General features: G+C 42.2%; 1 protein-coding gene across 1 annotated transcript; it reads left to right on the forward strand.

Moving 5' to 3' along the window:
* Positions 1–2,220: 2,220 nt before the first annotated feature.
* olfml2a (olfactomedin-like 2A) lies at positions 2,221–42,809 on the forward strand. Its single transcript, XM_052037375.1, has 8 exons — positions 2,221–2,558; positions 12,299–12,562; positions 14,825–14,932; positions 17,549–17,728; positions 18,947–19,211; positions 36,233–36,436; positions 39,768–39,953; positions 40,355–42,809. The coding sequence occupies exons 1-8, from the start codon at positions 2,475–2,477 to the stop codon at positions 40,954–40,956; spliced, it is 1,893 nt and encodes a 630-aa protein (XP_051893335.1). The 5' UTR covers positions 2,221–2,474; the 3' UTR covers positions 40,957–42,809.
* Positions 42,810–72,089: the final 29,280 nt, after the last annotated feature.

Below are 72,089 nucleotides of genomic sequence, written 5' to 3' on the forward strand. Positions count from 1 at the left end.
CATCCTCTTTGATTTAATTGAAGTTTTCTTGGGCCAAGTTCTGTATTCCATCAACTTTGGCATGATCTTTCTTCCCCCATTCCATCCCTCCTACGGCCACATTAGCATTTGGTCACTTCCAACTCCCTGTGAAAGATTAGATATGGGATCATCTACAGAACAACAGTGACTAACTTTGCAGTGTTATTGGGAGCTTTACATACACAAACATTTGAAACAGTTGGGTCTCCCTGTATCCAGTGTTGAGTGTTACCATTGAGACCCTAACTGCACTCCAGTGACCACTTTGCAGAGTCCACACTGTTCACAAGCCTGACACCAGACTGCCAAAGCCGACTCGACTCTGAGCTCTGTTGCGGGAAGAGATGACCAGATGATCAGAGGAAAAAACTCAAGGATGTGCTCAGAACCTCCTTGGAGAAATGCAACATTCCCATAGCCTTCTAGGAATCTCTGGCCCAGAACTGAGGGGGAGGAGAACTCGGGGTGGCACTGAGAACGTCATCCATCCATCAGGCACACACAGAAGTGGTGGATGGAACACACTACCCCATAAGCTATCCACCCACCCGTCCTGACCCATCTGTGGAATAGTCTGCAGATCCTACATTGGCCTCAGAACCCGCAAAGTCAGAGTGAAAGCACGTCATCCTACATCACAAGGTACCGCAAAAAAAAAAGGGAATGAAAGAGGATAATTTTAGCAATGCACAACAGTTTGGTGAATTTATATCTGTATGGCTATTTAATAGTGTAAGCATCTATAGATCTATATTGACCTAGGGTCTCAGATCTGAAATGTTAACTCTGTTCCTCTTCCCACAGAGGCTGCCTGATTGGCTAGGTGTTCCAGCATTTCCTGATTTTACTTCAATTTTCCATCATCTGAAGGTTTTTTCTACTTTTAATCTATTTTGGTTCCAATTTCCAGTCTAATGTTGCTGGGAGAAGATACAGGAGCTTGAAAGCCCGGACAGACAGACTCAGGAACAGCTTCTTCCCCACTGCCGTCAGACTCCTGAACCAACCACCTCTCTCACATCCCCTTCCCAGTGGTGCTGCCACGTTCTCGGACTTTTAATTCTACCTCTTCTGCTGGCTGTCTCATCTTTCCAATCTCGGTCCTGTTGCAGGGTTTCGACCCGAAATGTAGACATTTTCTTTCCCTCCACAGATGCTGCTCGACCTGCTGAGTTCCTCCAGCACATTGTGTGTTGCTCCAGATTCCAGCATCTGCAGCCTCTTGTGTCTCTTCTGTTACTGTCACTTTAGCATTTCTTTTTGCACTACTTCAGGTTGCACTGCCACACCTTGCACCATTCCGCTGTTTTGCGCTTGTCGCTGTGTTTATTGTTGTATTTAATATTACCATGTGAGCTTCAGGCAAGCAAGGAATTTCAGTGCACCCTGGTGTATTTGACAATAAACTCTCACCATCCAGGACATGTCCTCTTCCAGTTACTGTGGGTTTCCTCCGGGTGCTCCGGTTTCCTCCCACATTCCAAAGACGTACGGGTTAGGAAGTTGTGGACATGCTATGTTGGCGCCGGAAGCGTGGCAACACTTGCAGGCTGCCCCCAGACCACTCTACGCAAAAAGATTCATTTCACTGTGTGTTTCAATATACATGTGACGAATAAAGATTTTATCTTACTAAAGGGGAGGAGGTACAGGAGCCTGAAGACCCACACTGGATGTTTCAGGAACAGCTTCTTCCCCTCCGCCATCAGATCTCTGAATGGTCCATGAACACTACCTCGTTATTCCTCTTTTGCCCTATTTATTTATTTTTGTAATTTATAGTAATTTTTATCTTCTTGCTGCCGCAAAACAACAAATTTCACGACCTATGTCAGCGATAATAACCCCGATTCTGATGCTGAAACTGACCTGAATGTGCGCCCCGGCTGCAGGCTGGTTGCCGCCCAGCAGATGGAGCAGCCGCACCGGGGAGCGAAGGGGACCAGGCGGTGCGGGGAAGCTGCTGGATGGAGAACTGGGCAACACGTGCTGTTTCACCGTGTTAAACACCACCTCCCCTCCCACCCCATGTAGCAACGTGACTCACTGTAAAAGCGAAGGATACACCAATAACATCTGTCATTATCACATTCAAATGAGAGCATTGTAACTGTGCAGACTGGAACTTCAATGAGTTGGCGGCTCATCTGCTCCGTCCAAGGCTGGACAGTGGGTTGGTATTCACTGGCAATCATTAATGCCCCTCCCTCGCATTCAATACACAGTGGGAATTAAAAATAGCCTTCTCTGCTTGGAAAACGGAATGTGCAGCGCACAGCCGCAGTTATAGAGGGGGAGTTGGATGCGAGACTCCGGCGTTCTTGCAAGGAACCCAAGCCCATGTCTGCCTAAAGCATCGGCGCGTCGGCTTGATTCGCGTTGTCACCGCATCTCGCCTCAAGCTGCAACATCTCCCCGATTTCGTTTCTCTCCCCAAACGCCGAGAATATAAAATGCACTCATGCATGATGTGGATACGGCTAAAAACGATTCTTTATCTTCTCATTTTATCACAAGCAGTAACTGCAACCAGTAAGGTGAGTTTTTACGTTAAACTTTCAATATGTTAAACGGTTTGTTTTTTTAATGTTAAATAAATTCAGTGCGCGTTCAGATAAAAGCAACGTTTATCCGTATTTCTTTTGGAAGAAGCTGCTTCCGTTAAGTATCTTGCAATGTCGAACAGCAACAAGGCTTCAATACAAACAGGGGCACTGATAGTCAAGTTTACATTGCGAGCTTCGTATGAGTCAATCAGTCACAGAAGTCAACCTCGTGTTGTTATAAACAAGTTTTGAGAGTTCTCCTGAACATCTGGATTAGATTCAACCCGGCAAAGTCACAGTAGGTGGGTCGTTATAACTGCACCAGGCTGGTTTCTCCACACATGGCTTGTGCAGGCTGTCTGTTTATAGCTAACAAATCAAGTGCCCCAGTTAAATTTACTTCTATAATCAAAGTGACTACATTTTGTTTTTTTTAACCACAAATTGAGCAGGCGGAGGATGTCGTTTCCTGCAAGAGTCCATTGTTGTGATTAAACTATTTGGCAAAATAGAATTATGTGTCAAACATTTGAAAGTAAATTAGTTTGAATGTGTACCATTTTTCACTTCAAGATGTTAGTAGTTTGTGCGATGTATCTCTGATTTGTAGCATTCACTGTTTCCTTTTTATCATTGGAGAAAAGGCACACAAATTAATTAATGTAAGGTTTTAATTTACAATTGTGAAGGACTTCCTCTGATTCTAGGATTTCATCAGAAAAATTTCCGTGGTGATGCCGCTACTTTCGAGTGTTTTGCCACACCTGTCTATAATTTATTTGATCCGGTCTTTTATATTGCATTGTAGCTGTTAAAAGTGGCTTTTAATCCCAATTCCAAAACCTTTAATAATTAAATAAAAATGACAGCCTCCAAAGTTTTACGTTAATTGTCAGCCACTTCCAGCGCTTACATACCAGTATTTCAAAGTCCATTACGTGAAAATAAAATCAAACACTTTTGCTTTCTCCAAATGAAGAACGTGCCACACAAGCTGCCACAATTCTTTAAGCTGGTTTCATTCATCAGCCTTAAAACAGGGCAAGTGATGTTCCAGGAGAAACCAAACTGAAATGAGCTTGTATTTTGTGACAAGGAATTGTTCAGCTTTGGATTTTTGACTGCACTAACAACAATCTAATGAGGAAGTGTGGGCGGTTTTCAATAAGTGGACCAGGTTTGGGTGGACTTGAATAAATGGACTTTACCTCAATGCACTGTGTAGTAAACTGATCTGTATGAACGGTATGCAAGACAGGTTTTTCACTGTACCTCGGTACGTGTGACAATAATAAACCAATTTATCTACTGATTTAACTGAGGTATTTGAAATGAGTTGGGGATTTGGTAGGTGGAGAAGGGAGTATGTCCTGTGGAGCAGTGGGGTTGGAGCCTCGGACCAGGTTCCTTCACATTAGAAGTAGAATGTGGAGTACTGATGTAATTCTTCACACACAGACATGGTTCAGCTGGAAATACGGAAGCTGAAATGACCAGATTTTTGTCAGAAAGGTATCAAGGGGTGTGGACATAGGATGGTAAATGTGGTGAAGGTGCTGGTCAGTAATGATCTAGTTGAATGGTAAAGTAGTTCGAGGTCCTGAATTGTCACTTCAAGAGTGGGCAAAAGCAAATGAAAACGGTGCACCAGGAAAGGGCTGCTGCCTGTGATTCCTCACCTAGCAGGTTTCTAAAGGAGGAGGTGAAGGAGAGGCTGGACACTGACTGCCAGCGCTGTGCAGGGTGGGTTCATTATTTCCATGGCTGCTGCACGTTTCGGAGTGGATTACCCGCCCGTTCTCACCAGCAACCTTCACACAGAGGCATCAATGGACTGACAGGGACCAGATCTACTTTAGTTCTTTCCCTGTCACAAAATCTGAAGATCAGATTATATCAGCAGTGTTTAAGGAATTCAGGATCGCTGGATTACATTTAAGTGCTAAACGAAAATTCATATTTTATTTTATCAGATGTAAAACAATTAATTTAAATTTTAATTCTTTGCAAAATTGCACAATCAGCATTTGGATCTTGGGCTCTGTGGTGCCGGATACATTACTGAAAGGGTTAAAAGAAATTCAGACTGTGCCAACCAAACAATCTGCTGGAGGAACTCGGCGGGTCAGACAGCATCTGTGGAGGGAAACGGACAGTAAACGGTTCTGGTTGAGACCCTTCATCTGGACTAATCTGGTTTAGTCCCAATGAAGGGACACAACCCAAAACACTGACTGTCCATTTCCCTCCATGGATGCTGCCTGACCCGCTGAGTTCCTCCAGCATTTTGTTTGTTGCTCCAAATTTCAGCATCTGCAGTCTCTTGTGTCTCCATTCAGGCTGTTCCCTTGGAGATGGCACTCTTGCCTGGAATTTTTCACCTATTGTTGATTGTTAGCATCTGGTGGGATTTTCTAAACAAATATATCCTACAGATTGGGACTACTACAAACACAAAAGTAAACGATTACAGTTCACAAGCACGGGAAGATTTTATTTAGTAAGGTGACAGTGCTGCTGTTCAGTGCTTGGAGTTTTATAGCATTTCTTTGGCTTTCCTTAGCACAGATGCCAATCTTCTGACACAAACACTGACATTATGTGCAGAAACATGTTTAATAACACAAGTGCTGGGAATCTAAATACAGAATGCCAGAAAATCTCAGCAGGGCATTGGAGGTTAAATGTAACGGGGAGAGTTTTGTGGTTTGTATTTTTTCTCTATTTACACGATTGCATCACAGGGGTGAAGGATTTCAATCGTGGGTCTAGAGTGGAGAAGCTGGGTTATCCTTGGAGCAGAGTGAGCCTGACAGACATTGGGCAGGATAGTGCAGGGTTAGGTGGAGTAAATTTGCAAGTATCCGTTCCCTATAACGGATGGTTCAAGGATCCAGGGACACAGGTTGATGGGCAAAAGATGCAAGGAGGGTGGGAGGAAAATACAGAGAACGGTGCTGGTCTGAAAACGGACTCAGCAGAGTCAGTCAGGCCTTTCACAGTCACTTGCGGGAAAGCAATTTGCAAAGCCAATTGGGAATAAGACAAAAAGGTTTACTCCAGAGAGCAGGTTTAGATTTGATGGGCCAAACATCTCCCATGCTGTAATGATTATGTGCCCATGAGTGTGAAACTTCCCGTGTACCTGCTTTCACACAGTTGGTGGTAGGCTCAAGAATCCCGAGTGTTCTGCTCATGATTTTCATCCATCAGTTTAACTGGGAGATTCACCCACCAGTTCCCGGAATCCACCTGCTCTCTGCAAGGTCCAACTCATGCCGCAGTGCCCAGGAAAGTGTCCAGAATCTTGTCATTGTCACTCTGGAAATAAAGACCACCCCTCGGCAATGGGGCAGCTGGGTTGTGGCTGCGTTACAGAGGAAGCAGAAATAAGAACAAAGGATTTTTTTTTGCTTATTATTCCAAAAACAGTTTGCAGTCCAGGACAGATACCACGGGTGTCCTATTCCTGTCCCAGCAGAATCACAGCATTGTCTGTGCTCTGAAGTCGAGATGTGCCCTTTGCTTGAGATGTTAGAAGGATCTCTGTATCCTTCCTCCCAATACAGCAACAAGTCCCAATGTCCCAGTCAGAGGAGTTGGCCAACATTCAGCCCTCAGCCCACATTGCTAATGCTGCTCTGGGATCTGAATGTGCACAGAATTGCTGCCATAAATCCCTACATTCTGGTTGTTATAAGATTTCAGAAAAGTGCATGGAATGCCGGGACATCCTGATGTTGTGCTAAGTACAATTCCTCACCCCCAGCCAATGTTAGAATAGCAATGAGAGAGGCAGATAATTTAAAAAAATCCCGAAGTGACATTGGAACTTTGCTTCACTTCAGAACCTCACTACGACCTGCAGCATTTCTGGCTGTCCTGGAGCTCAGAGATTGAATTTCAAGTGAAGGCATCATTAACTTCCCATGCTCAGACACTGACACCAGGAGGCTCCTGTCATATATTTGGCTAGCTTGTCCATTACACTGTATCCATTACACCAGTAGCTCCCAACCTTTCTGAATGAAAGCCCCAGTTGTTCACGCTCTGTTAAGTACGTGAGCCCCTGATGATATAACAGGCCACCCTTTTTATGGACTTGAGGCCATTCCTGGAATGACCAACAGCCACACAGCTGAGACAGCCAATGTGCCGAGTATATTTTTATCTAGTTTTACTTTTTATGTGAACTTTGACTACTGTTATTAGAGCCATACAGACCTTGTGTAATCTACCCACAGCTCCACATTGATCCATTGTATCACCGTGTGGAAATCTCATGGCTGGAATAGTTCCGACAGAATTTGACCAAATTTGCTTCATGTTCTGTTCAGTTTTAATCTGAATTTATTCTATATGTTTGGATGAAGGTTGCTGTGTTTCTGGATTTCAGATCCACAGTGCCACAGGAGCAGAGTCAGCGTGAATTAAAATGACAATTTCCACTGAAATGATCTCAGGGAATTCACAGCTTGTTAAAGGAAGAGTTAAAGTATTATCAGGGAATGTGTAGCAATTTTACTGAATGTTTTAGATAATTATTAACAGTTAAATTGTCTTGAAAGGAGACTAATGATCAGAAAAAAATGTCATGTGTATGTTAAACTTTATTAAGATTAAATTTAACAAGATGAAAGTTGAAAGATATGGTCAAAGTAGCATAATCCAAATGAGGGGAACAATGCCAGCTGTACAGATGAGTGTTGGGATTACAGGGATTGGTCTGTGCTATGGAGCATCTAAAGAACCTTAGAGTTGAGATTTGAGGAAAATAGTGGCAGAAATTAAAGTGCCTGCAGTTTAGAACGTGAACTGGTGTAACTAAAGTGAAAAGCAAAAACTGCCCATGCTGGAAATCTGAAATAAAAACAGGACGTGCTAGAAAGCTCAGCAGGTCAGGCAGCATCTGCAGAGAGAGAAAAAGTTATTGTTTTCAAGTCAATGAGCTTTTATCAGAAATCATCATAAGGTCATCGACCTGAAATAGTAACTCCATTTCTATCTCCACAGATGCTGTCTGACTTGCTAAGTTTTTTTCCAACATTTTCTGCTTATTTCATATTTCCTTATGGCATAGGAGGCCCTTCAGCCCATTGACAATGCCAGCTCTTGGAGTAATCCCATGAATCCAAAACCTGGAACCTATTCTCTCTCACACCCTCCAATTCTCCTCCTGCCCTCCAGCACTTATTTGGGATGTGATAGGAAACTGGATCACCCAGGGGAAACCCACGTGGTCACAGGGAGACCATGCAAACTCCATACAGACAGCAGCAGAAGCCAGGATGGAACCCAGGTTACTGGAGCCGTAAGATATCTCCAATACCTGCATCGCCTGTTTCTGTCAAGTGTCCATATGCAAATGGGGTTTAGGATTCCAATTCTTCGACATTTTCATTACCCTGACCAGCACACCGTGGCTGTAATGTGTACCATCTACAAAGTGCACTGCAGGTACTTCTCCATGATACTCTGACAGCACGTCCAAAATCTGTGACCTTCTATCATCAAGAAAGACCAGGGCACCAGGTGCTTGTGAACACCACCACCCATAGGTTCCCATCCCAGTCACTTGCCATCCTGTCTTGGAAATATATCACCACTCCTTCAATATTGCTGGGTTCATACTGTATCCTAGAATATCTTCCCCACAGCAACATGGGAGTGCCTTCACCAGGTGGACTGCAGCAGTTCAAAGACCTGTGGGTTGATAGGTCACTGTAAATTGTCTCTGATGTGTAGGTGAGTGTTAGAATCTGTGGACAATTGATAGGAATGTGGAAGAGGGTACAGGGGAAATGGGGAATGAGAGCTGTGGTCTATGAGCTGGGATAAACTTGATGAGCTGAATGGCTTTTTCCTATTCCATGAGGAAGTATGGAAATATGGCTTGTCACTACCTTTCTAGGGTTATTAAGGGATGGCCAATAGATTCCAAAAAATGAATAAAATTTAAAAAGTAAAGACATTTCAGTGGTTGGCTCTGGTTGGATGTAGCTCAGGAATTCTGGAAATGTTTCACTCAAACCCGAAGGTGAGCAATGTCAATGCCATCTAGGAGACCATTCATAGAGATATATACATGAATGTACTCCATTTTGCTCCAGTTATTATTTGGAGGAGTTTGGTGAATGATCTCGGCCACCATTATGCAATGAAGCAGGGGGTATACAGGCTGTATACAAATCCTGGTCCACAGACAAGTGTTTGAATGTGATGAAGCTTTCTTTATGTGTCCCTTCCGGCACTGAGTTCCAGGCATCCACCACCCTCTGGGTGGGAAATTATTTCCTCACCTCCCCTCCAATAATTTTAAATCTATTCTACCCCCCCCCCCAAGGCAATAGGAGTTTCCCATTTGCTTTATCTAGCCCCTGCATAATTTTAGACATCTTAATTAAATCTTCAGCCTCTCCTGTTCCAAAGAGAAAAAATGCTCGCTTATCTAAGTGCTTCCTCATAGTTTTAATTTTCCAGCACTGGGAACACTCTGCACTCTCTCCAGTGCAATCACATTTTTCCTGTGAGCCTGTGACCAGAACACTCCCCAGTACCCAGGCTGTGGTTTAACGAGTGTTGTCTACACTTCCAGTGTAATCTCCCTGATTTTATATTCTGTGTCTCTGCTAATAAAGGAAAGCAGCTTGTTCTTTAAGTGTTATTAGTATTCCTGTTCTCAGGTAAACACCACCCTTAAAATACAATTCATGTCCACAATTGCTTGTTATTTCACATATATACATTGCTTTTTTTTTGCTGGTACCAGCAAGAACTCTGGGCAATCAATAAAGCAGGTTCACTATCAAAGAACTTGAAATTGTTTGTTTGTGTTGGTCTAATACTGAGTCTTAAATAGGGTTTCTCATCAGATACATGACAGAATTCATGTCTAGTTGTGATTCAGAAGCATCTCCCCATGTTGGAGATAGAATCATCGAGTAATACAGCACAGAAACAGGCCCTTCGGCCCAACTCATCCACGCGGACCAAGATGACTACCTGAGCTAGTCCCATTTTCCTGCATTTGGCCCATATCCCTCTAAATCTTTCCTATCCACGTACCCATCTCAATGTCTTTTAAACATTATAATTGTACTCAACTCTACCACTTCCTCTGGCAGCTCATTCCATATACCCCTGCCCTCTGTGTGGAAAAAGTCTCCCCTCTGGTCCCTTTTTAAATCATCCCCCCCCCCCATCACCTTAAATCTATGCCCTCTAGCTTTAGACTCCCCTACCTGGGAAAAGACTGTGATCATCCACCTTGTCTATGCCCCTCATGATTTTATACACCAATATAAGGTCACCCCTCAGCCTCCTACGCTCCAAGGAAAATAGTCCCAGATAACTACTGTTTCATTGACAGTAAATTTACAGTTTCAATACAAAATCTATAGTTTACATAATCTGGTTTATTTCAAATCCTTTGGCTTCATTATAAAAACTCAAATTATATTAGTGAATTCATGCATCTCATTTTTCATACAAATTTGTAAAGTAGGATCATCATTCTAAAGGATTGCAGGTGATCAACTTTAGATGTTATTGAAATCTCACCCACGTCAGATTATGGGTGTGCTGTGGGACAACACTTTCTCTCAGTGACAGCAGACTATATTATTTGAATCCAAAAGCAAAATACTGCAGCTGTGGGAAATCTGAAAAAAAAATGCCAGAAGAGCCAGCATGTATTTTCCATTTGGGGTGACTGGGGAGAGGCTGGGTTATAACATGGTTGATGTTAAAAGCAGAAAATGCTGGTCAGAGTGTCGGGTAGCATCTGTGGAGCGAAAAACAGTTAATGAAAACACCATTGCTCTCTCCACAGATGCTACAGGACCTGCTGAATATTTCCAACATTTCCAGTTTATTTTTCGCACATTATTTGACCTGTTTCAATCTGCTATTTTCCTGTTAGTTTTGTTTCCATTGCTGTCATTTGTCTTTCTTACTTATTTTGATTAATAGCCACAAATTTCCCATGTCCAAGCTTGAGAAAATCTTTCAAAGTGTAGCAGCCATTGTTTGTGTATCCACAAAGGCATGAGGTGCATGACTGTTAAAGACCCGAGACACAAGATTCTGCAGATGCCGGAATCTGGAGCAAGAAACAATCTGCTGGATGAACTCAGCGGGTTGAGCAGCGTCTGTGGGAGGAAAGGAGGAAAGTTTTTGGTTAAAACCCGGCATCAGGACCCATATATTTATAGATCGTATATACTTCTGTAAGGTCATCCCTCAGCCTCCTTCGCTTCAAGGAAAAAAGTCTCAGATAACCACTGTTCCATTTATATTGATATTTTAACTTGTTTATTTATGGGACTCGTGACTCCTGATGCGGGGTTTCAACTCGAAACGTTGACAGTTCCTTTCCTCCCACAGATGCTGCTCGACCTGCTGAGTTCCTCCAGCAGATTGTTTGTTGCTGTTGAAGAGCTGATACAGGTCATTGTTACAGGACAAAGGTCTGAGAGTGCAAACTCCATTAACTAGAGTGCTTGGAACACTTTAACCTTCCAGCTGGGCTCTCCTTTTGACTCCTTCTATTTCCAAAGCAACATAATTACTGCTAATTTAGTGCTAAAACTCTCAGAATAGTGACATACTGAAGACCTCTGGCCTTCTCTTGTGTGGAGATTTGAATTGATAAGAATGTAGCCCAAACAAACATTTTAAGAAGTTAATGGAAACTGTGAGGTATTGCATTTTCCCAGAAACCTTTTTAACTTTTGTTTATATTCTTATTGTTTACCTCAATTCAGGAGACTTGATTCTGGGTTTTGCAAATGGCAGGATTTTCTACGATTCCATGGCCCAGGTCTTACAGCCATTTGCTTACGAAAGCCTCATTCTTGTTTACTTTAGCAAATTTACTGCAAAATAAACAGGCCCATTCCTGCTTCCCTTAGTCCTTCAGTACCTGAGGGAACATGGCAAGTGGCTCGGACTTTTTTTGTAAACTAATTAGAAAATGACAAAATTAAACAAAATGAAATTGAATTTGAGCGGAGGCTTTTTTTTTGATCTTGTATAAATTACAAGTGAAGCTGATTGACAGGAGGGTTGCGAGCACACCTGGATTGCCACAGAGTGTCCTGCACTGTGTGTTCTCTGCCTCTGGAAAAACATTTCACTGACTTCAGGGTGATGAATTTCAAAGGCAAGCGTACAATGCCTACAAAATAGCACATTTACTGCCAGGCACTGGGAGGCATTTCCAGGTAAGTGAAGACATTTGGCTCATCAATGGGAAGGGAATCTACCGTGTTTACCTGATCTGGCCTAAATGTGACTGCAGACCCACAACATGGTTAACACTTAAAGCACAAAACAAATGGTGGAACTTGGCAAGTTAGGCAGCATCTGTAGATGGTCCAATGTTTCAGGCCAGTCCTGATCCAGCGTCGACCATCCCTCTGCCTCCACAGATGCTGCCCGACCCACTGAGTTCCTCCAGCAGTTTTTTTTTGCTCCGGATACCAGCTGCTTGACATTTGACCAGCTTGACATTTCACTTCCCTCTGATATGGCCTTTATCAGGAATGGAGTGCCTTTGGATCTCTCGGATGTGAGAGGCAGCACTACGCATATGCAAGCTCCTTGTTAGCATGCTGGGGATGATTATTTCATTGCCACGTTGATGTAAACTTGCTGCAGTAAACACTGAAGCCCATTAATATTTACCTGCACGCTCCTGCTAGTCAATTATTTTCATTTCATTTCATCAGTTGTTTGGGGAAGATGATCAAGTCCGAATGATATCCGAGGGCTCTGACTGCCGCTGCAAATGTATCATGAGGCCACTGACAAAGGATGCCTGCAGTCGCATCCGGAACGGGAGCTTGCGCTTTGAAGACTTCTACACGGTCGAAACCGTCAGCTCCGGGACAGACTGTCGGTGTTCCTGCGTGGCCCCTCCATCGTCTCTCAACCCCTGCGAAAATGAGTGGAGGATGGAAAAGCTCAGGAAGCAGGCTCCAGAATTCTTTAAGGTACCACGGTAATGTCGGGTGAACAGCCACAGAGTAAGAGAATCCAAAACCGGTCTGTGCAGTTGAATGTATTAATGTTAAGTTCCTTTGCCCTTGTAAATGGATCAGTAATTATTATGTGGTTTAGTTCATGTATGAGTTAAGGATATGGTCATGTTAATGGACAAATAATCCAGAGACATGTTCTAAATCTGGAAACATGAGTTCAAATCTCACCATGAAATGGGGGGCAAATGGAGGGGTTTAATATCATTCAGTTAAAAGGTGAATATCAATGTTGGTAACCATCAAACTACCATAAACTGGTTCCTCACTTAGCCCTCTAGATGTGTCGCTAGAAAGGAGAGTGCCAGTGGAATCGGCATTAAAAGGGGTCATTATGGCACTGAACGTGGAGCTGCCTTGTTGACAGTGCTGTTGTGCTGGGAACCTGGCACAGACCCTTGCCCGAGCTGTTACACCGGGAACCCAGGTGACAGGAACTGGGCACAGATCTCAGCATGGAGCTGCACCACTCACCTCAATGAAAAGAACTTAATTTGCCAATGTCCTTCAAAGAAAAACTTATTGTCCTCACCTGTCTGGACTTTGAGATTCCAGGTACATGTCAATGTGATTGACTCTGAAATGGCAAAGCAAGCTACTGATTATTTCAAACCCATCAAGAAGATGGCTCACTGCCGCCTACTACATGACAAATTGGGACAAATACTGCCTTGGTGTGACATTCACAACATGGGAATTAATAAAGAAGACTATAAACCTGTCATATAAGAACATTGCTAACTATCTGCTTTGAGTAACCATATATTCTTTGACCAAAGGTTTTATAGCATTTGCTATTACAATTCACAGCTCTATAAATCCTGTTCTTATTGCAGCTGTACTAAAATAGGTATATGAAATAAACACTGGCATTTCGTTGTAAATTCCTAGTATTGTTTCTGCAGTCTCTGAATGTTAACAGTTTGAAAGCATCTATTACGCTCCAAATCTAACACCAAATATAAGACACCATAGTAGAAGAAACAGAAGTTGTAGACTGTGGGGAACTTTGCAAATTATCTGGGGGTTGAACATTTGCAGGTCCCCTGGAATCTGCGGCACTTCCTCAACTACAGCAGTTAAACTCTAATTGGTTCCAGCCCCCTGTGTATTTACAATCGATAGTCCTTGGGGATTTCAAGGCTTTGATATTGACACAGTGGGTTGGGTTCAGGGGAAGGGGGTGGGACAGAAAGTTGCAATTGTTATTTAACTTGATCCCCACCCAAAAGTTGGCCTGAGAAGCCTGGCTTCCAATCAGCCAGTGTACACTCTGGAGCAGATTTCTCTAAAGCTATTACTGACTTCCTTGAACTGCCAGCTCCCCGGGCATGTGAAATGTCACCAGCCAGGATCAAACTGTAGTGGTGATTAATCATATTTGTATCTTGTATTTCATAACTGCATAGAAGGAGCCATTTGGCCCATGAAGTCTATGACTTCTCTCAGAGCACTCCCATCAATCCCATCCCCCACTTGTCTCCCTGTAACCCAATCTCTCCCTCATATCCATTAACTTCCCCCAGCCCCACCTACACTAGGGGCATTAGTAGCACCTAATTAATCTGCCAGCCAGCACATCTTTGGGATGTGGGGGGTAACCAGGGCAACTGTAGGAAACCCATGTGTCTCTCTGTGGCCCCAGCTTTAGTCTCTTAATAATATTTAACTCTGCACATCCATCCCCTGGCAGTGGATTAGTAGTCTCCTTTAAACCCTGGGTGACTTGGAGGCAGATTTGAGAGATTTAAATATTTTTACTTCTCGCCCAACTCCAACTGTGCAACTTTGGGAAGTAAAATTACCTTCAAGTTGCATTAATGTTGGAATAACCCAATCCATGGTGCAACACTCCTCCAGGCAATTGGCTCTAGAGGTCTTCAGTTGAGTTGAATGGGGGCTCTGCTCATAGACTTTGCATGTGTCTGGGAGATTAATCTAGTATTGGTCCCCATATTTTATCGTTACAGCAGTTTCTTTTTGAAGTCTGGGTCAGACTGCGAGACCTTGTGCAGTAGGATAGCCCGCTAATACCATCGTCCATCCTGCCCTTGACCAAAGAGTTAACTTTTTGGGGGTGAGGGGAGGCAAAGTGAGGGAATATTGGTAAAGAAATCAAATTATGGATTTTAACTTCTTTGAATCCTTAAAGTGATTGCAAAAGAAACTTTAAAACGGCAATCCTTTTTAATTTAACTCTTTATGCTCTCACTCTAGTTGCAGTCAATTGTTGACCTACTGGAAGGCACCTTGTACAGCATTGATATGATGAAAGTTCACTCATATATACGAAAAGTAGCAACACAGATGAACAACCTTGAAGAGGTGATGTAGACCAAGTTTACTATTGAATTAGTCACTTGGAAATCCCAGTAGCACGAACACCATGGGAGCAGTGTGACAATGCTTAACTGCTTCTTCATATTTCCCATGCTACGTGGAACTTGGAAAGGTAGTTTAATGGGAGAATAAAGCCTGTTTAACATAAACAGAACTCCAACTAAAAAAAAATTCAGATTTAAATTGTCTTAAATTATATTACTTGGTGTATGACTCATGTAAACATTGCACATTTTGAATTCCTATTATAACTGTTCTCAATCTAGCTGGAATGAAAGTTAACATTGGTCAAGAAAAAGACATATACACACACACAGCAGTAAAATGTATAGTGGAAATGGATAATGTTTTAAGTGACAGTCAATTAAATTATAAAATTTAATTTTTATAGAATCATGGTGGTCATACTGTGAAATTCAGAAGTAAATTCAAAAGGTATAGTTAGTCCTCCTGGAACACAATAGTTATATTCCAAGGAAACCTCATGTTATAAATTTGCGATACAGCAGAACAGGCTGTGGTTGCCTTCAAAGCACAGATTTGAACAATGTTTTCCTGATTGTGCTATAACCAATGTGCCCCCTGTAGTGCAAATAGTGTTCCCTGATCCATCAGTCGTTATAACCAACTTGCGTTAAGGATACAGACGTTAGAGCAGAACTACCTATACGCATTTGTCATTTGAATCTTGAGATTGGACAGTTGCCTTAAATTGATTCAGTCACTTCTTATATCTTGGACCAGAGATGTTCTTTTTGGTACAAGGGTACCCCTTTCGATGAAAGATGTAAGATTTAGAGGGTGGAATAAACTAACCAGCCCCTTGGGTGTGCTCTCTCATTCGGTATGTTTCCCATCTAACATCCACTGGTTCTCTCAGCCTCCCTCTAATGGAAAAAATTTCAGGTATCATTTGACACCATTCCCCAGTATCGTAGGAGCAGGAATCGGCCACTTTGCCCCTCAAGCTGGTCTGCTTCACCACTCAATAATGATCTTGGTTGATCTGCCCCAATCCTCGTCTCTTCTGTCCCAGTTGCCTGTAGCCCTCAATCCCCTGATCTTTCAAGAATGTATATACATCTTCTTTAATTCCCCCTAATGATCCAGCTCCACAACCCTCCAGGGTAGAGAATTCCAGAGATTCACCACCCTCTGCAAGAAGTTCTTGCACGTCTCGAGTGAGACAGTAAACATAACTTTTTGTTGTTTTTCACATCTTTGTTCTTTAAATATGGGTGTTGTATATATCATATCAAAGCAGCTAAAAATGCAGGCAAATAATTTGTAATAAAGAACAAACAATATCGAAGACATTGAGATGCAGACAATTGACTGCTGTTCTTCCTATCCTTTCTCCTTCTCCTGGCCCTCACTAGAAGTTTGTTTGGTACAAAATTAAACCCAACCTGACCACAACCAATCCAAGCCTAAGGACTGATCAGTCTTTGTGTATCTCACTCAGTCCAGAGGCATTTGCAGAAAAGTGGAAGCAGTACTTACTCTGCTGCCCACTCCTTACTGCTGATCAAGGGCAGAGGACAGTAAAACCAAGCAAATCGCCATGTTCCGGGTAAACTCCTGAGCCAAGTTGGCACAGGATGACCCAACCCCAATGCTTTAGCAGAATGTTGACCCGATTCATCCAGAATCTTAATGTTTTAGCAAAACATACACACAAGCCAATCCCAACAAAACAAACATCAGGTTCCATCAGGCTCAGGTCAGGTAGTCAGTCTTTATCCTGAAATCTGTGGAGTGAAATGTAACTGCAAGCGTCTCCATTCCCACTGGTTAGGAAGTTCTGAACCATTCATCAGTCAGGTCTCCAGTCAGCAAAGCACCTGGCCTTGAGTCTGGCCAGTACTTGATAACTGCTTCAGCCCCTGACACAACTACCCCAATGCCCTTTACCTATCAGTAGTTCCTTGCTCAGGTTTTTGTGTCCAGTTATCAGGAGTGGAACTCCCAAAGGAGATTCCAGTGGATGGGCTGTGCTGGAAGCCCGTTTACTCAGTCCAGAGCACTTTACATCAGAGTTCTTTGCTACCAAAGCCATTAATTATTTGGAAACACAGAAATAAACCAATTATATATTTAAAACTAGGTTCATTGTTTCCAGAAAGGAAGATGAAGAAGCAAGGTATTTTTGTATTCATTAATAGTCTTTCCATTGCATTTCATTTTTGGAGAATGCTGTTGTAGATATGAGTAGGATTTGTACCCAATGGTATGACCCTGATATATTGCTGTACCCAGACACTACAGCTCAATTGAGATTTATTCCTTTCAATAAAGAATGTTTTGCTACAGCGCCCTTCAGTCTGATTGCCTATGTTTGCAACCTCAGCTGTAAACAAAATATTTCCATTTGTACAAACTACAATGAATCATCCTTGAAATACTACAGTGCCATATGTTACTGAGAAACCATAGCGATGAAATTCAGTTTAATGTGTGATCATTCTTCTTCAGCAAGCCTCTGATAAGCAACGAAATCTTCTCTTCTGGGTCACATTCTGATGTGATTGTAACCCTGAAGCTGAGTTAACTTTGCTTGTATGTTACGTGACGGATAGACTAAATTCTACTGTGTTTCAGACCATCAAATCAAACCTGACCAGGGAGAATGACTTCATGAAAGAGAGTGTGAAAAACCTTTCTGACCAGATGAAACGTTATGAAAACTACTCTGAGATCATGCTCAGTGTGAAGAAGGAAATTTCGAAGCTGGGTCTCCAGCTACTGCAGAAGGATGCAGCTGTGGAAGATAAGCAACAGGTAGTGACTTATTATTAACCTTGAAACAATACTTTACAAAGATTCTTTGAAAATACAATTGTTCCTACATATAGTTAACTCACAAAGCATTACATAGCTATGCTAAGTGAAATCTTTACTCTCAAGAATAGTAATCCATTGAATTATTTACAAAAGAGTGAGAGTGAAATACCTTGAATTATCCAACAATTCAAAGAGGAAAAGACCAGCTTTGAAGATCATTCTGGGTAGCTTCTGTAAGTTGCACAATTATGATAATGGTTTAATAAGTTACAAGGCAGTAATTTGCTCAAAAGATTCTGATAATGTAGTCGACTACAAGATTAAAGTTTGAATGAGAATGCCACAGCCAGTCCCAACCTGGACTTGTAGTTTTCTTCATACTAGACCTGACCCTAGACCTGACCACCACTGTAAATGTAAAGTACTGAGCCTAGCCCAATCTAACCCTATATGTACGATCAGAATATAAATCCACCCAGTCCCGAGCATCTAATCAGAACAAACACCTGACCCAAATCCAACATACAATCTGGTCCCAAAGGGCAGCTTCGATTAACATTTAGCATGGGGGTCAAAGGTAAGCTTTGACACTTCAATACTGGTTCCAAACTACTTGTAGTGTGGGGAAAGCCAACCATGAGAGAGTTTGGAGGAAAGGGGTCAGGAGAAGCCACTGGGCAGGTTGGAGTTGCTGATGTACATTCAGAATATGGGGATCAACTAAGAGAATCGACATAGACAGGATAGATTTAGAGGGATATGGGCCAAATGCAGGCAAATAGGACCAGCTAAGATAGGCATCTTGGTCAGCATGGACGAGTTGGGCCGAAGGGCCTGATTCCTTGTCGTGTTACCCTGTGTCTCTAAGTTCTGGGCTAGTTTATAATAAGATAGCGGTGGGAAGAAGTGCAAGGAAATAAGGGGAGTGTAATGGCGTAGGGAGAGTCACCAAGTGAGAGCAGTAGAGGGCAAGAGAGCCATGATGTGGGAGAGACCCAGGGGAAAAGATCAGAACCAGGTCAAGAATGTGGAGAAGACCTCCAGGTACAGGAAGCGGGACAAGAGTCATTCAAACATCAGTGAGCGTCAGCAACACCGGGCCCTGGATGGGCTGCGGGCACAGAGAAGGACAACAATGAAAAAGAAAACTGGCTCATTGAAAGGCTCAAAGTACTGAGACCACCTCAGATTTTAACTGAATCTATTCATTTTCAGGACACAGCTGGACCAAAGGGCGTAAAGTATTTAAATAAAGTAGAGAACAAGAAAAAGCCACCAGCACGCAAACCTCCTCCCAAAGTACCAAAAGACAAAGGGATTAAACCAAAAAAGGCCGCTACAAAAACAAAACCAGCAGCCTTACCCAAAATACCTCAGCCCACCACCAAGGCCAAGCCTGGCGTCCAGCAGCCAGGTATTGTAAAAAGTGTTACCTACTACAAAGCCGGAAGACGTGAAGACACAGGAAATAGTGGCAAGAGTAAGTACAAACAAAACAAAATCCTGGTGTTTTTATAACTCAAGGAATTTTTCAGCTAGCACAGACATGATGGGCTAAATGACTTCCTGTATCCTAAACATTCCACGACTCTGATTCTCTCTTTGTGTGTCCTTCCATATGAAATGCATGAAAGTGAAGTTAATGGAGAAACTGATTTGGGGGACCAGGATTCTTGGCGTTCATTGTAAAACTCATTAAAAGTTTAACAAATCACAGCTACAGATATAGAGGGGGTTGAACCTGAGGGAGTAATTCATAAAGAGCACTCTAAACAGGTAATGAGTGATAAGGAAACTTGTGACTAACCCGTCCATCAGGAAACTGACCAAATCAGGCTGGTTTGCAACTGCTCTCCACCTCCAACACCCTCCATTTGACTCTGAAGAAATCGGCAGCCCGATGCAATCGTGTTTCCTGACTGGTGAGTGAGTTTAAAATTATCATCAGTGACTCTGTTTGGACTGGAAACTAATGTCACACAAGCTCATAATTTTCTTGTGCAATATTATTGCAATCTAAAATCTCTAGTTATATTGTTAAATTGGTATGATCAATTTAAAATTCCATTAATCTGGAAGGGTCAGGGCATTGGTGATGCCAGAGCGACAGATTTTCCAGAATGTTGGATGTTATTGCCAGTTAATACCCCAACGCACTTTTAATTCATTTTTTTAAGACGGTACAGAGTGTTATAAGAAATTTTCCAGCAAACCCAGTGAGTTTAAAGGGAGGCAGGGCCCTGGTGAGAACCAGGCCCCAGTGTGTTGAGGGGAGTGCAGGAATAAGCACAGAGTGAGCTGTGTTTACTGTATCATTGATCAATATATCTACAAAATGGGTATGAGTTGATATTTATTAGTGGGGTAAGAAACAATGCAAACACTGATTGGGGAGTAAGAATCTACAATACTGCAAAGATGTAAACATTTTCTATGTTTAAAGTGATAAACTAGAATCACAAAACTCATTTGAAATGGTTCAGCTTCTCTATTGCATTATTGTGCATCCAATCTCAAATCTACATCTTCAATATTTTTTCTGTAAAATGAGAATTTCAACACCTCTTCAAAAATCTGCTGTAGTAGATGCTTTCTTTTATTTGTTGAAGCATCTGTGTCCCTAGCAGCTATAATGCAGGACTTTCTGGTTAAATATTGAGATTATCAAGTGTGAAAACCTGCCATGGAAGATCTATCATTCAGTCTAAGCTGACCACTTTCAAATACTGATCCTTTGAGTCAGCTGACAAACTATTACGCAATTACCTTATGAAGGATTATCTTCTTCCAATTTTTAACAAGTTATATTTAAAGATTAGTAAGGGCCTGTGTTACACATGATGTGATTTATTGTGGAGCTTCCACCCCTGCCCAGGTAAGTGTGTCTCCATAACTCGTAGCAAGTAGAAGTGTTAAAGGTTTGAGGAAGGAATCACTTTAAGTAAACTGAACAGCAGAACAAATTCAATACATTCCATTAACTTTCTGAAGCAGAAAATTCTTAAGCTGTGTTTGGTTTTCTATTATCTGAGGAATTGGAGGATTTTTCAAACCCAACAACATAGTATTAATTGAGCTAATACTCAGATGGAAAATAGTTAAGAAAGCTTCTATATATTAACAGGGCTAACTTACTGCATTTTCTCAAAGCATAGGTTAGTTATTCTGGGTATCCAACAGAATAAAGTTATTACTATGTAACTATTCACTATTAATTTAAAAAAACAACCACTGTTTCTCCTTCATTTGGATTTCCTATGTTGAAGGCAGCAACTCTTGCTGGACTTGGGTCCTGCAGCAATGACCGATCTGCAGGACACCATTCCTCAGATGGGGAAAGTGGCCTGGTCACCCACTGCAGCACCCTTCTGATGCTTGCCATGACTAAGATCTTCCATTTCACAAAACAACAGTGTCACTTGTAATTTCCACACCACTGGACTGGATGAAATTGAATGAATTCAGCACACACTGAGAATTCAGTCAAAGTCTTTCCTGGTCGGCACCATTGCTTTTAAACCTGTGTACTGGTGATGGCTCCTGACGTGCAAGTCTTGTATGATTGCAACTCAAAAGCAAGTTTGTCAGGATTCATTAACTGCCAATTGAACTGGCTTGAACAAATCCATTCACTGAAGCTGGTGCTCCAAGCAATGTCCTTGGTGCAATCTAAGAGCAGGTTCACCATTTGTAGAGCAGTCCTTTCTGACTTCCAATTAAGCCATCAAATAATTAAATTAGGATTAGATTACTCCATTTTCTTTGCAAAGTATATGGTGGCAGCCATGTGCTTTTGGAGGGCACTGCCTGTGTTCACGCTGGAAGGAGGGTTGATTTTGCAATCACTGAATGGGTTGCATTTGCACCTCAGCTGCACCTTTGATAATGGTGACAGTGGCAGAGAGAGGATGGGAGAAGGTCATCAAATGCAAGATTAAATTAGCCCTGACCCTACTTAATGGCAAATCAGGCTCATGGGGCTGTAAAGCCTTTTCAAAGTAGATGAATTATGGTAAAAGGGAATTGTGACCCTGATGCTTCTCCTACATCAGACTCACCAGCACAGGCTTTCCTCTCCAGCCCTGAGTGGTGATGGCCATATAATAATAATAATAATTTATTAGTCACATGTACATCAAAACACAGTGAAATGCGTCTCTTCGCGTTGACAACCAACAGTCTGGGAATGTTCTGGGGGCAGCCAGCAAGTGTTGCTACGCTTCCAGCGCCAACATAACATGACTTCAACTCCTAACCTGTACGTCCTTTGGAATGTGGGAGGAAACCAGAGCACCTGGAGGAAACCATGCATTAGGAACAGGCTTTTGGGCAACTTTGATCTCGCTGAATCAGCAATGCAGGATGTAGCTCCAGTACAGCCACTGCCTCAGATTTGTTATCAATTCCCTAATGGAAGAATCTTAATAATTAGGTGCTGTGTGGGACCCATCGATGTGTGGGCAGGCGTGGTAGTGTAGCGGTTAGTGTAACACTATTACAGTGCCAGTGACCCGGGTTCAATTCCGGCCGCTGTCTGTTAGGAGTTTGTACGTTCTCCCCGTGACTGCATGGGTTTCCTCCGGGTGCTCCGGTTTCCTCCCACATTCCAAAGACGTACGGGTTAGGAAGCTGTGGGCATGCTATGTTGGCTCCGGAAGCGTGGCAACACTTGCGGGCTGCGCCCAGAACACTACACAAAAGATGTATTTCACTGTGTGTTTCGATGTACATGTATCTAATGAAGATATCTTATGGCAGTACACTGTGTCTCAGCTACTTGAATTGTCTGAAGATACAAGTGACTTCAGATGTTGAAATCTGAAGCAAAAAAATTGATGGAGGAACTCAGCGGGTCAGGTAGCATCTGTGGGGGGGGGGGGGCGGGGGAAGGAATTGTCAATGTTTCCGGTCTCGATCCAAAACGTTACAGATTCCTTTTCCCCCCACAGATGCTGCTCATTTGATAAGTGGTCACTCTGCCAGTACATCATTTCCTCAGCCTTAGAAGTCAAGTAGTCAAGACCCTCATTCTTCATCTTTTGATCACTTTCTTTAGGCTGCAGTTCTGGTCCAGAGCTAAGGAAGTGATCTTTTATTTCTGTAGAGAGATTGCAAAAGCCTGTTGGCTGGTTCTGGTAAATCTAAAAAAAATCCTCTAAGGACTGAGTTTGAAAACAATGGTCATTCACCCCTTCTTTGTTTGAAAATTTCCATCATATTTGTTTTCATCACAACAATCTCAGCATTTTTTTGTTTTGACTGATTTTCATTCTTCTGATGGTGGTCAGCATTTCCTTGTGGTCCAATTGTAATTTGTGTGGTTACAGGGTGGTCTTGCTCTTGAATCCTGGTGGTCTAATGCAGGATGTACATCTGTTTTCTCTATTATCCTGTAAAGAAGATGTATTCCTATTCCCACATGATGGAGAGTTTTCATATTGGCAGAAGAGCATAAATGTTATTTATTTTTGCAAGATCCTAAATTGGTCTCCAATGTCAACATGATATCCTTTATCTTATGGATAAGGGAATTAGGCTGATAGTGTTTCATGCTACAGTTTTGAATTATGTAACTCTTCACAATGCATTTTTAGGTGTTAATGTACACGTCAATTTCAAGAATTAGTTCATGGTAAGCTTTGGAACAAATTGCGGTTTATATTACTGTGGTGCCCATATCTTGGCAATCATAAAACAAAAGGCAGGGAGCTGAAGGGAAAACTGATCAGCACAATAGCAACAATCCAATCGTATCATCAATGACCTTCTCATCACCCTAAACAGAACATAAAACTATTAAAATTAGTTCACTTACTGCTACTGGACTTCAGTCACCCTCGCCCACCAGATCTAATAGTGAGCTGAGATAAATTAGCCTTCTCCACCTGCACAATCAAGTATTTGAAAAATTAAATAAACGTTCAATAATTTGACACAATGAGTGTACTGAAAGTGAACCTCATCTCTGGAATCACTAAAACTTGTTTTCTCACCTATATCTACAGTTGGACAACAATAGATTTGTGCTGTGTTCTGCTTGTACAGGAAACACAAATACCGAGCGGAGCGAGTGCCTATGCAGAAGCTGATAATGACAGCCGTGTGTTTATTTTTTCATTGCTGATCTTCTATTGCACAGTCAAATGTCAATGTTCGTTAGACCTTTTTGGCTCTATTGCTTGTTGGTATTGCCAAGGTTAACATGTAGGAGAATTGTTACCAGGATACTCACTGGTTTTTGGTGCACTGATAAGGAAACCAAATATTGGAATCAGATTCAAAAGAATTTCCCCAGATCAGACTGTATTTGTCTGAACTAATGAGATGGACTATGACCTATGACCTCACGATCTACCTTGTCATGACCTTGCACCTCATTGCACTGCACTTTCTCTGTAGCAGTGACACTTTACTCTGTACTGTTATTTTTTTACCTGTACTACATCAATGCACTCTGTACTAACTTGATGTAACTGCACTGTGTAATGAATTGACCTGTAAGATCGGTTCGTAAGACAAGTTTTTCACTGTACCTTGGTACAAGTGACAATAATAAACCAGTACCAATCAGATTTGGGGAGGGTGGAGGTGGGGAGCGGGTGAGGGATTGATCCACTGGCTCTGGTGGTTAGAAGGATACTGAGGTGTTTGCCCTTGACTAGGTCCAGATGAATCGCAACAGAAAGAATTAAAAGGTTGACTGTGGTCCATGTGAGGGCTGAATCCTGGGTCTAAGCTAGAAGTGTGGAAGATTCTGCCCTGCCTTCATTCTGCATATTTAGATTTAACTGCACTCCAAGTCGAACACAATCCTGCCGAGTGGGAACTCAATTGTATAAGAGCAAATTGTGTCTCCCTGCAACAACTTTAATGAGTGAATTAAATTCCAACATACCCAATTAAATCTTTAATCTAAAAGCAGCTGTGAACATTTCCGAAGTTGGAACATCTTCACAGCCAACTGATGAACCTCTTGAAGGCAGAAGGGTATATCAGTAGGTGGCAAGTCCCAGATACTTGGTTCCATTTATACAGGTGACCCCTGTGTTACGGCAGGGTGGGTGGGGGTTGCATTCCTAATATGGCAGCTGGCAAACAACAGAGAAAATAGGAGCAAATCAGTGAACCTTCCTGTGGTGGGTAAAATTTTGCAGCTCCAACTGGACAGATTCCTTAAGGCAGGAAAATTCACATTAATTTACTAAATGGACAAAGAGTTTGGAAAAACAGGGCTAAAATTTCGATTAATACATTTTATATCGAGGCTAATGAGTTTTATGTAGAGTATCGTTCTAACTAGCTTTGACTACCAGTCACTTTTGGACTGTGGAATGATTGCTTTGTTTACATTATGTAATTTTTCATAAACATTGTTAAAATTGTAATTTTACGGGAACTAATCTTTCAGCTGTAATGGGAACTCGAATGTTTCTGTGTTACTCTGAACTTGTACTGAAAAGCTAAGGTTTACTGTAAGACAATAGCCAAAGGCTGCTTGATGCATATAACTCCCCATTGAGGATAAAGTTAAGAAAGAGCAGGTCGCATGCCCCTTGGGATGTCTCTGCTGTTCAATATTGTGGCTGGTCCTGTACTTGCCCACTTTCCCCAAATCCTCGGAATCCCTTTGTGCCCAAAAATCTATCAAGCTTAGGCTTGGATCTCTTCAGTGACAGAGCATCCACAGCCTGTGGGGTACGACAATCCAAGGATTCACTATCTTCTTCCTGGAGAGATTTGCCTTTTTAGTCCTTGTGGCTGACCCCTTATCCTGAGCTGCTGCCCCAGTTCCAGATTCTCCAGCCCATGGAAAGAGCCTCTCCTACCCTGTCAGATTATTGTGTGTCACAATGAGATCACTTACTCCTCTCAGCTCCAGTGAGCACTGACCCATCTTGTTAAATCTCTTCCTGGCAGCAGTTGATGTTTACCTCAGTGTGTGTCCCTGGGAACAGCCAGTAGATCGCAGAGTCCTCTGTGATGTAGTTGCTAGGGGCGAACCTTGACAAGGACCAGTTCATCCCTTTCCAGACCTCCTTGGTAAACACATAGTGCACAAGGAGCTGGACAGTCATCCCATCCGCATCCCATCCATCTCGAGGGCAGCATACGGCGGGACTGAGGCCCTGACTGTGCATGAAGGATGTGAGGGGGGGAGGGGGGAGCTTTTTTTTACAAAATAAACTATATTTATAATAAAAGACAAACTGTATACCATTACAAAACAGTGCAAACCTTTACTTTCTTGTACAGATCATTCATTAGTGTTACATAGTGATGTCCGTCTGTGTGTGTGTGTGTCCCCGGGAACAGCCCGTAGATCAGAAAATCCTCTGTTACGCTCCTGCTGGGGATGAACCGTGACAAGGACCCTTGCATCTTTCGCCACACCCTCCTCGCAAACCTACAGCCCACAAAGAGGTGGGCGACCGCCTCATCCCCAGCGCAGTCCTCCCAGGGGCAGCACGCGCAGGATGATAAAACTGGCATCTCTAAACATGCGCAGTGTGAAGAGCACCGCATGACGTGTTAACGCCTTACAGTTCCTCGCCAAGGTAAAGGTAGATGTGACTTTCTTACGAGAGTGTGGGCTACCACACCTCCGCAACTATCAGATGTGGTCGCAATGGTGGTCCCATGGACTGTCGGTATGGTCGGGGGGCAATGATTGTCACGCTTCCGGCCTGGGGATTCTGATGCAGGGGCGCAACTTCTCAATCACCGGGGTCGGGGGGGGGGGGGGGGGCCGCTCCTCGTGGCAGATGTGATGTATCGGAACACTCGGCTCCGGCTAATTTGTACGCCTCACCTGTGCGGAGCGAGTGGCTGGCCGTCCTCCAGCAGCTCCCGCCGCTGCTGGCGATGTCCCGGCCGGTCATTCTGGCCGGTGACTTCAACTGCATCATTGATGCGGCTGGATGATCCGGCAGTGCCGACAGCAGACTGGATGGCACTTCCAGACTCCTGATGGAAACGGTAAAGGATGCCAAGCTGCGCGACGCCTTCAGCATCCCTGCAGGTGGATCACAGCCGTAACACACCTGGTCAAGTTCGGACGGCTCAGCCCAGTCCCGGATTGACTTCCTGTTCGTGTCGGAGCCAATCACGGTCAGATCCACCGACGTCACGCCGGTGTTCTTCTCTGACCACCGTTTCCTTTGGGCCTCCTGTCACCTACAGGAGGACCAGAAGGCAGGCAGGGGGACGTGGAAGTTGAACGTCAAGCTGCTGACCCCAGAGAGTGTGGAGGAACTAAAGAGGGATTACGCAGGTTGGAGAACCATAAAACCCCTCTTTGACTCCCCTGTGCACTGGTGGGAAGCGACAAAGGAGAACGTCAAGGGGTTCTTCATCCGAAGGGGGGGTCCAGAAAGCAAGACAGAGTCAGAGGGAACTGTACTAACTCCAGACAGACTTGCAGCAACTCCTCCTTCTGCAGTCGAGAGGGGTGGATGTGAGGGAGGAACTCCGAGGGGCAAAGAGCCGACAAGCCTAGCTCCATGCCTCCCGAATCCTCCAAGATTATCTTCCGATCCAGGGTTCGGTCCGTGGAGCAGGATGAGATGTGCTCACGTTTCTTCTTCCAAAAGCTGCACAGGGGGAGCTCTTGTGATCCACAGCCTTAAGGAAGAGGACAGCTCAGTAGCATCCTCGCAGATGGACATATTAAGGATCTGCAGATCCTTCTATGCCAGTCTGTACGACAAAAAGGCCACAGACAGCACCGCCTCCCAGAACTTCCTGTCCTCTATCACGGAGATCTTAGATGACAGCAAGCAGGAGAGTCTGGACGAACCACTGACCCTGGAGGAGCTGACTGGCTCCGTCCGTCCCTTTGATTTGAATAAAACTCCCGGAAGCGACGGCTTACCGGTGGAGTTGTACTCGGTTCTGTGGGACTGGATGGGCCCGGACCTGCTGGAAGTGTACAATGCTATGCTTCGGTAAGGCAGTATGTCAGAGTCTATGAGGAAGGGCACCATCACCCTCATCTACAAGCAGAAGGGGGAGAGGGCGGACATCAGAAATTGGAGACCCATCTCACTGTTGAATGCGGACTATAAGATCCGGTCCAAGGCCATCGCCAATAGGGTCAGGTCTGCTCTGGGACAGGTGATCCACCCGGACCAAACCTGTAGTGTACCTGGCAGGAAGATCTTTGACAGTCTCGTGCTGCTCAGGGATACCATTGCCTACGTGCAGGACAGAGGGATGAACACCTGCCTGGTCAGCTTGGACCAGGAGAAGGCCTTTGACAAGGTATCACACATGTATATGCTGGACGTGCTCTCCAAAATGGGCTTTGGGGAGGGAATCAGGAATTGGATCCAACTGCTCTACACAGTCATCTGCAGCGCAGTCCAAATCAATGGGTGGGAAACAGACAGCTTCCCCATCAAGTCTGGAGTCAGGCAGGGCTGCCCTCTCTCCCCTGTCTTGTTCATGTGCTGTATAGAACCCTTTGCCGAGTCCGTCAGGAAGGACGAGAGCATCAGAGGGGTGACGTTGCCGGGCAGTGAGGTCACCCAGGTGAAAACCTCCCTGTACATGTACGACGTCACCGTCTTCTGCTCAGACCAGAGGTCAGTTCGCAGATTGATCAGCATCTGCGACCAGTTTGAGTTGGCATCGGGCCAGAGTCAATTATGCGAAGAGCGAGGCCATGCTCTTCGGCAACTGGCCCGACCGATCCGTCGTCCCCTTCACCATCAGGCCTGACTATCTGAAGGTGCTGGGGATCTGGTTCAGAGGGGCTGGGGTGTGCAACAAAAATTGGTGAGAGCGGATTGGGAAGGTGAAGCAGAGACTGGAACTGTGGGAACGGCGCTCCCTATCAATAACTGGGAAGAACCTGGTCATCAGGTGTGAGGCGCTCTCAGGGCTGCTGTACTTGGTGCAGGTGTGGCCTGTTCCTCGCTCCTCTGGCTTAGGAATCACCTGCGCCGTCTTCTGGTTCATCTGGGGATCCAAGATGGAGCGGGTCCGACAGGCCACCTTGCACGAGTCCCTGGACAATGGGGGTAAAGGTGTCCCCAGTGTCACCCTCCTCCTGATGACCACCTTCGTCTGTGGCTGCATCAGGCTGTGCGCGGAACCCAAGTACGTGGGCACCAAGAGTCACTATGTGCCGAGGTTCTACCTGTCCCTGCTGTTGCGAAGGATAGGCCTGGCCCCATGGCCATACGGCGTCCCAGTCAGCTGGACGCTGCCACGCTACCTGTCCTTCGTGGGAAAAGTTCTTCCAGACCAATACCTTTGACCACAAGTCCATCAGGCGGTGGTCAGCACGGAACATCCTGCAGGCACTACAGGAGAAGGACTCAATGGACACTGTGGGTTGCTTCCCTGAGCAGACTGTCCAGACCACCTGGCAGAACGTCTCATCGCCAGAACTCACCAACAAGCACCAAGACCTCGCTTGGCTGGCGGTGAGAGGGGCCCTCCCAGTCAGATGTGAGGGGGGGGGGAACCCCTCTCACTGCTAAATCTCTTCTTGGAACAGCCCAGTCATCTCTGCATTCAGCCTAGTCAATGAGTGCAAGGCAAGGACATCTCCTTTTAGGTGCAGAGAGCAAAATAACACAGTACTCTGAGATTTCACCCAAGCTCTGCCGAATTCTCGGCTTTCTGTCTCTATTCAGTACTTACAGTGACTGACCAAGCTCATTTGCATTTAAGTTCATATACATTCTGATTTATCAAATCTGCCTATGACAGCCATGGGCAAGTTTTGGTCCTAAATGTATGTAGATTAGATTCATTATAAAACAAGACAAGCAATGAACAAAAGCAGAATTCTGAAAGAACTCAACTGTGGATGTAAGCTGGCCAAGAGCAATATGAGGTGTTGTTCTTCCAATCTGTGTTTTGTACCCTAACCCAATGGTATGACTATTGAATTTTCCAATTTCGGGTAACCCACACCCCTGTGCTCTCCTCCTGCACACACTGTCCATCTAGTTTTCTTCTCCCTTTGTCAATCCCTCCAATCCCCTCCCCCACCTGGTTCCATCTGCCCATCATTTCCTCCCCACCTGGTTCCACCTTTCACCTACCAGCCTCCATCCCACATCCTACATACTGCTCAATACTGGCAATCTTTCCTGTTCCCTCTCAGTCCTGATGCAGGGTCTCGACCCAAAACGTTGACTTACACCTTTTGCCTCCGCAGATGCTGCTTGACCCACTGAGTTCTTCCAGCGTTCTGTTTTCTGTTCTAGATACCAATATCTGCAGTCTCTTTTGTCTTCAAGGAGAGTAATGAGCAACCGACAATCTGCTGGAGGAACTCAGCAGGCTGAACAGCACCCGTGGAGGGAAAAGAACTGTCAATGTCTTGGGTCAAAACCCTGCATCAGGGTGGGTTCTGATGCAGGGTTTCAACCTGAAATGTTAACAATTCTTTCCCCACCCCACCAACAGATGCTGCTCGACCCATTGAGTTCCTCCAGCAGACAGTCTTTTTTTTGCTCCAGATTCCAGCATCTGCAGTCTCTTGTGTCTCTGTGCTTCTGATGATAGTCTGCAATTTGGATTAACCAACTATCTCCTCTCTATTGAATGGCTTCCTAAGGCTACGACAAGCTGTGTGGAGAACAATACAAACAAAACAGGGAGGGGAGGGTGCAATTAAATGAAAGAGCTTCAACCAATTCACGTTATAAAGAATATTCTGGTATGCATCCTGTTTCCACACTCAATGCTCACAAACTGCATCAAGCGGTGGTGTCATTTCCTGATCAGACTATTCCTGCCTGCCAACAGGTTTTCCTGTAGTTTAGCTTTGTTCTTTCCCAATTGCTTTTCCTGAAGCCTCACCCCTCTGGAGCAATGATCCAGTTTAAAAAGTCCACAATAAGAGTGTCCCAGTGATCCCTGCAACTCCTTCAAGAAACTTTTAGTGCACAAAGATTAAAATGATTGGTTAGAGATCCATCCATGCTAGGACAGGCAAGTTAAAGTGGCACTAGGTGGGGCCCACAGCTGTGGGTGTGTGTGTTGGGGGGTGGGCAGGTTTGTGGAGGTGAGGTGTATGTGTGTATATGTAGGGTGTCTGTGGAGGGGTTGGTAGATTTGTGGGGGAGTGGGGTGTGTGTTTTTGCTTGCAAAGAGTGTGTGGTGTTGGTTGTGTGTACGGGGGCAGTGAGTGTGGAAGGGTTGGGAGTGTGGGGGCATTTATGTCTGTGTGTAGGGTACAGGTTGTGTGAAAGGGGGCAGCGTGCATTCGGGCTGGGTGTATTTGGGACGTGTTGTGTGTCTGTGGTGTGTGCATGAGGGTATGGATTATGTGTATAAGTAATTGTGGTAGAAATACCATCTGTAATCAACATTATTTTTATTTGCTGTCAGGATGTGATTGAAGCTGTGAAAGTCACATTTATTCCCATTCCTAACTTTTCTGAGGATGAGGTGGAAATAGAGGGGGATGGGAGGGGCCCAAGTTGCCTTGGAGGAACAGGGTGTAAATGAGATGGAAAAGTGCAAAGAAACAATTAAACTAGATTTCTATTTACCAATATACCAAACCAAACAGTTTATTTCCACTTTCCCAATTTATTTATCTTTACAATTCAAGATCTAAAAGTGTCAGGTTTTCCTGTTATTCAGAAGCCTAAATAAGCTCCTATTTAGATACTTTAATGCTATATAAATATTTTTGTTGCTGTATAATCAGTAATTATAGACAATGGTTATTGAACAGTAACGGAGTGAAATCTTTTATTCCAAAACCTGCACAAACTTTTTATTGGTACAAGTGAATGAAGATGCAGTGATGGAAGTCAACAGAATACTGTGTGTTGCTTCAGATAATGAAAATTCCACCATTTAATAAGATAAAAAGATTTTTCAGATAATTATTTACATTTTTCCTTAACTGGCAATGATATAATATTGTAGCTTTTCAACAATTCTGTTCGATTCAAGTTTCTATGTCCATAAAAATATCCCCAAATTAAATGTGTTTAAGCTTTAACTTGTCCAGCTATTTCAACATTCATCTAAGTCTTTTTGAGATTAATTGAATGATTTCTCATTGCTGGAGAGTTCTGTAATAAATCTGCATGATTGATCAGTTGGTGTGTTATGATGACATTGCTGTGGGACTAAAAGACAACTGGAGAAAAGGCAGAGAAATTGCAAACCCTCTGTAAAAGCCTATTAAATGGGTATTGGGGTGAGTCCAGAAAGTCCAGGCATCAAGTGCTACAAAATCGACCTTATGCTGCCCCAAGCCTTCCATTGTAGAGCCTTGAAACTGATTTGCATACCACCATGGTTTTGTGTGATGCACCATAATTTTACTTAAGAAAAATCGACAGGCTGGTTGGGTCCCAGGCCACAATGTTTTCTCATTGTGACCTAATCTGTTGAACCAGGAGCATTCTTTCATGCACCATTATTGCCTCTAAAATGAAAATAAAATGGGCTCCATTTTGATCCATCTTGCTCCATTAACAATCAGGGGAGCTAACAGCATGAGGAAGTGGAGTTAAGTGATAGATATTCCAGTCACTGTCCCAAAACAAAGTAGAAGATCTACCTTTATGGAGTCATCTCCATGGCAGTTTACTGCTGATCTTGATTCTCTGCCAAGCTTTAGAGACCAGCTACTGTGTGTTGCCAAAAATTAAGCCCAACTGGATCTAAACATTAAATTGTTTGAATTGGAAGCCCAGCATAATCCTCTGCTCTGCTCTGCTAGGATGGCATTTTGCCAGGCACTCACTGCTGGATAATGGAGCTGTTAAAATATCTTTAAGCAGGATTTCACATCATGATCGATCATCTAGCATGGTTAGTTAGTGACTTCTGTCATGAGTTTAAGGAAGTATTTTTCCTGTGCTTTATTTTCTCCCATCTGTGTGAAATGTTCATGAGAAATGGATGTTATCCAAGGCAATGTGGAAAAATAGAGGTGAATGAGAAAAAAGCTCAGGGCTCAAGGTTTGACAAAGTTCTCAGTGTCCTGTGCTTATGTATGGTCAACTTGCAATGAATGGAGGTGGAGGTAAGGGGTGGGTGTTTGATGGTAATGGTGGTGGTGCATCCAGGTCAGAGAGTCACGGAAGATTGTAGCACAGGGTAAGGCTATCAGCTCACTGGGTCCTTGGAAAAGCAGGCATGCAATATCCTATATTCCCACTTTTTATTTGAAACCCTCTAAGTTCCACATCCTCAAGATGTTCTGCACACCTCTAAAATTATGTACGGAATCAGCAAATAAACATCTGGGAGTAGATTTTAACTCTTGGTGGGCTTCCAGTGGGAGAATGTGATGGCCCGTTAACACTGACAGGGAAGTTTATCCATCAACACCACAGCTGAGGAATCATTTCTCATCTGGAGGGAAGTAGAGATTGCCCAGGGTAGAGAAGCCTAAGTATTCCTTGTACTTTCCCAGAGCACATACCAGTGCTTCCTTGCCTTTGGGAGAAAATGACCCTTAACATCAGTCTCCAGTGATTTCCACACTTAGATCCTACTTAATACTGAAATTGGAAGGAAAATGAAAAGGAATTATGTAATCAGACCCCAATCTGCATTTAATCTGCTGGTTTTGGGTGGATGCCTTTGTGAATGGGAGAGGCTTGCACCTTAACACCTTCAATGCTCAATTCACCTGATGTGTAGGGAGCATGCAGTGTAAACTGTACAAGTTGCCTTTCCCGTCTTTAGCCTGGTACAGTAATGGGGTCAGGAAACTTGTGGGAAATTTTTTGGAAACATGCTAAGTATGGAATATGGTGAAGGGACACTTAAGAAAAAGCACTTTTTTTCTTGTTTAAAAAACCCTTATGTTCACCAATGATGTCTTCAGTTATCAAATACTGACCACCCAAGTTGTGATACATTTAAAAATTTCTTGATTACTTACAGCTTTCCAAACTTATTAAATTTATGTTCGGACAAAACATGTTGACTTCCATATTTCTAAAACAAAAACAGAAAATGCCAAAAGTGGTCAGTAGCTCAGGCAGCATCTTAGAGAAGGAAATAAGGTTAACACTTGGGTCAATAACCTCTTATCATAACTGCAAAAGTTGAGCATAAGTAAACTGAAAATGTTGGGTGGGGGGGAGGAGAGAACAAAGGGGAAGATCTGTAGCAGCGTGGGAAGCAGGAGAGGTTAAATGGTAATAGAGGGACAGAAACAACAGCTGGGTCTAGAGGAGATGTAAAAGGAAGATGCAGAATCATTATTAGAAATTGCTAAATTTAGATTAACACAGACCTTTCCTTCTGTTCTCTCCCTCACTTTCCTGTTTTATGGAATTCTGCAATCAAGAACAGTACTGTACCGCTGTCATGATGACAGCAGTAAACAGACTTTGCTGGTGTCAGTCCCCTTCAAACAGCAATGCTCTAGATCCAAAATATTTTGCCTGCAATCTGGAAGTTTAATACAAGAAAATATACATGTGGAATATTTGTCCTCCCTCTTTAATTTGACTTGTTACAAGAGAGATTGTGTGCAGCTCTGGTCATCACATTACAGGAAAGATGTGGTTGTACTGGGGGGGTGCAGAGGAACTGTTACAAATGGAATTGAACATTGTGCAATCATCAGTGAATATTCCCATTGCTGACATTATGGTGGAAGGAAGGTCATTTTTAAATAGGTGAAGGTGTTTAGACTGCCCTGAGGAACTCCTGCAGTGATGTCCTAGGCTGGGATGATTGACCTCCAACAACCACGACCATTTTTCTTTGTTGATTGTTTTAACAATGCATGGTTGATTTTAGTTACTTTTTAAGCTGGACCCTAACAATTCCTTTCTTCCAATCTTACAACCAAAGTATATTGGGGTAAAAATTCACGTTTGGTTATTTGATGTAGTAATGGAAGCACATTACACATTCTGTAATGTGGTCCCAATGAGCCAGATTTCTGGAGTACAATCTCTACCCCATTATCTTCTCACTAGGCTAAACTGACTTTACCACTTTCCACACATTGTTTTATCAAATATTCCTTGTTCTAGCTTTCAGTTATAATTGAGCTAAACATGGCACAATTCAGTTGATTTACACTGGAGAAGGCTAATTTTGAATATCATGGGTGAAAACCCATCGAGAATGGAATTTGTGAAACATCCAATAATGTTAACTCTGATTTTGATCTGGCTATTTTCTTATTTAATAGATTAGGATCTGTAGGTTTCAGTGGAACCTTGTGGCACACAGGATTCTCTGGAATGTTCAGCAATTGAATTGCCCTGGGACCAACCACTTCTGCTCAATCTATTACCATGTAAATATGCTGATTTGGGGATGAGACAGAAGCTGTTCAAACAGTGATTATAATAGATTTCTATTGAGAAAGAGAGGTTTTCAGCAATCGATACAAAACAGATTCAAAGTCAAGCAGAAGAGTCCATTACCCTTTTAATATGGAAACTGCTGAAGACTTGACACACCCTTGATAAACCCTACAGAGTCGGATTTTGCAAAAATGGGTGATTCAAAAATGTTATACATTCCAGAAGTTGAAGTATATAATTAAAACATTTATGATTTTCATGGGAAAGGGCAGGCATGGTAGTGTAGCCGTTAGCGTAACGCTTTACAGCTCCAGCGACCCGGGTTCAAATCCGGCCACTGTCTGTAAGGAGTTTGTACGTTCTCCCCGTGTCTGCCTGGGTTTCCTCCGGGTGCTCCGGTTTCCTCCCACATTCCAAAAGGCGTACATGTTAGGAAGTTGTGGGCATGTATTGTTGGTGCCGGAAATGTGGCGACACTTGTGGGCTGCCCCCCAGAACACTCAATGCAAAAGATGCATTTCACTGTGTGTTTTGATGTACATGTGACTAATAAAGATATCTTATGAGTAGAAGTGTTCATCAGAGAAGATAAAGCTTCTCAGAATCAGATGTTTTGAAATCGTAACCTGACTGAAGTTGCCTTTAGAGAGCAGTATCATTGTTTTTTTTTCTGTATTTTTCAGTCCACAGTTTTCTATCCACTCATCTTAATAAGATGAATTATGAGCAAGTACTGAGGCAGAAAACCTCAGCCAGTATCTTGCAGATTATAATCATAGAAGGAGGCCATTCAGCCCAGCATACCTGTGCCAGTTAAAAAAGAGCCACCCAAAATTCCACCTCTTGCAGGTCAGGCCCTTCAAGTCCACAGCCATGTATAATGTAAATGTGATGAGGGTTTCAGGTTATGCCTCCCCTTCAGGCAGTCAGGTCCATACCTCTATCACACTCTGCGCAAAAATATGTTCCTCATCTCCTCTCTAATCCTTCAAGCAACAACTTCAAAGCTGAGCCCTCTGATTTTTGAATTCTCAGCTAAGGCAAAGGGCACTTACTAATTTCTCTTCCAATTAAGGAAATCATTTGCCAGCAAGAAAAACAGCCCCTCGTAGCTGTAGAAGAAAGACTTGAAATAAACTTTATATGAACTTGCATCATTCAGTCGGCAACACTTTGTCCTTGTAACAGTTGAAATGGACCCAGATTGATTGATTTTTATTTAAAAAATCACTTTCAGATAGTTCGTCTAGAGGGACATCTCGTTCTGAGGATCAGGAGTCAAGAGCAGGAGAGAAGTCTCAAGGTCCTCGCGAATCTGAGGGAGCTGACAGGCGTACAGAGGATTCAACCACGGCTTCATTTCCTGTCACCAGCCCAACCACCACAGCTGGACCAGTCACAACTACCGCAGTGACCCCTCACTCAACCAGGCCAAATAAAGGTATATTCACAGGGTACTAAATGAGATACAAACAATTTTAAATTTTAACAGATCCGAATAGAGCCCGACTGGGTTCTGTTGTGCCATTTTCTTTTCATCATTTCACTTCTTTATTTGTTCAATTTTTTCATTGTGTGAACACATCATGTGGGGCAAGGCTAGCGTTTATTGTCCATCCCTATTTTTCCTTCAAGTGAATGACACGCTAGGCAATTTTAGAGGGTACTTAATAGTCAATCATATAGATAGGTCTGGAATCCCAAGAGCAATGGAACTAAAGAACATTCCAGATGTAGTACCTGCCCTCCAGAACAAGCTGTGCATCTTGCCAACCTGTTGCAGTATAATTACAACACTGACATCTCCCAGACAATGTGGAAAATTGCCCAGGTATGTCCAGTTCACAGAAAAGCAGCTCAACACCATCTGGGACAAAGCAGTCAGCTTGATTGGCATCGCAACATCCATTCCCTGCACCACCTGTGCAGAGTATTTACAATATTACCATGTACAAAATGTACTGCTGTTACTCGCCTAGACTACTCCCAAACCCGCAACTCCTATGCATGGAAACACCACCACCTTGGGTATCTTTCCTAATTGCACACCATTCTGATTTAGAAATATATTGCTGATCCTTCATTGTCACTGGATGTACAGCAACTCCTGGAGTCCCCTCCCCTATGGGATTGTAGGAGTACCTTCACCAGAAACACTATAGTGTTTCTAGGAGCTAGCTTTCCCCCACTATCTCAAGGCACTTATGGATGGGCAATAAATGCTGGTCTTACCAGCAAAGCCCAGAGCCAGAAAATAAATAAAAAATAGGTAAGAATGGCATATTTCCTTCTCTTTCATATTATAACAAAATTAATGATGCTTTATCAGTCAAAAGATGACACAGATTCACTAAAATTAATCAATTCTTTGTGCATTGATTTAACCACAGAATACTGGAAGCTTTGTTTACTATTAAAACAGATGGTTTGACTTATCTTCAATTAAGACATCTGGAATTTAGTTTTATTCATTTATTTTCTTCCCTGCATTCCTGTACATTGAAAGGTGCTTGGATGAGAAGGCAGGACAACGAGTGGGTACAGAAATCAGCAGCAAGAATCTGTCCCTCATGCCTGCTCCACCATTCAATAAAATCATAGCTGACCTCCACTTCAACTCCACATTCCCTCCTACCCCCAGTAACCTTTCACTCCCTTGTTTAAGGCAGAAGTAGATAGAATTTATCTATCTCTGCCTTAAAAACATTAGAAGATTCTGCTTCCACTGCCCTTTGAGGAAGAGAGTTCCAAGGGTTCATGACTTTGTGAGATAAAAAATTGTACGTCATCTGTCTTAAATGGGAAAACCCTTATTTTTTAAACAGTCGCCCCAAGTTCAAGATTCTCCCACAAGAGAAAACATCTTCTCCACATCCATCCTGTCAAGACCTCATCAGAATTTAATATATTTCAATCAAGTCCCCTCTCACCCTTCTAAACTCCAGTGGATGCAAGTCTAACCTGTCCAACCCTTCCTCAATAGTCAACCTGCCCATTACAGGTATTAGTCTAGTAAACCTTCTCTGAACTGCTTCAAACAGCTACATCCAACCATAAATAAGGAGACTAATCTTCTTTAACAGTCCCTCAGCATTGAGGATGGTGTACTTCCACTCCAGTTTTGTATGTTCTGAGGTGGCTAATGAGGATATTAACAGGAGGAACATCTGGACAATCTGCAGGTTCAGCACTACCAATGTCCCAAGGCAGATTACTGTAGCTTGAGAGGTGGTCTGCACTTATGCTGGATTTCTGCATGCTCCCTGTACACTAACTCCCTCCGCGGAAGTCCCTACGGGGACGGATTCAGATGGGTCTTGCTGGTCGAAGGGTGGCACTTTCAGGCAGACTACCGGAGCTCCGCCTGCCAAATGGAAACTTTGCCAAACTGTGAAATGCCTCAGTACCATTCTGAATGTTCCTTCTCTGCCTTGAGCAGTCACAGAGTCGTACGTATTGGAAACAGGCCCTTTGGCCCAACTCGTCCACGCTGACTGTGTTGCAAAGTGAGCTAGTCCCATTTGCCTGCGTTTGGCCCATAGCCCTCTAAACCTCTCCTATTCATGTACTTATCTAGATGGCTTTTAAATGTTGCTAATGTGCTGGCCTCAACCACTATTTCTGGCAGCTCATTCCAAATAAGCATCACCTTTTGTGTGAAGAAGCTGCCCCTGATGTCCCTTTTAAATCTCTCACCTCTTCCCTCTTGTTTTTAGCTTCCCTTCCCTGGGAAAAAGACTATGTGCTTTCACCCTGAATATGCTCCTCATGATCTTATACACCTCTATCAGGTCACCCCTCAATCTCTTACATTTCCAGGGAATAAAGTCCTAGTTTACTTAACCTCTCCTTGTAACTCAGGCCCCCAAGTCCAGGCAACACCCTGGTGAATCTTTTCCGCACTCTTTCTAGTTTAATAATATCTTTCCTATAACAGGGTGACCAGAACCGTACACAATTATGGGCCACAGGGCCCCAGAAGTCAGTGGGATGTTGTACTTCTTCAAGGAGGCTTGCAGCACATCCTTGAATCTTTTCTTCTGTCTACCTGCTAATCTCTTCCCATGAGAGAGTTCAAAATACAGTGTCTGTTTCGGAAGCCTGGTGTTGAGCGTGTGGAGAATGTGGCCTGTCCCATACTGTACACAGTACTCCAGATGTGGTCTCACCAATGCCCTATAACTGAAGCATAACCTCCCTATTTTTGAATTCATTTCCCCTAATGATAAATGATAACATTATGTTAGCTTTCCCCATTACTTGCTGTACTTGTTTGTATACTCAGCTTTTGGTAATTGTGCTTCAGGATGCCCAGATCCTTCTGCCTCTGAGAGCTCTGCATCTTCTCACAATGTAGATAATATGTGGCACATAAATTTTCCATTAACCCATCTGCTGAGAGATTAGTGTAATTAGTATAGAGATGTAATTAGTGTAAATGTATAGAGATGTGTCTTTCTCAATGAAATAATGTATGTGCATTTTCAATGGACTTAAATTTCTGAAGCATGATTCAATGGATTTATATTACTACTTTGCTCAATTAGCACAATAAGCAAAGTTCATTGGTCTTGCCCCTATTTTCACTCGCATCCCTGTTCAATAACACTGTAAACATTGTTCAATTTAGTATTTATCATTTCCTGTCCAAGTACATTTATAATTAACAGTTTGTAGTTCAGATGTACCGGGTGCTGTTCCATCCTGCATAATGCCACACTTCTGTTATATTCCAGTGTCTGAGACTTATAGTATCTTTTTTTTACCTAAAGTCAGTGAAGGTGAGTGTTATGGGACATTATCAATGATCGAACCACCTATCAAACACCATAGCTATGGCCGTAATGAAGGTGCCTGGATGAAAGATCCCCTGGCAAAAGACAACAGGATATACGTGACCAACTATTACTATGGAAACAATCTGGTAGAGTTCAGAAACCTTGAAAACTTTAAACAAGGTGAGATATAACACATTTTAAACTCACCAGAGGTGCAACAGACACATTCTGGTTATTAATAACTTGCATGTTTTGTGTCAGCTCTTAATTTGAGATAGTGCTTCTGAATTGATTACATTAGTTTGTTAACTGCTTTGTTGGAAATTTAAGGTCGAATTGTGATTCAACCATGCAACTTACACTTTTCTTCACATATATTATGTATGTGCTAAACTTCGTACATTCGAATTATTAGGCTGGCATAGTTCCCACATACCCATGAAGAGTGTTTTCTCCCTGTTTGTCTCCATCTAGCAGATTATTACAAGAATGTGCTTTTTAAGTGTAGATGTAATTTAGTTTTGAGTGAATTCGCCAATATTTTGTTTTAACATCCTTTTAACATTCATCTTTTCCCATAGGACGATGGAGCAACCTATACAAGCTTCCTTACAACTGGATTGGAACAGGCCATGTTGTTTACAATGGGTCATTCTATTACAATCGGGCTTTTACCAGAAATATAATTAAGTATAATATTAAGCAGCGATTTGTGGCAGCCTGGACCCTTCTTCATGACGTGGTTTATGAAGACACTACACCGTGGAAATGGCGAGGACATTCAGACATTGACTTTGCTGTTGATGAGAGTGGCCTGTGGGTCATTTACCCTGCCTCATATTATGAGTACTCTCAGCATGAAATCATAGTCATCAGTAAACTAGATCCGATCGACCTTTCAGTGAAGAAAGAGACAACATGGAAAACAGGCCTCAAACGTAATTCCTATGGTAACTGCTTCATCATCTGTGGTGTTTTGTATGCGGTAGATACCTACAATGAAAAAGAAGGCCAAGTATCTTATGCATATGATACTCACACAGACACTGAGATAAATCCAAAGTTACCTTTCATCAACGAGTACACTTATACCACCCAGATTGACTACAATCCCAAAGAGAAAGTTCTGTATGCATGGGATAATGGTCATCAGGTCATCTACAAAATCATTTTTGCATTCTGACTTTATACAGAAACATGGCCCATCACACAGCACTTTTAATTTGACTTGTTTTGATCATTTATAAAGAATGAGAATTTGCACTTGGGCTGGTAGAGAGGTTTAAATGGATGACAACTCTTGTCATAAATGACCTTGAGTAAATAATAAGTTCAGAAAAGCATGATGATTTATGACTGATTGTTCTACATGAGCACAATGTACCGCACATAAATAGTCCCCTTTTACTTCAGAACAGCACTAACTAGTATTTAGATCCAAATGGCAGATTTACAGAGCTCCTCCCTTTATGCAGGATGTCATCAATAAAAGATATTATCGAGATAAGCTGCAGTTTAAACCAGCAGACTAATGCTACTTCTTCAGATATATCAAACCGGCAGACTGCATCTTTGAAACACCACCAACAAAGTGTGTTCCAAAATTGTCCCTATAACATCCACACAAAGGATCAACCGTTTGATTTATATCTATAGTGACTCTAGTCAGGGCATGTTTGATTGACCACGTTTCTTGAAAACACTAATAATAGTTATAGTTTAAAAACCAAAGGCCCCTTTGCAAATTTTAGCTGCTTCAGTTGCAGAACAAAATTGGCAGTGAAAGGGATTAGCATTAATTACACGGACAACAAGATTTTACTTTGCAACAGGGTCCATGGCCATCCATGGCCAGGCTGTGTTGCGAATAACTGATCTGCTACTGCCCATACTACACCCAGCTGAGTGATTCAATTTTCCAAATTGAAACTCATTCTCCCATGAGTTTGTGTTAGTATTACTGTGTCAAAACTTGCACTGTATGTATAACCTTGTTTTGTAATTTGCTGGATAGTGTGAAACTAGGGCTACTCCTAAATGCTTCAAGTACTGTACTCTGTTGCCTTTTGATTAGGAAATGTACACATTGTATATCCATGTAAACAACCTGTGTAAATTATGCAAATAGACTTTGATTTAAGGATTTACGCAGGACACAAAGCTGTTTCTGTACAAAGAACAGATTTTAAGTAATACAAGAAATACAAAATGTATCTTTTATTATAGTTATTTCAGAATAATTTTAACGTATTTCTAGAATTCTGTCTGGTCTAAGCGTTGCAGTTGGAAGGCTGGAAAGGAATAAGCACAAGCAAGACATTTTGCAGGTCAAAGTTATATTGCGTAGTCTAAAATATCAAGTGATGCTATAGATTTGAATGACTTAAGCTATGGCAGTTTGCCTTAGCTATCGCTCAGGCCATTATACTCACAATCCAATATGTTATACCAGCTCCTTTGTTTGAAAAAAAAATCAAAAGTTTGATGTTTCAGTCGCTGCCTTAAAGAAATATTGTAGACCAATTGAGAACTTGTGTAATGCCTATATATACTCCTCACATCATCTCTGTGTAATGTTTTTGCATTGTGCGGAGACACTATCACACTTGGTAACTCTGACAAACAGCATTTCGCTAATAATGTAATCAGAACCAGAACTCAGCTTGCAGACTTCCTCATTTACAAAGCTTGAAAAGGAACATGACCATATTGTGATGAGTTTTATCTCGTAAGAACTGAGAACATGATTATAAAGGTACTTTGATAAAAAAAGATTCAAAAATCAATTTAATTTTTAGTTGGCTTGGAATTATTTACTTGATACAGTGCAAAGTAATACATAAAATTAAGTGAATTTATTCCACAGCTTACAGCAGGTTTCCATTCCAGTGAACTGTTAGTAACCTGAACAGTCGCAAAGCGAGTTCCCAGGTGGCGGAAGATGCCGGCAGCCCCACAGCAACCAGCAAATCCATCCTGCTGGTCTCCCAAACACTCGCTCGTATGTACGGGCTGTACAGAAGTTGTGCGGTCCTAAGTTGGGGAGGGCCTGTATACTGCTGATCAGGGGCAAAGTTCAGCCTACCCATAATTTATAAATGTTATCACACAGCTGCCCTGCATGCATTGTTTGTATGGATTTCCAAATATACTTCAGATGAATCCAAACAATAAATCATCAAATTGTTTTTAAATTGTTGACTTTCACAAGGATATGGGAAGTAGAGTCATAGAGTCACACAGCACAGAAACAGGCCCTTTGGCCCAACTTGTCCATGCCAACCATGATGTCCATATAAGCCAGTCCCATTTGCCTGCATTCGGCCCATATCCCTCTAACCCTTTTCTCTCCATCTACCTAAATGACTTTTAAACATAGTAATTGTACCTTCCTCTATAGCCTCCTCTGGCAGCTCATTCCAAATACCAACCAGATCCCTTTTAATTCTTTCCCCTCTCACTTTAAACCTATGTCTTCTGGTTTTAGACTCCGCTACTGACCATACACCTTATCTATGCCCCTCATGATTTTATATACCTCTATAAGGTCACCCCTCAGCCTCCTACGCTCCAGGGAAAACAGTCCCAGTCTAACATGGATGACTTTGGTTGCCTCGTGTTGAGAATATCTGAAGCTCTCGACTGCAATCAAGCATGCATTTAAAAAGTCACTGGAAAGAACATAGTATTTCAGATGTATTGCTGGAATCTTCAAAATTTATTTACTATCAGTGGCTGTTTATTAAAGATTCGTTTTCCAAGTCTCTGTTTGCAGGCACTGGTGCCTGAATGAAAGGGCGGACTTGACTCTGCCAATTTCACTCTGAAGTTGAACTTTAGGATACATAAACAAAGCGGCTTGACTTGGTCCCTGGTTTTTCCTCCCTTCCACTGGCAAGTATCCCATTTCTGCTTGATGATGCTTGCAAATGAGATTTGGAAGTTATAGACTTTAACTGTAGGCCAAACACTGCTAGTACTTCCACCTAGCTGGCCTTGACTCTGTTGACCCTGGACTTGCACTGAATCCAGCAGAATAACTCATAAAGTGATACCAGCAAGGACGATAGCCGTAAGGCAATTCTACATTTATTTATTCAATTTTTCGGATAAGAACATCACTGGCAAGGCCAGTATTTATTGTCCATCCCTAATTACTCTGAAGATGTGGTGATGAGCTACCTTCTTGAACTATTGTCCTTCCGGTGAAGATGTCCCTACATATCTGTTGTGGAGTGTGTACAGAATTTACTTCCAAGCAACAATGAAGGACCAGCAATATATTTCCAAGTCAGGCTGCTGCATGACTGGGAGAGGGTCCTGCAGGTGGTGATTTTTACCATGTGTCTGTTGACCCTGACCTTGCTGGTGGAGATACTGAACTTGGGAGATGTTGTCGGAATAGCCTAGGTGAGTAAGTACCAATTTGCATATGGCAGCCACAGTGTATCAGTGATGGAGGAAATTAATGTTTATGATAGTGTTTAGGGTATTGGTAAAATGACATGTTTTGTCCTGGATGGTGTGAATCTTCTTGAGTACTGTTGGAGCTGTACATCTGGACAAATGGAGGGTATTCCATCATACTCCTCACTTGTGCCTTGTAGGTCACATGAAGGCATTAGGCTGGCAGAAGATGAATAACTTAATGCAGAATACATAGTTTTTGATCAGTTCTTGTGGCCACAGTACTTAGGTGGTTGGTCCAGTTTAGTTTCTGGTCAGTGGTGGACCTGCAGGATGTTGATAGTGGGGGGCTCATTGATGGCAATGGCATTGAATGTCAAGGATAGACTCTCTTTTGCTGGAGATGCTAAGTGTTTGACATTTGGTGCAAATGTTACCACTTAAAAGCACATTGCTGAATGATGAGTTGGTCATGTTGTGTACTGACTTTTGTGAGGAATGCAAATTTGATATTGTGCAATCATCTATGAGCATCTCCACTTCTGAGTTTATGACAGAGGGAAGATCACTGATTACTGAGGTGTCTATGACACTGACCAGAGGAATTCATGCAGAAATGTTCTGGACCTGGGATGATTCACCCTCTAAAACCATAACCATCATCCTTTGTGCAAGGTATAAGTTTATATCAGAAGTAAGAGGGTAGCCAGGGAAAGAGTGGGTCCACTTAATCTATGTGTATAGCCAGGCAATGTGGATGAGCTCCTAAATGAATATTTCTCAGCTGTGTTCATCGAGGAGAAGGATGTGGAAGATAGTGAATTCAGGGAGGGGTACGTGGATAATCTGGAGCAGGTCAGTATTAAGGAGGTATTATATGTCAAAGGACACATAAGTGCTCAGGGCCAAATGGAAGCTATTCCAGGTTGTTATGGGAAGGAAGGTAGGAGATAGCTGGGCCCTAATGGAGATTTTTTACATCTTCATTAGCCAGAGGTGAGATCCAGAAGACCAGTGGATAGCTAATGTTGTTCCTTTATTAAAGAAGGGCAGCAGGGATAAGCCAGGTAGCTACAAACCAGTGAACCTTATGGAGAAATTATTGGAGAAAATTCTCAGGGATAGGATTTATATACATTTGGAAAGGCAGGGGCTGATCAGGGATAGTCAATACGGCTTTGACCAAGGGTGATCCTGTCTCACTAATTTGATTGAGTTTTTTGAGAAGGTAACTAAGAAGATTGATGTTATCTATATGAACATTAGTTAGGTATTTGACAAGGTCCGACATGGTAGGCTTGTCATGAATGTTAAGGCACATGGGATCCAAGGTGTGCTGGCTAATTGGATCCAAAGTTGGCTTGGTGATAGGAGGCTTGATGGTAGAAGGTTACTTTTCTGACTGGAAATCTGTGACCAGTAGTGTACCCACAGGGATCAGTGATGGGATCCTTGTTTGTGATTTATTTTAACAACTTGGATGTGAATGTAGGAGGAATGGTTAGTAAGCTTGTGAATAACATGAAAGTTGGTGGTATTTTGGATAGTAAGGAAGGTTGTCTAAGGCTACAGCAGGATATAGATCCAATGGAGAGTTGGGTGGAGTACTGGTAGGTGGAATTCAATCCTGACAAATATGAGATGATGAATTTTGGAAAGTCAAACAGGTAGATAGGATGGTGAAGAAGGCATATGGCATGCTTGTCTTCATAGGTCAAGGGTGAGAATATAAAAGTTACGTTGCAACTTCAGAAAACACTGATTAGGCTGCATTTGGAGCATCATGTGCAGTTCTGATTGCCACACTATGGGAAGGATGTGGTTGTGCAGAGAGTGCAGTGGAGATATATCTGTGTGTTGCCTAGATTGGAGGACTTTGGTTATGGAGAAGTATTGAATAGGCTGGGCTATCCCTAGAGTGAAGGAGACTGAGGGGTGACCTGATAGAGGTATTTAAAATTATAAGAAGCCAATTTTCTACATTTTGAGATAAATGCAGCTATTGTAATGAAACTGGGCTCGAGGAGTGGCTGGTTCTGGAGCACAGGACTTCAGTACAACGGGCAAGATTTTGCCTGGTCCCATAGCCTTTGCTGCTTCTAATGCTCTCAGCATGTCTTGGTTTCATCTGGAGTGAATCCAATTGGCTAAGGACTGCCTTCCATCATGGTGGAAGCTACGGTGGATCCACTCAGCATCTCTGAATGAAGATGGTTATAAATGCTTCAGCCTTGTCTATAGTACTCACATACTGCAACCCTTCATTATTGAGGAGGGGAATGTTCTTGGAGTTTCCTTTTTCCATTAGCTGCTCAATTGTCCACTACCATTCACAACTAACTCAAGATGTGACAGGTTTAAAATTACTTGACAATTATTAGCTCCCACAAGTTAGCTCCCACAACAATGTCATTAGGAAATAAAAACTAAAAATGCTGGAAACACTCAGCACATCAGGCAGCATCTGTGGAGAGAGAAACAGAGTTAATGTATGAGGTCGATGAAGTTTCCTCATTCAGAAGGTTCCAAAATGGAGAGTGCACCAGCTACGATTGTGACCTAAGCCGATCCAGTACTGCTGCTGGTGTGGTGTAGGAATCCTTCAACCAAGGCAAGAAAATAGATCCGATGCTGAGTGACAACTGCCATTACAATAGATGCCATAAACTGACCTATATCAACAGTTTGTATGTCTCCCTGGATTAGCAGAGGGGAAGTGGTAAAAAGTAGCAACCAGACAGCCTCTGCACCGTCACACCACAACTAAAAACCTGAAATCTCTCGGGAACTTCCTCACAACAACAGGGTCACTGAGCATGACACAAGTGAAGAGCTATGGCAGGTGTGATTTGGAGATCTTGGCACTGGAGTAAACATGGGTATCAGGGCATCTGAGCCATACTCTGCAGGATCATCAGGAAGGACCTGAACAGCTGCACCCAAGTCAAAAGAAGAGACCCAAGTCTAAGCAGACACCAGATAATTAGCATGGAGTCAGTGGGACCCTAAAGGCATCATGACATTTGATTACGGGAGCCAGTAGAAAATCCAGCATTCATGCTGAGTGCTAGCTATCTTTGAGGTGGATAGTGAACTTTTCCCTGAACCTCTGTACTCTGTTAAGTGAGGCATTTCAGGATTTTGACTTGGAGGCCATGAATGAAGACTGGCTAGTTTGAGTTGAAGGGGAACCAGGAGATGTCTATGTTCTCATGCACCCTCTAAGCATGCTTATCAAGGTTTGGAAGTCATGGGTTTATGAACTACTGTCATGGAAGCCTTAGAAACATTCTGCAATGCCTCCTATTGCTGATACATGCTGCAGCAACAGTAATTAGTACGGTGAAAACTGACACCTGATCAAATAGGAAAAGTTGGGTTTTGAAAGTGCTACTGACTAGCACCATGGAATATAATGGGCCAGGCTTAACCTACCCTGCAGGATCCATTGTATTGGAGACCTCCACTCCACAGCCTTCCCATGAAGTGGACTGGGCCGGGAGGGATGACCAGGTCTCAAGTACACTGATGGTCTTTGACAGCTCATTGCTGTTAAAGGCATCTTTCACTATTTAAATGTCTCTAAATATTAAATTCTCTGATATTTAGAGACATTTAAAATGTTTAGGTACTTCTTAAAAATCAGTTGAAAGTAATACGGTAAGATATCTTTATTAGTCACATGTACATCAAAACACACAGTAAAATGCACCTTTTGCGTAGAGTGTTCTGGGGGGCAGCCCACAAGTGTCGCCACTCTTCCGGCACCAACATAGCATGTCCACAACTTCCAAACCCGTACGTAATGTAATTAAAATACATTAATCTATTGTACATTAATTAAAAACATAAAAATTAAGTGAAATAAGGAAACAAAATATAAAAAGTTCACATTTTTTAAAGAAAGCCAGTGACCCCATTTAATTGAATGGGCTGGCATTAAGTTGAGTGGCCAGATGTGAAGTGCACCTGACCCTTCAACTCATTACATTCTGGTATCACCACTGGGTTCAGTGCTGTCCAGCAGTGGACGGGAAGTCAGATATCTTTGCTCCATTTCAAAATACATACAATTTGCTCAGGGGCTTTGGTGGTGGAAATAATGGTATGGTTTGGATAGGTCTTTAAATTTTCTACCATAATGAATCCATTTTCACAGGCATACTGTCAGGAAGAGATGATTCTTCCGATCAATAGGGAAAAGTGTTAGCTTATTCTATCATAACAGCATTTTTAATGTACATCGAGTAAAAACAAGACTCAAAGTTCAAAAGTTAAAACTTGATTTCTCTGAGTGAAGCCATTTTATTTTGTGTCATCATCCAACCACTAGAGGGAGTTTAACAGTTAAGCTCACAACAACCATTAAACGTCTCTTAAATCACAGAATTCCACACAAAACCATTAACTTTCAGGTTCTGGGGTCCATCCAGTATCTGAAGAGGGTTGATTTTGGAGGCTACATTCTCTGCATGATAAAATGCAAGATGTAGCAGAACGGAAGGACCAGAAATTAACTTAAATTCAAATGTGAAGTTTTTCCATCTAGAGTGCAGTCAGTTACAATGTAGGCATCAAATAATGAGGCAAGTGAGAAGTCCTTTGAACAATTCAATTATTCCATTAAATAAATAAAGGGCTTTTGTATCCCCAATACTAAACACTGTTATTTTATATTCTAAAGATGGGATTTTTTATATAACTTGCTTAAGTTTGATGGATGGAGTTGAAATATCTTGTTACAGGATCTTATGATGTAATCCTACAATATATTGAATATAGTTCCAGAAGGTTTTCCTTTTTTCATATATTTAGTGCTAATTTTCGTTACCATATGTCGAAACTTGATGGCAGGATGGTCTGGAGTTACCGGTCCCAATGAATATAAGTCCCTGAATGCATCCCCTCTGATAGCAAAATGAAACAAGGGAAATACCTTAGCTCTATCATTTCAATAATTGTATTGGAGACACAGTGATGGTACCTAGACAGTCTTGGACAGCTGGGTTCAGGTAGTTTTTCTCTTCCTCTTTAAGATGTTGCCGTCCCATAATATTCATACTGATTGCAATAAATCAATACAATATTTGTCTGTTTTGCCAACAAGCAGTTATTGTCATAAGGGTCACATGCAGTAGGTAGACAGAAGAGAAACAAAGGACTGCATATGCTGGAATATCTAGATAAAAACATTATGATGCTGGAGGAACTCAGCAGGCCAGGCAGCAGAATTTGCCCATCAGAAACTTATTCCACAGAGCCACCTTCTGCTCAGAACCTGCAGCTACACATTGATGTTCAGCATGGCCAACTAAATAGAAAATGTTGACACAGCACTTTACAATGGTTAAATATCGATGCAGGATCATAATGAAAATTGTGACAACTGGAAGCAACATATAATTTTAAATCTTTTTTATAGAAGAATGAGAGGGGATTATATTGAAACCTACAAAATTCTGACATGTCTAGACAGAATGGATGTAGACAGGATGCTTCGCTGGCTGGAGTTCTTGAAACAGAAATCAGTCTCAGAATAAGGGGCAAGTCACTTAGGATGAAGATGTAGAGAAATGTCTTCATGCAGTGGGAGGAAGTAAACTTGTGGAATTCTCTAATACAAAAGGCTGTGGAGACCAACTTGTTGAATATATTTAATAACAAAATAGATTTTTGGTCACAAAATGCATCACAGAGTATTGTGGTAATATTGGAATTTGGTATTGAGATGGAGGATAATGCATGATTGTATTGAATGGCAGAGCAATCTTGAAAGGCTGAATGTCCTATACATGCTCCTATTTTCTGTGGTTCTAAATTTATCTCAAGTTCCCTCATTATTGGACCTTGAAGTCTGTCCATGAGTTCATTTGCATAAAGACAAAAAAATCCTTATTTCAGACCTATCTTTGTTTTTTGTGTTTGGAGCGCCAGCAAGGGGCACTTGAGGGTTTCTTTTTACTAAATTTGTTATTTTAAATATTTTCCACAAAATCCACTTTTAGTCAATTCCTTGTGGGTGTATTAGGTCAATCTTCCTACAATCCTGTCTTCTAATGCTAGGGATTAGCCTTCCTAGCCTAAACATCGCCTTTGTGTGTAGCTGACCAGAACTGTATACAATACTCAAAAGGAGTTCTTTTCATTTGCTCAGACTGGTTCAGAAATTCCTCCAGCGTATTACTGCAGGAAATTACTCTTAAATGGATGTTAAAAATGTAATAGAAATCTGCTCAAGAAATCCAGTTGTCCTCTAACTATGATGACAATTTCCCAAGAAAATTGATCGAAATCATCAAAAGAATACACACAAAAGCTCTTTCATCAAACCACCCTGGTTTACTGGTGCCTGTGTTTCTCTTTTATCTCAATTGGCCTCTTTAAATGAATTGTTTCCAATAGGTTGTCACTGTATTGTTATTTGCATAAGAACGATCACTTTCAAAGGGTCATCCCCAGAAAGACATATGACCCTTTTACAATTCTCTAGGGTGGAACAAGACTGCCACAAGGATTCACTCCAAAAATCAAAGCTGCTTAATGTTACAAAATGTCCTACTGGCTTGAAAGCAGAAACATCCTTTACTATTTTCAAAACAAACACATTTTTCATGCAACATTTGAATTTATCCACATTTACAAAGAGGAATATGACAAAATTCAATTAAATACAGAGCTTTTTTTACTATTGCTTAATATTCTTGGGTCAGTAAGGCCAAGGTGCATTTGTTGAGTAAAGGTACTGTGGCTTGGATGACCAGGATTTGACTCTTGCCAATAGGGATCAACAATATGTGCATCACAAACCAGAAAGTTAACTGGTAAACTGTACAAAGCCATATTGTCACAAATTAACATTTTATATTTGACCATCACTTACTGTTGGGTTTTTAAGAAAATAAGTTAAGCCAAAGATAGATATAAGGACTTAGAAAAAAAATCACCAGCAAATCAGAAGCACGTGAATTGGGCATGATGACCCACGTCCAACTTTGATTTGCACTCCCGATCCTCATCCACCATTACCACCACCCCCACCTCCCATGTAGCCCAGCTGTGCACTTTTCACCTAAATTGGCTGTATAAACCTTCTCTAACACTGGGGAACGTCCACAAGCAAAACTCTGTAAGCCTGACTCAGCCAACATTGAAGTTGCTAACCTCTATATTTGAACATATTCAAAATGTAAACGGAATGAGCTTCATCAGCCTCAACACATCAAGGTATCGGTTTTACCTGAAAAATGCCAGAATCTTAACCCTGATTAGAGCAATTAACATAGATAACAATTTGCTTGATCTTTTTCTTATCCAGTGCATCCACCTGAAATCTTGTAAATGGAAATCTAGTTTTAAGTTCCCGGGGCATTTCAACTCTAACCGGAGGTGGAACTCTTAATCAGCTTTGTTATTTAAATATACCTCAGGGATCTGTTCTGGGACCCTTACTCTTTGTGATTTTTATAAACAACCTGGATGAGGAAGTGGAGGGATGGGTTAGTAAGTTTGCGAGATGACACAAAGGTTGGATGTGTTGTGGATAGTATAGAGGGCTGCCAGAGGTTACAGCAGGACATAGATAGGATGCAAAGTTGGGCTGAGAAGTGGCAGATGCAGTTCAACCCAGATAAGTGTGAAGTGGTTCGTTTTGGTAGGTTAAATATGATGGCAGAATATAGTATTAATGGTAGGACGCTTGGCAGTGTGGAGGATCAGAGGGATCTTGGGGTCCGAGTCCATATGACGCTCAAAGTGGCTGCGCAGGTGGACTCTGTGGTTAAGAAGGCATATGGTGTATTGTCCTTCATCAATCGTGGAATTGAATTTAGGAGCTGGGAGGTATTGTTGCAGCTATATAGGACCCTGGTCAGACCCCACTTGGAGTACTGTGCTCAGTTCTGGTCATCTCACTACAGGAAGGATGTGGAAGTCATAGAAAGGGTGCAGAGGAGATTTACAAGGATGCTGCCTGGAATGTGGAGCATGCCTTATGAATGCAGGTTAAGGGAACTCGGCATTTTCTCCTTGGAGCGACGGAGGATGAGGGTGGACCTGATAGAGGTATATAAGATGATGGGAGGCATTGATCGGGTGATAGTCAGAGGCTTTTCCCCAGGGCTGAAATGGTGGCCACAGGAGGACATAGGTTTAAGGTACTGGGGAGTAGGTATAGAGGAGATGTCAGGAGTAAGTTTTTTACTCAGATAGTGGTGAGTGTGTGGAATGGGCTGCTGGCAACGGTGGTGGAGGCGGATACGATAGGGTCTTTTAAGAGTGTTGGATAGGTACATGGAGATGAGAAAAATAGAGGGCTATGGGTAAGCCTAGTAATTTCTAGGGTAGGGACATGTTCGGCACAGCTTTGTGGGCTGAAGGGCCTGAATTGTACTGTACGTTTTTCTATGTTTCTCAAGCAAATTAAATTAGAAATGCATTACTGTTGACTGACACTTCAATAAACCAATACCGGGTGGATGATTCACTGCTGAAAGCTGCATTTTTGACTAAAGCTGACATTGAATTATATTGAAACCCACAAAATTCTGACATGGCTAGACAGAATGGATCTAGAGAGGATGCTTCGCCTGGCTAGAGTTCTTGAAACAGAAATCAGTCTCACAATAAGGGGCAAGTCACTTAGGATGAAGGCCAAGACCCTTCCTAAAACGTCGACTGTTTATTTCCCTCCATAGATGCTGCCTGACCTGCTGAGCTCCTCCAGCACTTTTTGTGTATTGCTCCAGATTCCAGCATCTGCAGAACTGTTTTGTACCTCAATAATGGATGATGAGTTATAATAATAATGAGTGCTCCCTGGAATTAGTCATAATTGCAGTAATAATACTTGGGTATAGACTAAACGTTTATAATGGCTGTCCAGTGTAAACTCAGCACAAGTTTTATATCTGTCTCAATTTCATATTTTTTTTCCTAACCTAACAAGGTAATTGGTTTTGCTGGAGTGGATAACACCTCTTATTTAGAAATGTTACATGGAAATAGCAACGCAGATAAAGCTTTGACGTCTAACCCATTCCATGTTGTTTTTCTGTCCTTCATAGAAGCAGAGATTATCATCTCATCTGCCACCCTGTCTTTATTTACCTCTATATTGCTCTTCTTCAGCCACCCGTCTATCTGTCCCTGCTTCACTGGAGGAAGGATGTAATCACATGTGACTTGACTCAGAGCAGGTTTACAAGAATGTTGCCAGAAATGGAGAAATCCAGTTTTGTGGAAGTAGTCGCTAAGTTGAAGTTGTATTCTTCAGAGCAGAGGAGGTTGAGGGGAAATTTAACTGACGTGCATAAAATTATCATTAGCTAGACAGGATGTAAAGGAAGTCAGGAACAATGTTGCACAGATTTAAGGTATTGGGTAGGATTAAATAGAATTCAAGAGTTTTTGAACCCAAAGAGTAGTGTGTGTCTGGAATTCACTGTTTAAGAGGATAATGGAGGCAGCACCCTCACCATGTTTAAAAAGTACCTGGATGACTCAACATTGTGTGACCTACATGGCAAGATATTGAAATGGGATTTCAATTCAATTGGCCTTTTTTTTGCCAGCATGGACTCAGTAGGGTAACCAGGCACCTTCTGTGCTGTAAGTTTCTATGATTAATTTACTAATTCCATTCCACTGCCTCACAACTATCAAAGGCAGACAAATTCCTTTAGAGACTGGCCAGATGGTTCCAAACCACTAAATACATTCAGATCAGTCTTGGGTCCAAATAATACTGGGTTTTGGATGAACACATGGAGTTCTGTTCCAATAACTCAAAATTAGCTCTTGACTCTGTCATAAACTAGTCCTTGGCATAACAATCTGAGGCAGCAAAATGATGTAGCAAGTATGCAAATCTAAAAAAAAGATGCAAAATATAAATCATTTGTAACTTTTGTCTATGGAAACCCTTATGGTGCAGGGATGCAAATTCTAGGTTTAATTAGTTATCATAAACCTTATTACTGGGAGCTAATGAACATTGGGATTAGAGGTTCTATCTGTCATAAAACATCAGTCCACTTACAAGGTTGTATTAAGTTAAAATATCAAGGTCCTAAGGCTATGCATAAATTGCTCTGTACAGACTCGGACTGAATTAGATTGCTTTGTTCAGTTTATTTTTGTCATCTATAGTTGAACAGTTCTCTGTGTTTTTAGAGTTTGAAATGTGAAATTAAAGCAAGTACATGACCTTGAATGTTGTAGAAAATTGGGTATGACTGAATTACACACAGAACTATAAGATCCATCACTCTCTTCAGCTTTCGACCCCTCTGCAAAATATATCTCAACTCATTGTAAAGGCTCTGTACCACACCATCCAGTTTAAAGCTGGAAAGCCATACTTTCCAATCACAATAGTGAAAAGAAGATTTGAAATTAAGCCCAGAATTTAAGATGCAGCAATAAATAAAACTGTTTGTTCTGGCATTTCTCATTACTTTTTGAGGACTTAAAAAAAATCTTCACTTGACCTTTAGCATATTTTCTGGTTCACTCAACTAATTTTTATCCCATCAATTAAAGTCAGATTGGAAAGCCTTTGTAATTGCTGCTCCTTAAGCTATCTGGAGTTTGCTTCTGTTGATTAGATCAATAAAATTCAGGCAAAAGTGGATGAATCAGTTCAAAAGATCACAGAACTTTAAACACTAGTTACATCTTCCTCCACGATCTTTTACATTGGTTCAAGATTCATCTCACCCGAATCAGTCTGCCAACAAACCGACCATGTCCCAAAATGAAAATTGTGATGAACAGTATTAACTTAAGACCTCACCCATTCCCTGTAGATTACCACACTGATCCTGAAGGGGACCCACTCTCGTCCAAGCTATTCTTTTATTTGTAATATATTTATAGAATCTTTCAGGATTCTCCTTTGTCTTTCTTGCCAACAATATCTCATGGTGCCTTTTTTGCCCTCCTAATTTCCTTCTTAAGTTTATTCCTACATCCCTTATACTCCTCAAGGGACTCACTTGTTCCCAGCTGTCTATACCTGACATATGCTTTCTTCTTTTTCTTGACCAGATCCTCAATATCCCTTGTCAACCAAGGACCCCAATCTTGCCAGTCTTGCCCTTCATTTTAACAGTGTGGAGGAACAGAGGGATCTTGGGGTCCACGTCCATAGATCCCTCAAGGTTGCCACGTGGGTCGATAGGGTTATTAAGAAGGCATATGGTGTGTTGGCCTTTATTTGTCGGGGTATTGAGTTCAAGAGCTGCGAGGTGATGTTGCAGCTCTATAGAACTCTGGTTAGACCACACTTGGAGTATTGTGTTCAATTCTGGTTGCCTCATTATAGGAAGGATGTGGAAGCTGCAGAGAGGGTGCAGAGGAGACTTACCAGGATGCTGCCTGGATTGGAGAGCATGTCTTATAAGGATAGGTTGAGTGAACTAAGGCTTTTCTCTTTGGAGAGATGGAGGATGAGAGGTGACTTGATAGAGGTGTACAAGATGATAAGAGGCATAGATCGAGTGGACAGTCAGAGACATTTTCCCAGGGCAAACACGAGGGGGCATAATTTTATTGGAGGGAGGTATAAGGGGGATGTCAGAGGTAAGTTTTTTACACAGAGAGTGGTGGGTGTGTGGAACGCACTGCCGGCAGAGGTTGTGGGGGGCAGATACATTAGGGACATTTAAGAGACTTAGATAGTCACATGAATGATAGAGAAATGGGGGGCTATGTGGGAGGGAAAGGTTAGATAGATCTTAGAGCAGGGTAAAATGTCGGCACTACATCATGGGTCGAAGGGCCTGTACTGTGCTGTAATGTTCTATGTTCTAGTTCTAACAGGAACATGCTGGCCCTGGACTCTTCCTGTCTCACTTTTAAAATCCTCCCATTTGCCAGACATCCCTTTACCTGCAAACAACCTCCACAATCAACTTTTGAGAGTTCCTTCCGATGCCGCCAATGCCCCAATTTAGGACTTTAACTTGAGAACCAGTCCTATCTTTTTCCATGACTACCTTAAGTGGAGGTCAAGTGTAGCCCCTTCTCTAGTAGTGCCATCTACAAATTGCTTCAGAAAACTTTCCTCGACACACCAACAAATTTTGCCCTATCTAATACCTGAACATGAAGGTACTCCCAGTCAGTATTAGGGAAGTTAAAATCAGCTACCATTACAACTCTATTAGTCTTACATCATCACATATGCTCTTTTAATTCCTGCTGACTATGGGGGGGTGGGTTCAGGGGGGAGTCTATAGTATAATCCCATCAAAGTGATCACCCCTTTGTTATTTTGACGTTCTACCTATATGGCCTCACTGGATGTTCCCCCTGTATTGCTGTGAGGTTCTTCTGAATCAATAGTGCAAATCCCCCTCCTCGCTTACCTCCACCTCTTTCACCTAAGCATCAGTACCCTGGAACATTGAGCTGCCAGTCCTGCCCATCCCTCAATGATATTTTCGTAATAGCAATAATATCACAATCCCATGTGCCAATCCATGGTCTGAGTTCACCTGCCTTATCTTTGAGGTTTCTTGCATTAAAGTAAATGCAGTGTAGTCTATCAGACCTTCCACACTTCCTGTCCTCCCCCTGCCTGTCCTGCCTACTGGACTTGCTTGCTTTAACCTCTATATTTGGTTCAATTTGCTTATCTAATACATTACCACTTTAGGTCCCACCTCCCTGCTGCTTGCCTAGACTTTGATTTTCCCTGCTGTGCAACAGAGCCAGTCATGGTGCACTGATCTGGCTGCTGCCATTGCTTTCCCCTGACAGAACGTTCCCCCCAACAGTATCCAAAGTGTTATGTCTGTTAAAGAGGGGAACAGCCACAGGAGAATCCTGCACTACCCCTCATGGCAATCATCCATCTATCTGGCTGAACCTGCAGTGTGACCACCCCCTAATACTCCAATCTATAATACTTTCTGCCTCCTTTATGCACTTCAGTGAGTCCAACTGCTGCTCCAACTGATCCAGGCTGTCTAAGAGGAGCAGCAGCTGGACACACTTCCTGCAAATGTAGTCGTTAGGGACATTTGACCTCTCCCCGATCTCCCACATTTCACAGGAGGAGTATACCACTCAACTGACGGCCAGTTTTACCTCTAAAGTCATCAAAATCTCTGCACTTAGACATGCATAGCACTTCCACCTCAAAATAGCCCATCTCAAAATGGCCACTCGCTAGAGCTTGCCTCCTTTTTATATGCTGGGCCTTGCTTGTTAGGCCTGTCGAGAGCAAAATGCAGTTAATCTTACTTTGCTCAGCCATTTTAAGAGTTCCCTCCTCGATCTGCTCACTGGGCCTGCAGTGGAAAAAAGCAGTTCATCTTAACTGGCTCAGCCTCTATTACAAGTCTCTTCTGCAATGAAATTATAAAATGGTTCCTTGCATTTTCTCTTACATCTTGTTATTTTATGAAAAGATAGTGAACTTGTTTTTTCAAAAACATGTACAATGTTATTCATAAATGAAAAATGAAAATCCATATTTTGGTAATAAACTCAGCTTTAGCTTTGTTAATAAATTGGTCCAAGCATGTACAATTTCAAGATGAGTTTTGATGCAATTCTTAAAACAAAAATATGACCTTGCTATGACTAACCTATCTCAAAATGGAGTGAAATTTAAAGGAAGAACGTATAGTCCAAGTTTGGCGCTTTCCTTAGACTTTGCAGTTTACCCCAGCTTAATACTGATTTGCAAATGATGTTAATAAGGAGAGACTTCAGGTGTTTCCTTCCCATCTCATCTGCTCATCATCCCTCAGTAACATCATCCTAAAATTCTCCCCTCTGAATGAAATGTAAAAGACCCAGGAAATGTTACATTTGTATCACCATCAATGGCTATTTGTGAAGGGGAAAGCTCAGCAGCCATGAAACTGACATATCTGGATACGGAGATCATCAACAGCTACCACTTCTCTGTCAGAAAGATGTTACATATGCAACGTATCCTCAAGATAGTTAAGGATCTTAAGGATTTTTAAGTCAAGTATCCAGTTTAAGTTTTTGTGTGTGTATTGGCAAAATAGATTTTCAGGAAACATATGTTAGTGGAACCTAATCTTGGGTGTAGTTCTGCATTGTGCCATTAAAGGAAATTCCAGGCTGGTTTCCAACTGCATGCAATGGCGAATTTTTTTTTGTCACATTCATGGGAACTGATAGGAAACAACGAGTCAAATTGCCAAATTATACTGCAGCGTTGCAAAGCCTCAAATCGGCTAATAGTGAACCTGTTTTTTCAGAAACATGGGCAAGGTTACAAAGGCATTTTGAAGCTTAGAATTAAGGTGCAGATATTCCTGCAACTCTCAACCAAAAACCAGTTTCCCAATAAAACCCCTAAACAATGTGACCATGTCTGGCAGTTTGGTTGTATGTGTGTGTGATAATTTACCTGGCAGAGAAATGGTCATTTCCCTAATGGCTCTTAATGCTTTTCACATACCAAGGCTGCACTTGGGTTTTTGCTATTCACAGGTAACCAATGTATATTCAGATGCTTTGAATTTGATACTAATATGGATGCTGTTTCTGTTGGGTTATGTCTTTTACTTCAGACATACACTTTACAGTAGAAACTTATAATGAGTGAAGAACTCTACTTCAGTTATTGTACTCGTATATTTACTTAGGTGAGATAATGGTGTGATTCTGACTCATTTCCAACTCTCTGTCAAGGTTAGTTTCAAACAGATTTCCCATTAGAACTGTAGCTGGAATAAAATAAGAAAAGATAATGCTGGAAGTACTCAACAGATTGGGCCACATCTCTGGGAAGAGAAACAGAGTTAACCTTTCAGACTGAAGCCCCTTTGTCAGTTTTTTTGATTTTCCCAGGATTGATAAATAAATTCTGAACTCTGTACTAAAAGACCAACCCTTTATTTTGAGACTGTTATCTATCCCTGGTTCTAGAGACCTAAGCCAAGAAAAACATCAACCCTGCATCCATCCCATCAAGCCCCATAAGAATTTTTATGTTTCAGTGGAATCACCACTCATTCTTCTCAACTCTTAAGTATGCTTCATCCCTGCTCATGGAACAATTACCCGATCTCAGAATGAATCTGATGAATCTGCATTGCTCCCCCTCTACTGCAATTATATCCTTCCTATGATAGGGAGCCCTGACCTGCACACAATATTCCATTCAGCCCGACCTGATATAATTTCAGTAAAATGTATTCATCTTTGTGCTCAAATCCTCTTGCAATAAAGGCCAACATACCCTTTGCCATCATAATTGACTTCCAATCGAACATTTACAAGGGCACCCAGGTCCCCCTGAACATTAACAATTTTCAAACTCTCACCATTTAAAAAATACCCTGCCTTTCTATTTTTCCTACCCGAATGGATGATGTCATTTTTTTCCCACATTTTACCATTTATGCCCGGTCTTAGCCTGCCTAGATCCCTTTAAATCATCGCTACATCCTCCTCACACCTCACACTGCCACCCTGCTTTGTACCCTTGGCAAACTTGGATATATTACACTTGGTCCTCTTTTCCAAATCATAGGATGGAATTTAGATTATGAGCAGCTGGGGCCCCCAGCATTGATTCCTGTGGCAATCCAGGAGCTATGCTTTCCCAACCCTAAAATCACCCACTTGTTCCTACTTCCCTTTTTCTGTTCATTCACCAATCCTCATCTATACCAGTTTATTACCAACAAACCATTTACTCCATAATGCCACACCTTACTGAAGGCTTTCTGAAAGTCTAAATGCACCATATCCACTGGTTCCCCCTTTCTTGGCTGCTAGCTACAATGTCAAAAATCTTTTTCAAACATGATTTCCCTTTCATAAGCTCACATCCCCAATCCTATCAGTTTCTAAGTGGCCTCTTACAGATTCTAACCTTCTCGCTCTGATTGAGGTCAAGCCAACTGGTTTGTAGTGCCACTCACTGGGCGGCACAGTGAGCTACTGCCTCACAGCTGCAAACCTGACCTCTGGTGCTATCTGTGTAGAGGATACACATTCTCCCTATTGCTGCATGAATTTCCTCTGGGTGCTGCAGTTTCGTCCCACATCCCAAAAATGTGCAGGTTGGTAGGTTAATTGGCCATTATAAATTGCCCATTGTATATAGGTGTGTGTTAGAATCTTGGGGCAGTTGATGGGAATGTGGAGAGAATAAAATGGGATTGCTGTAAGATCGGATAAATGAGTGTTTGATGATTAGTGTGGTCTTGGTGGGCCAAAATGCCTGTTTCCGTGATGCGTAGCTCTATCACTCTATGACTCACTTCATTACTTCTGACTGATATCATTACACGGCTTTTATCTTCACTTTGACGTTTGAGATGCAGCTCGCACATCTGCAGGGGGATACTGAAGTATTCTTCTTTACAGCCAGGAATCTACTGAAAGTGCAGGCTGTGGGGATCACAAGGGTTATGCACTTGTCCTTGGTTATAGTAAATTACAGTGATGGTAAGATTAAAGTTGTTACAAAAGTCACCAGTGGATGACAACATCACAGGGGACAAGAAACTGCCATAAAATGCAGTGCATCAGCCCTTGTCGGTGAACTTGAGATTAACTGTCTTTGTCCATTGAACCAAATCAAAGCTGTTGAACTGCTGCTTTTTATGATGTGTCAGAAGGTATTTTGCAGTATGACTTGAGACCGTAAAAAATAATCACTGTCTACATGAACTCAGGAAACAACTCTAACAAGCTACCTTCACTGCAGGACTAGTACAGGTCTAGTTTAATTCAGTCACTCAAAACTAATTCCTGTGGGTAAAACAATTTAGAATAGTCAATATGAATGTTATCTAAAACTTCCAATGTAGTTCTATTAGAATTCAGTGCTAGCACTGATGTAAGCTTTTGACAGTTTTCGACCTATATCAGCATAAATTAATACTGGCTGTCAAAACACATCAATTGTGCAAATGACCTAGAAGGCAAAGGGGTATCAATGTCACCCCCAATTATCATCCCAATTAGTGGTTTTGTTTCCAGTACCATTTTGGGAGTGCAGCTAGAATTGTTACAGAGGTTGGTTTATTCGTCTCAAAATTAATAGCCCTATTATTTTCATTCCTCAGTTTGCAACTGCCAAGACATCATTATAGACAGACTTTGAGTTTATAGGACTATTCCATTGTCAACATGCTGTTTAAGAGTTGGATTATTTAAGAGCTCACTTCACTTTGTAGTTTCTGGTACATACACATGCACAATTCCATGGGCATAATATCTACAAAAAAATGTAACACCTATTTATTTCTCTATTCCTTTAAAGCCATAGTATTATTTTTGACTCCAAAATGGAATTTCCCCCAACCCAAAAACTGACAGCTGCCTGTAATTCACTCTGGAAATCCATCCTGCAAACTTCCTTGCATCTCCCTCCTTGAAAACCACTGCCTTGACCAAGTCTATTGTCAACCCTTCCAATATCTCTCTTTGGTTCAATGCCCATTTTTTAACTTTGCCCTCTACAAAACACTTTGGGACTTTTTTTGTATTGTAGATGCTATACTGATCCTGACTCACTTACTGTTGTGTAACTTGATGTGTATATCAGGGTATGTCTTTCAGTGTCCACGAATACTCACAACCATACGTGGAGTGTTCACCTGAGTATGTAACTAACATTTTACTCAGTATGCTTCTGCTATCTTATATAGAAATCTAAAATACCTACAAGGGCAAGTTTTATTTGGAAAGGAATTTGTGATGGCTTCCATTTGCCAGGAGCATGTGAGGCAATAAACTGCTCCTTTACTAATTAAAGTCAAAGTTGTCAGACAATGTGATACAGCTGTTTATTGCTATTTTATATGTGAAGAGTTTCTGAGCCAAAAAAGAGGGACATCACCCATATCAGCAAAGGGTGAATAAACTGCCAGGGAATGGAGTGATTGAAGGAAGAGAAAGGGAATGTATGAACAAAGGAGTTCTTGAGTCAATCTGTTTGGAATTTAAATGTCGGGTGTAACTCTCCTGTACAAGTGAGCTGCTAGAGTAACGTGCCTTAACAGCAACCTTCGGAACCAGTCTTTTTTTCATCTTTTCTTCAATAACAACAACTTCCTTTTATATACCACATTTAGAGTATAAAGGGTTTCCTAAGCCCCCTCACAACAAAAACAAAAATTACATTTCGCTACATAAGGGTTGTTGAACATAAATTTGGTCAAAGAGTTAAGTTTTAAGGAGCCACTTCAAGGAGGAATGAGATGTGGAGAGGCTTAGAGAGAGAATTCCTGATCTCAGGATCTTGGCAACTGTAGACAGGGCTGCCATTGGTGGGGTAATTAAAAATGAGGCCAGAAATGGAGAAGCACAGAGATATGGGGCTGGAGGAGATTAAGGAGATTATCACGGAGTGATTTGAAAAAAGTTACCAGGAGATGAGGAGGGGTGGGTGGGGAGGAATGAGAAGACCAGGGAATCACAAAGAGAGAAGTCTCTACGTTAAGAAGGGAAGATGTGACTGGTGGTGGAATCACATTGGAGTTGGCGGAAATGGCGGAGCATGTTTGTGTTGGATGTGGAGGCTGGTGGGGTGAAAGGTGAAGACCAGGGGAACTCTAACTGATCTGCCTAGGGAGGGGAGGGGGGTCATCTCAAACTTCCAGTCGCATGTCATTTTAACTCTCCTTCCCATTCCCACACCAACCTGTCTGTCCTTGACCTTCTCCATTGCTATGGAGAGGCCAAACACAAATTGGAAGAATGACATTTCACATTCTGCGTGGGTAGCTTACAACCCGATGGCACAAACATTCAATTTTCCAATTTCAGGTAAACTACAACCCCAGTGTTCTCCTCCCACACACTCACACCTGTCCACCTGGAGCAACAAACAATCTGCTGGAGAAACTCAGCGGGTCGAGCAGCATCTGTAGGAGGAAAGGAATCATTGACATTTCAGGTCGAACCTCTGCACCAGGACAGTCCTGAGTCCTAATTCAGGGTTTCGACCCAAAATGTCAACAATTCCTTTCTTCCCACAGATGCTGCTCAACCCATTTAGTTTTTACAGCAGATTGTTTGTCACTCCAGATTCCAGCATCTGCAGTCTCTTTTGTCTCCACCTGTCAACCTGGTTTTCCTCTCTCTTTGTTCACCTCTCCCATCCCCTCACCCCACCTGCAAATGGCCATTATCCCTTCCCCATCCGGGTCCTCCTATCACCTATCAGTCTCGGTTCCTCCCCAAAAAGGTTCCATCTACCCATCATCCCTGTGATCTCTGTCTCGGAGGCTGATGCAAGAACATCCTTCAAGAGGGTGAACCCTCGCAAGGCATCAGGCCCCAATGGTGTACCTGGCAGGGTACTGAAAACTTGTGCTGATCAGCTGGCTGTAGTGTTCAAGGACATCTTCAACCTCTCACTGATGCAGTCGGAGCTTCCCATCTGTTTCAAAAGGGCAGCAATCATTACTGATGCTCAAGAAGAGCAGGGTGAGCTGCCTCAACAACTATCACCCAGTAGCATTCACATCTACTGTGATGAAGTGCTTTGATAGGTTGGTTATAGCTAAAATTAACTCCTGCCTGAGCAAGGAACTAGACCCACTGCAATTTGCCTACCACCACAACAGGTATACAGTGGCTGCAATCTCACTGGCTCTCCACTCTGCTTTGGAGCACCTAGACAGCAGCAAAACATACGTCAGGCTGCTGTTTATCGATTACAGCTTGGCATTCAACACCATCATCCCCTCAGTATTAATCAACAAGCTTCAAAACCTAGGCCTCTGTACCTCCCTCTGCAACTGATCCTTCCTTATCGGGAGACCACAGTCAGTGCGAATCAGTAACATCTCCTCGCTGACAATCAACACAGGCGCACCTCAAGGATGCATGCTTAGCCCACTGCTCTACTCTCTCTACACTCATAAAGTCGCTGATGACACCACTGTTGTTGGCAGAATCTCAGATGGCGACAAGGTGTACAGGAGTGAGATAGATCAGCTGGTTGAGTGGTGTTGCAACAACAACCTTGTACTCAAAGTCAACAAGACCAAGGAATTGACCGTGGACTTCAGGAAGGGGAAGTCAGGAGAACACACACCAGTTGTCATTGAGGGGCCAGCGGTGGAAAGGGTGAGCAGCTTCAAGTTCCTGGGCATCAACATCTCAGAGGATCTATCCTGGACCCAACACACTGATGCAATCGTAAAGAGTCACCAAAGACTCTTGCAAATTTCTACAGATATACGGTGGACAGCATTCTGACTGGTTGCATCACAGCCTGGAATGGAGGCTCCAATGCGCAGGATCACAAGAGGCTGCAGAGGGTTGTAGACTCAGCCAGCTCCATCATGGGCACAACTCTCCCCACCATCAAGGACATCTTCAAGAGGCGGTGCCTCAAGAAGGTGGCATCCATCATTAAGGACACTCACCATCCGGGACATGCTTTCTTCTTGTTACTACCACTGAGGAGGAGTCATAGAGTAATACAGCATGGAAACAGACCTTCAACTCAACTATCCATGCTGACCACAGCATCCTCTCTGCTAGTCCCAGTTGCCCACATTGGGCCCATAACCCTCCAAGCCCCTCCCCTCCATGGACCCATCCAAATGCCTCTTAAATGTTGCAATTGTACCCGCCTCAACCACCTCCTCTGGCAGCTCATTCCAGGTACTCACCACCTTCTGTGTGAAGAAGTTACCTCTCAGGCCTCTTTTAAATCTCTCCCCACTTATCTTGTATCTGTGCCTTCTAGTTTTGGACTCCCCAACCCTGGGGAAAAGACTATGGCTGTCCACCTTATCCATACCCCTCATGATTTTATAAACTTCTATGAGGTCACCCCTCATTCTCCTACGCTCCAAGGAATAAATATCCAGCATGGCCAACCTCTCCCTATAACTCAGGCCCTCAAGTCCAGGCAGCATCCTCGTAAATCTCTTCTGGACCCTCTTCAGCTTGACAATGCCTTTCCTATAACAGGGTGATCAAAACTGTACACAATACTCCAAGTGCGGCCTCACCAATGACTTATATAACCGTAACATAATGTCCCTACTCCTAAACTCAACGCCCTGACTGAAGGCCAGCGTGCTAGACACCTGCTTCACCACCCTGTCTACTTGTGCAGCTGCTTTCGGTGAACTGTGTACTTGTACTTCCAAGTCCCTCTGTTCCACAACGCTTGTCAGTGCCCTGCTATTCACTGTATAAGTCCTACCCTGCTTTGTATGACCAAAATACATCACCTTATCTAAGTTGAAAACTGTTTGCCAGTCCTCAGCCCATCTCCCTAACTGATCAAGATCTCTTTGTAATTCATTGTAACCTGCTTCACCCCCTAACTTAGTATCATCAGCAAACTAATCGTGCTATGTACATTCATACCCAAATCAGTTACGGACATAATGAATAACAGAGGTCCCAACACTGACCCCTGGGGCACCCCACTTGTCACAGGCCTCCAGTCAGAGAATCGACCTTCAACCATCACCCTCTGCTTCCTATCATCGAGCCAATTCTGAATTCAACTCACAAGCTCCCCTGAATCCCACGTGACTTAACCTTCCAGATCAGCCTGCCATGCGGGAGCTCATCATAGGCCTTACTAAAGTCCATATAGACAATATCCACTGCCCTACCTTCATCTATCCCCTTAGTTATCACTTTGAAAAACTCCAAAAGATTTGTCAGACATGACCTCCCACACACAAACCATGCTGACTATTCCTGATCATGCCTTGACTATCCAAGTGATGGTAGATCTTGTCCCTCAGAATTCCCTCCAGTAACTTCCCTACAACTGAAGTCAGACTCACCAGCCTGTGGTTCCCTGGTCTATCCTTACTACCCTTCTCGAACAATGAAACAATATTAAACACCCTCCAGTCTTCTGGATCTTTGCCAGTGTCTATCGATGAAGCTTCCTTCTTTTTCCCGACCAGAACCTCGATATCTCTCGTCAACCAGGGTTCCCTGAACTTTGTATGTCTACCTTTCACCCTAACAGGAATGTGCTGCCCCTGGACTCTTGCTCTGACTCTTTTAAAAGCCTCCCACTTGCCAACTGTTCCTTTACCTTTAAATAGAGTCACCCAGTCAACCCCAGCTAGATCCTGTCCAATGCCCTGAAAGTTGGCCCTGCTCCAGTTCAGGACTTTAACCTGTGGATCTGTTATATCTTTTTTCCATAACTATTTTAAAACTAATAGAATTTTGGTTACTGGACAGGAGTTTTTGCCTCCACAGATCTGCTTGCTCCATTGAATTCTTCCAGCATTTTCGATTTCAGCATGTGCAGTCTCTTTTGTCTCCAGACCCACCAATGTAGTTGACTCTTAATTGCCTCCTCAGACAGGCACAATTATAAACAGACAATAAAGCTGCCAATGCCTGTGGCATCAACATTCTGAGAATGAATAAATCATAAAGAAATGCAATAGAATAAGGTGAAGGTTAAAGATGGAAAGCTGTCCCTGGGAGCTGAGAGAAAAGTTTAATCTTAAGACAACATAGGCACAATCAAGGATTTTGAGGCAACGTTAGGCTGAGACAGGAGAATATTCAGGTGATATTGCAAGACTGGCAGTGGGCACTCTTTCTGGTGATGAAAAGGATTCAGAAATGCAGTTTGGGGATTAAATAGAAAGCCATGGAGGCAAACAATCTGGTTCAGCAGATAGTTTGGTAACCAAAGCTACTCTACCTGTAACAGAGTTCCACTCACACCTTTGTAAACGAACACACAAGAGCAAAGTAAACCATTGTCCATAGGTTGATAAGGTTGCCAACTAAGAGTGTGTACAAGTTGAACAGCAAGCTGCTGCACTGCTGAAGCTTGAGAAAGTTTCAGTCAAAATAGATTAAAAAGTAGTTTTCATATGTAAACTAAACAAAGTAGGAAGCGAGTTAAGTAATAAAAGAATAACACTTAAAGGCAGTCACTGTTAATCTGGAATGAAACTCTCTGCTTGATAATGTATTTCAGCAAACAACCAAAAAAGAGACATTGCTAACACACAACTGACAAAAAGTGCCTTGGGAACATTTTTCCTTTGCCTGTGTCACATATTTGATGAACTTTATCAGTAATAAAGTACTTTTTTTTTGTAAATCCCTCAGTAATTAAAAAATGCACATTGTTAATAATAAACAGCAATGAGGAGGCACATAAATTAATTGAATACAAACTGTGTCCTCTGTATGTTCCACAAGAATAGACTGGTGGAAAGGCAGGATTGCTGCACAATTATTTGGTTTAATTTGCTTGCCAAGTCCCATTTTTCTGTGAATATTAATAAAGGGGCCACAGCCTCCGGGTACTTCACATAAAAATTTAAACACCTGGCTGTGTTTTTGTTTTTTGTAAAATGTGTAGTTCCCAAATTATGTTTCCAAATTATTCTCATTTGTTTAACAGTTATTGTAAAAATTATAAAGCATCCCGCATGACATGGAAAAACATTCTGCAAATGTGCTAGCTTTAACAATACTGACATCTGTTCAGCAGCTAGATCATTTTTGGTGCTACCCTCCTGACATAAGTCATCACGCAGTTTATATCAGACTAAATCAGTTATCAGGTTCTGTATGTGACAGAAATAAGGCTGCCTACAGCTTGCTGCACCAGCTGTCCAGTAATATCTGTATTGTTGAAAAGTTAAAGTGAGGCAGTGTTGAGGTAAAGTGAGGGCAGGCACAGTAGTGTAGTGGTTAGCGTAACGCTATTACAGCGCCGGCGACCCAGGTTCAATTCCAGCAGGTGTCTCTAAGGATCTTGTACATTCTCCCCGTGTCTGCATGAGTTTTCTCCGGGTGTTCCAGTTTCCTCCCACATCCCAAAGACGTACAGGTTAGGAAGTTGTGGGCATGCTATGTTGGCGCTGGAAGCAAGGCGACACCTGCGGGCTGCCCCCAGAACACTCTATGCAAAAGATGCATTTCACTGTGTGTTTTGATGTACATGTGACTAATAAAGATATGTTATCTTATCTTTAACAATTTGGACACAAAATTCTTTGCAATTACTGATAAATAGGTCCAATGATCCACGAGTAGAACCTTCACCCTGTAAGTTAATTCTGTTCAAAGGCATAAAGAATACAAAAAAAGTGAAGAGAATCTAGAAGAGGAAGGATCATCTATTTTGATTGACTTTTGCACTAAAGAGCAGCAATGGGTGTCTCAGCATAGATTAAATTACTGCTATGTTAAAATAGGATTCCCACTATCTCAAGCAGCTATGCTAACTGGATCTGTCGAAATGAAGGCAAAAATTCAAATAAAGTTAAAACTGGGAACAGGAAGGACCAGGAATCAGAACCTTGGCAATGTACAAGTGCACTGGAGTTAGAGGAAAGGATTTCCCCACCCAACAGCACTGTGGGGGCACCTTCACCAGAAGGACTGCTGGAGTTCAAGGAGACTGCCCACCCCCACCTTCTCAGGAGCAATTATGGATGGGTAACAGATGCTGGCCGAGCTCAAAACCCCCAGATTTAAAAAAAATTAGAAAATTCATGTCCTCATTCTTATATCCACATTTATCATGGCAACTGTGGATGTCAATCTATCACAAGGCAATTATTGTTCCTCTGAGAATTAAAGTGCTACACCTATAATGTGATTTTACTTAGGCTATTTCCTTTATAAATGGAACTCTGACAAAAGTACATGAGGACATATAATTTCTGACATATTCTACCAATTTCAGTTGATGGTAACATAAACAAATTCTCTTTAGACAAAGCAAAAACATTTTTTTCATTTATATAAGAGGTCTTCAACTGGGAAAAGGTCACTTGGTACAACATCCCAACACCACACCTCCATATCCTATATTGCTTTACCTCTCTTTCCACAGCTTGGTTCAAAGGTGTTCCCTGGAAATCTTTTGTCATCATTGTTTGTGTTAAATGATTCTGCTGAAGACACCATTTATTTGCCTTCCCTTGTTTTAAAATTATATCTCATGTTTTAACCCTTCAAGTTCACCAAGTAGTGGACAGCATTGATGAGGGTTGATTGATGTTGCATACGTGGACTTACAAACAATTCTGAGAAGATGGAAAGGAGTGAGGGATGGTTGGGTGTGAGGAAGGGGGATTGGGGTTGGCCAAATCTAAGGTAAGTAGAAATATTGCTTTTCATTGTGTGGCCCAGAGCAACACCAGCTCCTCCTGATGACACTGAAGAAAGTTGATGATTTGCTTTGGAGGGGCTCCTCTTTCCTTGGCAGGATCACTAGGTGTTTCCCTGGAATACCTTCTGGCTTAGTAGGACACTAAAATGACATTGGTGTCCCTGACACCTTGGATGCCAGTGTGAAGGTATTCAAGAGGTGACCATAGTGCATGCCTAAGAGAATGCATAATTAAGATGGTGACAGGTAGAAATCAAACATGAATGAAACCAGAGAGACACGAGACTGCAAATGTTGGAATCTGGATTCGGAAAACAAACTGCTGGAGGAACTCAGCAGCATCTCTGGAGGTAAAAGGATGGTAGATATTTCAGGCCAAGAATGAACGAAGCTATTTCAAGCACAGTCTGATTCCATTCCTACAGAGTAATAAAACTTTTAATTACATTTTAAACCCACAGGATCCTACTCCCAGATACAACTTGAGCAATGGAGCCAACATGTCTATTTAAGATTATGGACAAATGCAAATATTTTTTTCCAGCAGGAAATTGTCTCAGAGCAACTTCACTGGGAAAGAAAGATACACTTTGTTATTCAATTCATACAGCAGACTGTAGCTATCTTAATACTGTTGTAAAATGTCTGCGGTTTTCATTTGGCATGTGTTATATTAGATACTGTACATGCAAGGAAGGTTTTCATCGAAGAACCGGAAATCAACAGGTGCTCTTGGGTTTTCCTAACTATAAAACAAAAACAATTGATCATACTGGGATATTTGGTCAGGTCATACTTGAAAGCGGTGTTAAAATCCATATTTTAAGATTGCTGCCATCATATCACAGCCTCACCACTGCAATTTCTAATTCATACACTACTCGGGAGCAAAAAACAAAGATCAAAATTTGAGGTGGATTCAAGTTCCCCTGAGAGCATCAATTTCTGTCCATTTGACATGTAAATAGGAATCTTCAGCAGCAGCCAAAGCAAAAGTATTCTCTAGGTTTTGAATTCTGTTGTTTTCCTTTGTTCTGACAGAAGTTTTGTTTTGATTTAGTGGCCTTTCATTTGGGATAGGATGACAAATAGATCAGAGATTAGCTCAGCAAAGGCAAGTGGTGCGTTGCAGGAGGACTTCCAAATGCATTAAATAAAATCAAGTTGTCAGGTTAGGTTGAAACTCCAATGATAAGGTAATAAAACAACCATAACAATTTGTTGCCCAATTGCAACCCAAAAGATATAAATTCACTTAATACTTATTTAGGCTTTCATTAATAAAAACGCCCCCATAAGAACACTCAATAGACAAGATCTATGTTGTGGATCATGTTAATACTGCAAGGCTCAGTTATATGATGTAAAGTAAATGATTAAACTATGTTTATTTACTACACTCATTATATAATGTGGTGTCATGACATAAACTGAAGATGGTTATCTGGTGAACAGAGACTATTCCAAGGAAGAATGATGAATAATAATTGATTATGGCACCTGTGAAGACTGTGCTTTTCTATAAAGTCAGTATTCTGATTATGGTGCCACAGAACTCTGTTTCAGTGTTAGGAGTGTCTCAAGGAATGATGCATATAGTGACCGACCCCAGTGCATAACATGGCCAGGATTAGTCAGGCTTCATTTTTGCTGACAACAGTATTGGCTTTCCTCAATGTAGTTTCCCTTCACTGGAAAGCCTCTTGCAGGCTTTATTTTATCTCAGACTGCTTTAAAATGTTACCATTGGCAACCACTGGTAATAGCAAATTCTGTTCTATAATTATTTATGAACTATTGAATAAAGCAAAGAATGCTGAAATTCTCAGCATGTCTGGGCGCATCTACGGAGAAAGTAATTGTGTTAATGTTTCAGATTGATGGCCTTTCATCAGAATTGTTAATCGTGTTCAAATTTACTTTAAAATACTAAATACTTTTTGACATTTAATTTCCTTAAACCTAAATGTAATGTCTACTGTCTAACTTGACACATACAGTATTGATAGGCACTAATTTAACTGATACTTCCTTATTTTGAAGGCATTTTTGACTGACTCATTGCTAGTTGTTAGAATGCCTTGTTTCTTGTCATATTACAATATGCCTTTGTTTTATTGAGGAATGGTTTAGAAACCTTGCTGAATCCTCTGTAGTTACAGTATAAGCATTTCCAAATATGGTTAACAAGTATTTTTATGAAAGGGTTTAGAGGATGTTAACAATTCAATGTAGAAGAAACACTGGTCGAAGAATAAGAAACAGGACAGTAAAAGATGCAAAATGTTTTAAAACTCAGTGTAAAGACAGATTAGTTCTTTGAGTGCAGGCACTAGTTGTGCTTGTTAGAACATAGAACATAGAACATAGAACAGTAGAGCACAGGAACAGGCCCTTCAGCCCATGATGTAGCGCCAAACGTATTAAACTAGTAATTAAATGCCTAAATAAACTAATCAATTCTGCCTACACAGCGTCCATATCTCTCCATTCTCTGCACATTCATGTGCCTAAGAACCTCTTAAACGCCTCTATCATATTTGCCTCCACTACCACCCCTGGCAGTGCATTCCAGGCACCCACCACCCTCTGTATAAAAAACTTGCCCCACATATCTCCTTTGAACTTTGCCACTCTCACTTTAAATGCATGCCCTCTGGTATTTGACATTTTGACCTGGGGAAAGAAACTGGCTGTCTACTCTATCTATGCCTCTCATAATCTTATCAGGTGTCCCCTCAGCCTCTGCTGCTCCAGAGGAAACAACCCAAGTTTGTCCAACCTCTCCTTATAACTCATGCTCTCTAATCCAG

Source organism: Pristis pectinata, chromosome 23 (assembly GCF_009764475.1).
Source record: "Pristis pectinata isolate sPriPec2 chromosome 23, sPriPec2.1.pri, whole genome shotgun sequence".
Lineage (NCBI taxonomy): Eukaryota > Metazoa > Chordata > Chondrichthyes > Rhinopristiformes > Pristidae > Pristis > Pristis pectinata.

Excerpts from the sequence above, each read along its gene's own strand:
- olfml2a (XM_052037375.1), top strand. The coding sequence starts at position 2,475 with ATGCACTCATGCATGATGTGGATACGGCTAAAAACGATTCTTTATCTT. Across the intron at positions 12,563-14,824 it reads AGGCTCCAGAATTCTTTAAG|TTGCAGTCAATTGTTGACCT; the intron begins GTACCACGGTAA and ends CTCTCACTCTAG. Across the intron at positions 36,437-39,767 it reads CTCAACCAGGCCAAATAAAG|TCAGTGAAGGTGAGTGTTAT; the intron begins GTATATTCACAG and ends TTTTACCTAAAG.